General features: G+C 38.8%; 1 protein-coding gene across 1 annotated transcript; it reads right to left on the bottom strand.

The window, feature by feature from the left end:
- Positions 1-5,712: 5,712 nt before the first annotated feature.
- nxph4 (neurexophilin 4) lies at positions 5,713-54,458 on the bottom strand. The gene is made up of 2 exons (XM_035904459.2): positions 54,023-54,458; positions 5,713-7,518 (listed from the first exon to the last, which is right to left on the bottom strand). Exons 1-2 carry the CDS (start codon positions 54,074-54,076, stop codon positions 6,715-6,717), a joined length of 858 nt encoding a protein of 285 aa, XP_035760352.2. The 5' UTR covers positions 54,077-54,458; the 3' UTR covers positions 5,713-6,714.
- Between the last annotated feature and the right edge of the window lie 17,631 nt (positions 54,459-72,089).

The raw sequence follows: 72,089 nt of genomic DNA on the forward strand, positions 1-72,089 counted from the left end.
GCCTTAATTAATGTCAAATTACAACAGAAAAAAACATTGAACACAACCTATGAATTAGGGCTGCACAATTAATCGTTAGAAAGTCGCGATCTCAATTCATACTCATTTCAATTTTATATTTATTATTACGATTAAAAAAAAAGAAAAAAAAGATGACGTATGTACCGCATTTTGTTCCGGGACATAAGCTGCATGAAAAACAAGCGCTCACTCTTCAAACAACAAATGAGTCAACAAATGACAAGGGCGGAGGCTTATACCACGTGATACAGAAGTCAGCTGGCAGGGAAAAAACAACGGAGAGCACGAGAGAGATGAGAGCTGTAAAGGCCAAGAAAGTGACAGGAGTGACATCAGGAGAAAATCCGTCCCGGTCAACCACCCAAACATCAATAACGGGAACCTTATACAGCGCTTCCCTATACCCGTCGAACTCGAGCAGGCACAAAGAAATTACGGAGGCTATTACTTATCACCTGACCGAAGGCTCCCATCAACTCTGTTCAAAACGAGGGATTTAGGAAAATGATCAACACCCGCCTAGACAAACGCTACACAGTGCCGTCCAGCAACTATTTTAAAAATGTTGCACTACCTGCTCTATACACGCAGTGTCGAGCAACGGTGGAGACGGAATTACAAGCAGTACAACATTTTGTGGCAACGACAAAATGTGAGACATTAATTGTTTTTATGTTTATTTATTGTTTTTATGTTCAGTTTCCACTGTTACGAAGTTGATGTGCAGTTAATAAGTGCAAGAAATATTTATATTGGAAAAGAAAATCATGAGAGAATCGTGATCTCAATTCTAAGCAAAAAAATCGTGATTCTCATTTTATGCGAAATCATGCAGCCCTACTATGAATATAAACAAGCACAATAAGCATATAATTTAATATAGTAAAATGCAAAACATAATATGAAAAAAAAAAACTTAAAAACTAAAGAAAAAAAGGGACACAGTGCTCTGTGCTCATCACAGCTGAACCAGCAATACTGGCTGGTTGCTACATTTTATATATGACTTTTAAAAGAGAATTTCCCTGGAAATCTACATGTATGAATGAAGTACATGGCACTGCTATCTCTATAAAATGTGGGTAAATTTAATTCAGTGTGTCAGGTATAATCTTTCCAGTTTTTCTCTTGCCTCTTATATTTTATTCTATAAAACTATTTCAGGCAAACAATTGGTTAAAAATTGTGAAACATGATTAATTAATAATTCATTGTTAATTATAGGTAATATATATCAAGTTAGTTAAGTTTAAGTTCATGTAATAAATTGGTCATTGTCATGTACAAGTCCAATCCTTTTAAGGTTAAACCTTAATTTTTAATTTGTGATTTACAGTCTCTGATCGTAACCTCAGTGATTATAGGCCGATCTCCAACCTTCCTTGTATCTAAAAAATTCTTATAACAGTAGTCGTAAAACAGCTAACTGATAATCTGCAGAGGACTGCTTTTACTGAGTTTCACTGAGGTTTCAGAGCTCATCACAGCACAGAAACAGCTGTAGTGAAAGATACAAATTATCTTCTTATGGCCTCTGACAGTGGACTCATCTCTGTGCTTGTCCTGCTAGACCTCAGTGCAGCGTTCGATACTGTCGACCATAATATTCTATTAAAGTGATTAGAGCATGCTGTGTGTATTACAGGTACTGCACTGCAGTGGTTTGAATCATATCCATCCAATAGAGTTTGTTCATGTAAATGGAGAGACTTCTTCACACACTAAGTTAATTATGGGGTTCCACAGGGTTCCATGCAAGGACCAATTCTGATTATACATGTGCCCTTAGGCAGTATCATTTGAAGGCATAGCATACATTTTCATTGCTATGCAGATGATACCCTGCTTTTATATCTATGAAGCCATTGGTGAACACACACCAATCAGTTAAACTGCAGAAATATCTTAAAGACATAAAGACCTGGATGACCTCTAATTTCCTGCTTGTAAATTCAAATATTGTACTCGGCCTTGAAAATTGTAGAAATACGGCATCTAATCACATGTGTACTCTGGATGGCATTACCTTGGCCTCCAGTAACGCTGTGAGGAACCTTGGAGTCATTTTTGACCAGGATATGTCCTTCAATGCACATATTAAACAAATATGTAGGACTGCTTTCTTCCATTCGCGCAATATCTCTAAAGTTTGAATTATCCTGTCTCAGAGTGATTTTGAAAAACTAGTTCATGCATTTATCACTTCTAGGCTGGACTACTGTAATTCATTATTATCAGGCGGTCCTAAAAACTCCCCCAAAAGCCCTCAGGTGATCCAAAATGCTGCATAAAGAACGAACATATTTTGCCAATATTTTTTTCTCCAGCTCTCTTCATTGGCTCCCTGTTAAATCCAGAATCGAATCTAAACTCCCTTTCCTCACATACAAGGTCTTGAATAATCAGGCCTCATATTAAATTAATGACCCAATAGAGCCCTTCACTCTCAAACTGCTGGTTTACTGGTGTCTTCTAGGATATTTAAAGGTTGAATGGGAGGTAGCTTTCAGGCCCCTCTTCTGTGGAACCTGCTTACAGTTTGGATTCAGGACACAGAGACAAGGGTAAACCAAGGAAGGAGGAAGCAGGATTTCACAAATTTAGCACACTCCTGGGTTACCCCTAGATTTTCTGATGACTGTCTATAATCAGAAATCATCAAAGGAATATGTAATTTAGCTTGACCCTTAAATGACCCTTAAAAATCTGGACTCTTTTTGCCCTAAGGAAAAAAATGCCACCTTCCAAAAACTGCTGTAAAAATATGGTAATTTTTTTCCATTTTAAAAGACCCATAGTTTAAAGGCCAGTATGTTTACATAGCTCCACAGTCAATAATTGGTAACAGCATTGATTTATTTTTTCTTTAAAAAAAACAAACAAACAAACTGACACTCCTGATCCTAACGACCAAAAATGGCAGGTTCCCAAAAACTGCTGCAAAAATACTGTGTAGTAATAATTTCTTCTACTTTAAATCATTATGTATTTTAAAGCTGCCAGCTCTTCGTCATAGTTGGTAGCATGGTGTGCAGGTATATATTGGATGCTTAGAATTTTGTGTTGCTTAACCATTTTAAGCTAATTTCAGGAACTGAGAGAGCAGTTATCCTCTGGCAAATATGAGCTTTATTCATTCTGGGCAGCCAAAATAGCATGAAAATTAAAAAAAAAACAACCCTGAGTGGCACGAAATGTTCCCAGAATTATCTAAGGGTTAAATAAGTTTTCTTTTAGTTTCTCTGAGTTCAGTATTTGGTTAGTTTTGTGTCTGATGACTGTTAAATTGAAGTAACTGTTTGTTGTTGTATAATTTGTTAGTGGTTGTTCCTCCTTGTGTCTCGTTTGATTGGTCAGCTTTTGGTTTTGTTGGTTGGAGTTATTTTTATGTTCCTGTTCCTGGGCCCTGTAATATCCATTGACTATTGTGCGACTTATTTTTGCACTTTTGGGGTAAATAAACCCAATTTTGCTCCAACGTAAACATGACAGAGGATGAAGCTAAAAACTAAACATTAAAATAGTCTTTAAAATAAATAAATAAATAAAATCTATCTATCTATCTATCTATCTATCTATCTATCGTACTGTTACTGTCACGGTCCTGGGTCATTTTGACCCAGCATTTTCAGTTCTTATATTCCTTTGTATTATGGTTTGTATTCTGATCCTTTTGTCATGCTTTGTTTATTAGTATTATTCTATGTTTCAGTTCTTCTTTGTGAAGGATTAGTTCTTAGGTTGTGTCTCTCGTTTAGTATAAGTTCAGTACAGTGTCAAGTCTGTTTGTTTCTTGTTTCCCGTTTTATTGTGAAAGGTTGTGCCTCATCTCAGTGTGTCTAGCTTTGCTCCCCGTGTGTCGTTAGCCCAAACCCTCCCAGCTGTGTCTCCCTCCTGTTTTCCTGTTTTAAAGCTACGCTTTAAGTTTCACTTCCGTGTCTGAGTTCTGCATTTTGGGTCCACCACTCCTGCTTGCTCGCCTGCCACACAGCCAATCATGACAGTTACACTGCTGCTTAACAACCTTTATTACAATAATTGCCCTGTTGTTTATATTCATTCATAATTTATTATTTATTTTACTAAAACTCAATTCCTATGACATTCCTGGACAAACATAGACACACAAAAACATTTTCAACACACAGTTAGGTTTATAAGTTTTGGGGCAATGACACTTTTTTCTACATTTTATTGCTATTGTATGCAACACCACTGTGGATTTTATTTCAAATAGGGCAGTAAAATGCAGACTTTCAGCTTTAATTAATAAGGTTTAACAAAAGTATTTCACTGACGGTTTAAAAATTACATCTGTTTTTATAAACAGGCCTCTGAGGCTTGAAAGGAATCGGACAGTTGACTGATAAGTAGCTTCATGGCCAGGTGAGACCGATTCCTTCATTATTTCATGACAAAATTAAAATCAACTCTAAATTAAAATATGAAAACAAAATCCAGAGGTGATTCCAAGTGTTGAACTTGCGTCTGGATGTTAACAGGAACTTTCAATACAAGGTTAAAAGAGATTTTGAATAAGTGGTTGGTTTGAAAAAACAAAATAAATATCAGAGAGATAGAAAAACCTTCAGAAGTGTCTAAATCTACAATATAGTTCATTTTAAAAAGAAATTGGCTACATTTGAAACACCAAAAGACCAAGAAGACCACAGAAAACTTTGCTATAAAACATCTAAAAGACTCTGTCCAGAGTCTGCCAGCAATGCGATATTCTTTAAGTTAGTCACCCGATTTCAAGCCAACAGATCATGGGAACACAGCATGTATTGTTGGGCATGGGTTCTAGGTTTCACACTGTCATTGACAGCAATCCTTATATTTAAAATTATGTGAGGGGAATTTTGTCCAGTTACTGCTGAAAATGGGATACTAGTATGCAAAAAAACCTTTCATTAATAGTTAAAGCAATTCTTTTCCTAAGCTGTTTAAATAAAAGTGGAAAGTCAGCATTTCAAAGACGTATTGATTGTTTGCTTTATAATCCACAGTGATGGTATACACAGAGAAAATTACACAGAAAAGCCTCATTAACAGAACACTTATGGACCTTACTGTAGCTTTCACATGCATCTACACCCAGTCACAAACATGCACTCATACGTACACTTACATATAGTTGTGAGTAATCCCCGGCACTTTTTTAATAACTCTTCACTAAGCTTCTGTCTATAAGGAAGGGAAGTTCACCAACTTCTGCATTTGTCCATAGCAACTTGTGTAAGGCTCCATTTCAGTTTAAATCATCACGACCATAAGATACTGAGGCAGAGAAGGTGAAGATTCAATTAACACTGAATATGTGTTCTGTGCACCAATATTTCTGGATCAAAGGTGTGTGGACCCAAATGACTTTGAGCTGAGAGTTTGCAAAGAACGAAGAATCAGCCTTAAATAGTTGTTCAAACTGCATTTGGTTGGTTTGCTTAAGAGAGGCAGCTGGGGTGATCCTTGCTTTCGGTTATAACCCCCGATCAGTTTTAATAATTACTCTTTTGGTGGCGAGCCAGTCCTACTTTATTCTCTTTTAAGTTCATATTTTGAGCATAAAAAACCTTGATCAAATAAGTATTATTAGGCAGTTAAGATCATAGCATTGGCAGCATAATATACATATAAAATAATGCAATATAACCTTTGGTTTCGGCACAACTAAAAAATGTTTACTCGGGTGTGCAATACTTTATTTGGTTGCATGATCAAACAAACATAAATCTGTCAGTCATGTTACCTTCAGTACAATAGTTATTCTTTTCCATTTCCAGGATATATGTAATTAAAAATCACATCAGATAAGGCTGCTGGATTCTATTACTGTACATATCAACTCCCTCAAAAAGTCGAACTTTATCATCTAAAGAATGTTTCACGGTTGGTTTTCGTGTTAAAATTCAATCCATAACAAACTTTCCTTCGATATATTTGAGAAAATTAAAATTACATATCTTAGCTGAAAGCTGGAACATGAATTCCTAATCAGAGTAAAATGTAGCTTAATTCATAATAGTGTCCTTGCTGAGTTAGATAACATGAAAACGCTGCACAGCTTGCGCCTTGCAAATTTGCTTCAAGCTCTGAACCAAAACATTCAGTCAGTAAAAGGCAGACAGTTTAAGAGATTTTAATGTGCTTTTTCATACAGTATATTGTATGCATATCCAGCATGGCATTTCTCATACATATAACTCTCTTATATCCAGGGTTTAAATGTAGAGCTGAGAGGATGATTAACAGTCAGTCTACCATAACATTACGTTTGCCATACAGCGATGGCACTGTTCGGCTGCCTCAGAGGCTTACTTTGTACTCGAAGGGCATAATACTGATTCCAGCTGTTTGTAACCAAGCCTCCAACTTCAGAAAGAAATGACACTAAGAAACAAATATCTAAAAACAATAAGTCTGCTGGGGTTGAGTACAATATTTACAGAAAACAAAAGAAAACAAAGAAAAACAGAACAAATACAAAGTTGGAAAAGACGTCAGTGAAATCAGCCACATCCTAATCATCCATAAGTCTGAATATACATGATTTAAATCCACAATTCACAGCTGTTTAGAGGCAAAAAAAACTGTCCCCTGCTTTTTTTTAACAGGATCAGTATGACTATCATTTCCATCATTATCATTTTACTCATCAGTGTCTCTTTTATTCTCTATTTAGTCTCGTTTACTTTATCCAAAGTAAGGGTGATCGCTTTGGAAGTTGTAGTCTGGACACACTTTCTGAACCAGCTTATAATCAATGCTGAAGAAAGAGATGAAGATGCAGATCACCTTGAAAGGTTTAGCACAAAGCCAAGCAGCGTGGGACTGGGTGTGCTCTGTGAAGCAGGTCTGAGACGGATCATACAGGCAGGGTTTGGATTTCTTGGATCTGTTGGTTTTCTCGTACTCGACCCGACAGTTTAAGGTCTTTGCCTCTTTTGGATCGATGGTGGACTGCTGTGTCTCCTGGATCTGGACGTCCTGCTGGGTGTGGGGGTGCAGATGATGCTGCTGAAGGACCTCAAACTCAACCACTTTGGTTGGTGGCACGATACTGACCGACACATTCCCCAGGCTGGAGGAGTTGTGGCGAAAATAAACAGTAAAAGTCCCGTTGATGTGGTCCACAATCTTCCCTGTCACCAACAGGCTGAACTTCACGGTCTTGACATTGAAGTAGAAGTCCCCCCAGCCAAAGATTTTCTTGGTCTTCATGGCTGTCTTTAGTGCAGGTTTACGCTTGGAGCGGTAGCCTGTCTGATCCACTAGCAGGGACTGGTTCCGGGCCAGCTCATAAGGGCTATAGGAACTGTACGGGGGTGGCTTGGATTTCACCGGTGTCTGATCGATCGGTGTGGAGAAGATGGTTTGGTACGGCGGCTTAACTACTCCTCCAACGGTGCCTCCACCCATGCCGTATGGAAGAGTCTTCATCACCGCCCCCACTGGGCCCAGATCTGAGAAGTCCACTTGCCTCTCCAACCCTTGGACCTGCAGAAGAGACAGAAAAAACAATCAAATTTTACTGACAGTGTACCAAATGCTATTCACTTTGCCTTTTCATGTCTTTTTCTACCAGACAGACCTTTCAAAAACACAACAGCATCCATCCATCCATCCAACCAGCCATCCATCCAACCAGCCATCCATCCATCCATCCATCCATCCAATCAGCCATCCAACCAGCCATCCATCCAACCAGCCATCCATCCATCCAGCCATCCAACCAGCCATCCAACGAGCCATCCATCCATCCATCCATCCAACCAGCCATCCAACGAGCCATCCATCCATCCATCCAGCCATCCAACCAGCCATCCAACCAGCCATCCATCCATTTAACCCAGCTCCTACTACCATAGTTCCATAACTGCAAGTTTTTAGGAATTATAATTCATACTTACAAATGCTACTCACTCATATCTATATTTTCATGTCTCAAACCATAATGCCAAGCTCCGCATATACCGAGAATGTTTTGAGTTTTAAGTTAGATTTAGTTTTACTGCATGTTTGCCTAAAAACCAAAAACCTTTTAGCTATTCTTTGTCAAGAATCCTGTAAAATAGGACTCCATTCATATTAGATGAGTGCCAAACAGCTGATTGATTGAGAAACTGATCAAGTGTCAGGACCCCAATAAAAAATGTCAAATTGAAAATGATTTGGAGGGGATTCAGTCTGGGAAGAATAAGTATTTACAGTCTTGGAGCAGTTATTGGATTTGGTGCATTTCTCAGAGGTATTTAATATTAACTAGTGGCTGCCACATCACTCCTGTTTCCCATGCTGGCTAAATGCTACAATATAGAACTCTAAGTATGGAACCAACGGCTTGCAACTAGTCCTCGGCTGACTTTATGTCTTCATTTTTAAAGAGGTAAAGACAGAGATCAGAGGTGCTACAGTTTATTCTTTGTTCTGTCAATTGAAAACTAAATACACATAATGCGATATAATTCAAATGTGTCCAATTTCAATTTGCACTCGTTGTTAAAATTATAAATATTTCAAAGGTCACTCTTTGGTAGCATTCATGTTTACCTCCCACAAGTTTTCTTTTTCCACGAGCATCCTAGTTGTTAGATGTTGCTACGTTTCATGTCCTGAATTCAAGAGAAAAAATAGATCTATTTTTGTTAACACACTTTAATTTTGTTGTCAGTGTTGCCACAGAGAGCAAAACAACTCTACATGTAAGGTAATGGATGTGAGCCTTTGTTTGTGCAGACAGCTTTCTGCCTTTAATCCACAGCCGAGGTGGTTATTCACAGGGCTGATTGACTAGAAATCTTGCTCTGCTCTCTTATATGTCTCATCAATCACATCACTGCCATGCTCCTATCCATATGCACATATGTACACACACACACACACACACACACACACACACACACACACACACACTTTCACACACACACAGACTTTGAGCTTGAAGCTGTCATGAAGTGACAGTGCCAAGTATTACAACTATTCAGAGGGGTTACATGCGTTTCCCCTGAGGCTGCATTTGGATGGAGTTTAAAAAAACTATTCTCCCAGTTGATAAACAACACCAACCCAAAAAACAGAAGTACAGGATCACATCTTTGTGTCTAGTTAGGTTCCTTCCTTCATTCCTATCCAATGCAGTGGGACCAGCAGCTTTATGCCTGCCTCATCTTTCATCAACCTCCAACCTAAAACCAACTACATATTGCTGCAGATGCAAAACAATAGCACTTATATAGATTCTGATATATTCCATGCTGTATGTTGTGATTTGGTGATATATATATAATTGAATTAAACTGAAATGAATTTAATTAACATGCCCACAGAGCTGATTTTTAAGTAGATTGATTGAAGAGCAAATAAACAGTAGTGTATCGACTGCTCGAGGATGAACTTATAAAAGAAGAAAGCTTTAGATGAATGACCAGTGACTGGGATAATGTCTAACTGCAGATTTTCAACAGACCCCAATTCCCTCTGGTGCACTGACAGCAGGCGTGTGCAGAGGTCTTACAATTTTAAGTCTGTGAATAGGTGATGTGAGCTGACTTTGGCATTGACAGGTAGAAACAAGCTACAGTTGATGGCAGAAAAACATCAGAATATGTACAGCAACAAAGACTGTGTACAGTGCATGCAATATGGGGACTTCCTGTGAATGCGCTGTCAGCAGTGCTGTCAGCTAACTCCATGTGTTGCCATCTGTCAGGCTAACACTGCTGGTGCAGTCCTAATCATTACTCAAGCTCGTGGCCCAGAGTTTAAACAAGCACAATCATCATAATCCAGAAACTTCAGCGGCAACATCTCACCATGAACCTCAACCTAACCTTCAGGGTCAGCTGTATGAAGTTTTAAAGTGATTTTATTCTGGGAGGGGGTCTGAGGCTGACAGAAGTCTTTCTGAAGGGGGAAAAGCAACTGTACATAGTCAGCAACTTTAACAAATGTCGATCGAGTGAAAAAGATGAGTACAGAGAAAGGCCCTCTTCCTCTGTGGCATGAAAATAATAAAATGCCAACACAAACCAATAAATAGATGGACTTTTTATTAGCATGAATATGAAATTTTTTTTGCTTGACAGTAAATCAATTTAAAGGGTGAGGATATGTTAGAATAAATATCAGATATTTTCTCTTGACATGAAATCCATAAGCTATAGACTTTTTGAAACAGCGGATGTTTGCTATAAGGTCATATCAGGCTGCCGCGTTCAGTGAAAGATTGACGGTTTGAGAAATAAACCTTCATGCTTTTCTTCCTCCTCAGTGCCTATTCAGATAAGTTACAATGAGTCAGAAGTAACTTTGAGAGCAATAGCCAGAGGGGCACTGCTGAAGTGATGAAGAGGTGCTGAAGCTAAAAGCACACAGGTGCGCACACACAACTAAAAAGTAGTCACTCTTTCAGCTTATGATTTCGATTTGAAAGGAACTTCAGTTGTAAGTGGTAGCCAACCCTGGTAAATTATATAGTTTGTGATTTTTTCATTGAAAAGACATTTTTGCAAATGTTTCAGTGGACAGACCTTGAAAATCAGCTTTTCTTCTTTAACCTTTTTGTTTTTTTTGTCGGGAACTCACAAAATAGTTGTCAGATCATAAGTAACTCATAAGTGAGGCCAGAGAATGGCATTATTTGCTACCTGGCAATTTGAGAACTTTGTGGGTTGACCAGGTATCAACAAATTATGGATTTCAATGTCAGAAAAGAAAGTGAAACTCCCACAAGAAGACAATGACCCCTAGCAGACTAGAAAATCCACCAAAAATACCTCAAGAAATGCAAGCTGAAGCTTTTGAAGTGGTCGTCAGCGTCAACTGACTTAAACATGATTGAAAATCTGTGGGAAGAACTCTGTGAAAGACAGAAAAGATATCACTTGAAACCGAGAAGATGAAAACTCCTTAAATCAAGAACTGAATGACTCAAAGCCAGTTACATATATGTGTGTGTATTTATCTATATCTATCTATTTATATATCTATAAGTTTTGTTAAAGATTGCCAACAATTGCAATGACAACCACCACCCAATGTAAGGGTTATGCTACAGCATCCCTAAATTAACAGTATTGGTAATTACCGAAATACAACGGTAATGGTAAATCCACCACAATGCATGAGTTCTTTAATCCAAATTATATTTTTAATAGTTTCAGTTTTCAGTTTTATTTGTTATATGCAAGTTAGCACAGGGTCAACATTGCAATGAAACGTGTTTGACGAGCAGCAGTCACTCAGCAGCATGATACAGTAGGAGAAAATATAATAAAATATAATAAAATTAAATAAATTAAAAAAAATAAAAAATAGAAAAATAGTAAGGAGCAAAATATTAGAGAGACATGGTAAAAGAGAAAAGATGACTAAATATATATGTATCTATAAATATAAATATATGTACACTAGTGATTAAATAAGAAAATCTTGAAAAGAAATATGACGGGAGGGCAGATGGGATATTGCACAGGAATGAGCAGCAGAAAATTACAGTATTGCACTTTTAAATATAAATATCAATAACAATAAAGTGAAGTGACCAGTGCAGATTAAACAGAGTACTTGTGAAGCTGCAGGGTAGCTTCTGAGTGCTGTGTTGTGTGTGTTTAAGTGTTGTGGTTGAGGTGTCGTATGGCTTGGTGGTAAAAACTGTTTTTAAGTCTTGTAGTCCGAGCAGACAGATTCCTGTAACATCTGCCAGATGGTAACAAGGAGAACAGCTGATGTGCTGGGTGGCTGTGGTCCTTCATGATGCTGTGTGCTTTACAGATGCATCGCTGGAGGTAAATGTCCTGAATGGCAGGAAGCCTCGTGCCAGAATATAATACTAGAATATAATTAGTGTGTTTAGCTTTGAATTTTCAAATGTACAGTTTTACAGAAAAAACAAAAAAACCCGGAAAAAATAGTTATTGTTTGATTAAGATCCCAAATTACAGTCATTCACTTGGATTCCTGAACAGAACAATTAGTTTTAGTGGTTGAATGTTATGCTTGATTAATTTCTGACTTCTCAGAGAGGTCCAGGGTGCCGACTCAAATTGGAGCACTGGAGCATATGACAGGTGGACTCGTGAATTTGTTAAGCACTGTATCTTATCAAATATAAGCTTGTACGCATGAAAAACTGTGGCCATCTACTAAAGAGACTGACTGCCATCCCCACAGCCCCACGGCTGGCTAAAAATGAATCTAGGTGCAGCTAGCTGGGAGAACACAAAATTGTGCATGACAGTTTTACGCTGTACTTTAAAAGAAACACATGCATCACTCGTCCACCAAAGTAGCTACATAACCCCAAGGTTGTATTTCTTATTCTCACGTTATATCTGAGCCACTGTTGTCAAGAAAAAAACAACTCCATTAACACACACAGTCAGACTTTAAAGCTTTTCAGCAAACTTAACATGACTCAAAAGGAACATTTCAGTATAAACCTGACTCAGGGGTTGGTGCGAGTCCCCCTCTTTTTCAGAGGGAAGCTTTTACATGGCATTAGTGTTTCCTCCAATTAGGAATGGGACTCCTGTTTGGTTGTATGCTGCAGGAAATCACAGCAGAGCACAGAATAAGTATTGTGGCGAGCTTATACATATGTATGATCCAGACAACTCAATAACAGCACAATCACAGAAAGAACAATCAGATTACAGCGCTCGGGAGATAAAGGGAGATAGTGAAGAAAATGTTATTAGTGGAGAAGTGAGATGAGGAGAGGAGAGAGTAAGAAGATCTCGTACATTTTCTAGGAATAGGCAACATTAATCATCTTTAAATTTCATTTGGAGGTTCATATGAGCAAAAAGCAACCCTTAGTTGCTGCTTAGATGGAAGGCCTCCAACCTGCCTTAAAGTCCATACAAGAATAAAATGTAGGAATTTGTTCAATGAGGAGATTATCAATGCGGCTGAGACAAAACTGACAGACGAAGCGATGAGACACATCTACAGGCAGGTAGAGAAGGCTGTAGTGAGGGAAAGAAAGCCTATGTGATGAGAGGCTTCACACTACCCTATTAAATAAGGTCAGATGAGCTCTACAATTGACTGCTTAAACCTGTTATATTACATGTCACCACAATTAAGATTTCTTTTCATCATTAGGGAAGCTTTAGATCAATGCCAGCACTTCTCCCTCTGCTCCCTCTTTCTTTTGCACTCTCTGTCTATCGGTTATCTGATCCTCCGTTTGCAGTTTGCTCACTCTCACATTCATCCATAACTTCCACACCTTTGTGATAGCAAGAGTATTCAGAGGAAATGAACCATGCTCCCCGGCTCCTCAGCCCACACCCGACTCCCTCTCCTGCCTCCCGCTCTCCCATTCTTCCCCCGAGGACAGATGTGAAGATGAGAGCTGCTTGTCTCTGAGCTCTCTCCCAGGCTTGTTCCTTTGTTTAATTGGAGTTTTATTGGTGACAATCAATTCATTTCTATCTGCGCTCCAGGCTGCATTGATCTGCTGTCACGCAGGAGAGTCAAATGTACAGTTCCCCTCCCACAGCACTACAAACCACAGGCTCTGATGCCAGCTACTGATTGTTTTTTCTTAACTTTCTGTTTCAAGTGCCTTTGCGATTAAAAGTAGTTTATCTCATTTTTCTTCAAGAAGACTTGGAAAAGCTGCAAAATTTTAACTGAGGACAATATGATGTAAAGCTGAATGCAGATCTTTTTTTTTTTTTTTACTTTGAAGTTCCTATTTATCCTAAATGCACCTTCACCATTTCTGAAAAAGGCGAATGCCATCAATCTGTGCTTGTGGAAAGCGAAGTTCTTTTTGTAGTTTTGAACTTCAAAGATGAAAGTTGTAGACATTTCTGTTCATCCACCACTGCATTCTGAAATATGTCGGAAAACCCTGAAAGGGCCTTTCATTTCTCAGATGACCCTGACATCTTTGAAACAGTTCAAGCAAAATGAAATCCGAGTGTCAGAGTCCTGTTTAGGAAAATCACGACAGATTATAAGCTGTTACATTAGTTTGGTTCGCTTCCTGCCTTTAAAATGAAGGGCGGTATTTGATCTGTCCCGTTTTACTGTGCTAATGCATTTAACAGTAACAAGTCCAAAGTGATCAGAGCATGCATTCTCCCAGCACCCCTGCCATTTTGCTTTCCTCCTCGCTGCGTTGCAAAGCGAGGTGAGAAAATAGCTCAGAGGTTGCAGTACTTAACAAAACAGTCGTATCGCCGCTGTCATAACTCTGAATCAGCCGAACCAAACACAGTGATGGATGGTGACAGTATCTTAGCACAAATTCTTTAGGAAGTCAAGACACACCTGAACACACAGCACAACTAAATGGAAGATGTGTGTGTTCTTAGCTGATAAATCTGTACAATAATGACAAAAGCAGTTTAAATACTGGAGAAGAGTTTTGTACTCAGTTGGTGTGATTTAATAATATTTATTTTTTAATATAGGAAACCTAAGAAATACACCTGCCTGATGCATGTATGATGTTATTTTATACAGCTGTGCATATAAAAAGGCAGATTCACAAGCGTAACTTGTGCTTGTGTGAGTCAATGATTACTTTAAGGTGCTTTCTCCACATAAAGAGTTATTCTTTGATTAAATTTGAAAGTTTTTGTGACTGACGGAGTAATTAAATGTCACTGACAAAACATAGGATATAACAAACTGATTTTGGACATTACTGACTTAAGGCTGGACCCTTCACTTCAACTACGCCTCCTCAGAATTATCCAGTTACTGTGATGTTTTTTTAGTGATAGATAATAATCAAAAAACACAAATCAAAAACTGATGTGGAAAAATCCCCTCAAGGGATGTCACAATATACTGATAGTTTATGATGTTTTTGAGTGAAATGTTCTCAGCACATATGATAACATCACACATTGCAGTGTTGTGCTTTTGTCATGCATCTGAATATTTATGAATATGAACTCAGACTTTTAATTGATTAAAAAAAAAAAAAAGTAAAAAAGGTTACACATGAATTCGAGTGATAACATTATTGCAACTTTTTTGGATAAAAAAAAAATCATAAAAATGTGATGAATTCTTTTGTGCAGGTCAAATTATGTAACTGCATCTTTTCATCCTTATTCACAGCTTGTGTTATTTTTCAGGTCATATTTGTAGCATTATTATGCCTTATTTTATAAACCAGTCTGTGGTGCAGTGTTAGATGTTGTTGCTTCTAGTAAAAGGAGCAAGATGTGGAGTCTGGGCCATTTACAGTGCGTTGAAATGACATAAAAGATGCCTGCTGGAAGACAGGAATTATAATTTGCATCTGTTATGAATGTGATGCTTAGAAATATAAGATGTGGGTAAAAAGAAACATCTCTGAGAACAGATGGAAGTTTGATGACAGAGTAGTAATTGAGCTACGTGTAGACTGAGAATAAAATAAAGCTGAACTGAACATATCCGATGGTGGTAGTGTGGTACTGTAGCTCAGACGTGCTCAGTTTTTAACAGCAGTCACGCTGCACTGTTTTAACAATAATCATACTACAAAAAAAGAAACTTTTTAACTTTTAGCCTCCCACTCCCTGCCCGCCCCCCCTCCAAAAAAAATGAGAGAGCTGAAAATGACATTTAATTACAAAAAGCAAAATAAAGCCAGGAGGAAAAAAGATAAACCAGTAGGGGGAAAATGGAGCGAGAGACTGTTGAGAGAGAGAGAGAGAGACAGAGAGGAAGAGGGGGGAAGAAGAGGGGGGAAAAAAAGCAGTAAAAGCGATTTTGCAGTCCACTGGTGTCGTTGGATTATCATGAAAATGAAAGCTACTGAGTCAGGGAGTATCAGGGAGCAAGGAAATGGAGCTGAGACAGATAACACAGCAAGGGAGAAAAAGAAAAAGAATAAGAGAATGAGTGTAGAGAAAGCAGAGAGGTCTGTAAGACAATATGAGGCGAAAGTGCAAAGAGAGAAAAGGTAAAAAGACAATATATATACGACACAGAGTGAGATTATGAGTGCAATAAGACAAAAATGAGAAACACTTCACCCCATAGAGAATAATCAGAGGTTTCTTGAGAAGTAATATCTGTAATATTGTTTCAAGAAGACCAGCTCAGTTCTGAAAAAAATCCCTTGAAGAAGAAATAAAGTATTTTTCCATATTTCAGACTAAATTTAATAAGCATTTTAGTTCATCATCAGCTTTAAAGAATCTGTATTTTTTAGTGTGTAGAAAATAAGGTAAATAAAAACAAGGTTTAGTTTCAAGGAAGAAAGAAAGAGATGCTACTCTACCATTTGGTGTCTATATTAGAGGATTTATGAGGGTATTGAATGCTGGCTTAAGTGTAATATGCCGACAATATTGCAAAATATTGCAGATGTGCTAAAATTAGACTAAGGGGGAAATGTAGAAAACTACAATGTCTCACAGTTATGGGAATTTCAGGTTTCTTTTATTGTCTTGGCACAAGAAGTCAACTTTAGAACTTCCAACTGTTGTATATTGAGGCATATTTTTACACAATTAATTAACTTTTTAATTTAACCAAGTCGGCCAGCGTGAGTGGGGGTTCAGTTGGTGGAAAAACTGGCCAGTGATTTTCTTTTCACCAAGCAAGCAGAAGATCTACAACAAAAACCCAGCAGTGAAAGAAAGGTCATTAGAGGTCAGGCAGCTTGTTAGACAACACATCCATGTGTCTGTATGTACTTTTATTTACAAAAAAAGCATAAAAACAAACAGAGAAAATAAAAAGAAATATAAACAGAATATAAAATATCTGGCAGTGGACCCATCATGTACAAATATGTGCATGTATTCAAACAAATGAAACATTTTTTGGAAAGAAATTGCTGTATTTTTTGTTTTTGACGATTGAGATTACAAGGCCAAACATATTCTCATATTTTTGCAGTAAATAAGAAGCTCCATTTGGCTTACGATCCTTTTGACTATTACTCGTTCAACACAGTTAAACATTACACCTGCAACAGCAAAGCCTCACCTGAAGCTTCTTTATTTGCATCATAATCTAAATCCCCCTGTCACTCTTATCTGTGTATTCCAAAGATAAATATTGTTGCCCAGTGATTTATAAATTCAGCAAGGCCGACTACAACGACACACTGAAATAATTATGTTCTTCTTACATTTGGAACGACATACCTCTTGTATAGCACATGGGACTAAAAATAGCCTTTGCAACCACAGAGATTAGCACATTAAATAAACAACGTTGCTCTTGTTAATACAGTCTTTTGCAAAACGCATTATGGTACTATATTAAATCAGGAGACTCCACAGTGACTGGCTAAGTATCAGCCACTGCCAAATAAACATACAATGCTAACAAAACACTGGGCATCGCTGCCAGCATTGTATGTAAGTGCTTTCATTCAAGTACGTTTAAGCAGTGCTGCTACAGCCAAATCGTTTTTTGTTGTTTTTCAGTTGCATTTAATCTTACATCACGTAACTACTCCCACAGGAAACAGAATCTATGTGCTGCTGCAGACCTCCAGAAAACCTTTGTTTTATTTATTACCCCCGCCAAGGAGGTTATGTTTCTGGTAGCGTTTGTGTGCGTTCCTGCGTGCCTGTCAAACTGTCTGTAAACACAATAGCTCAAAAAGTTTTGAATGAATTCTAATAAAACTTTGTAGGGGTGTAGAGTTGCGTTAACAATGTTAACAATCTACCAAAATTTGACTTACATCCACCAAGGTCTTAAAGCTCAACTTAAGGATTTAGAATAATCCTTTAATTGTGCCACAGGGGGAAATTTGGGTGTACAAGCAGCAAGAAAGACACGTATACAAACAAACAGTACACAAGACACACAACAGAAACATACACAATTTTGACATATTTACATCAAGGACAATTATTGGTTGAAAACAAAAAGTCTTACAACTTAGAATCATGATTGTTTCAAGTGTAGTGTGTATTGTCAGGATATAGAAAGTAGATTTTACATCACAGCAAATATGACCTCTAACCTCTCCTTCAAGGTCGATAGATTGACCTGAAGGTCAAAGTGATAATAATGATATATAGAACTATTTAAAACTATGTATGGGATCCTAAATATCACGTTACTTTGTCCTGCTCGCCTCTTCTTTAAGGTCGAATAAGGTCAAACTTTCATAAAATGTCTTTCATCCTTAAAACTATGTTTAAAATTCTACTGCCTTTGTTTGTCTTGGCAACATTTAGGAAATGATTTAGGTACATTCAGGCATATAGCAATTCTAAATGTCCCATTATAGTTTGCATCCAAATATCATGTTACATTTGACCTCTGCTCTCACTTTTACATTTTACACCTGCCTCCCTTTTAAGTTAACCCAAAAAATGCATTCTTTTTTACCACACTATACACTTCTTAAAGTACATTTAAAAAGAAGAAAGAAAACAAATTGAATCTGTACAAAATATGATACTGTTCCCTTAAGCGTAAACACTGCCCGGAGGGTGAGTTGCCTTGGCAGAGCTTTGTGCTCTCGGAGTGGTTTGTGGTTTAGTTAAGATTAGCTAATACAACTATAATATTAAAATTTTTGCGGATACGTAAATTACTTTCAAGTACCCAGAAACTCAGAAAATCATCCACATATATAATTACAAACATGAAAAACTAAAAAGTAATCAGGGGTCTGTAAAGGAGGAGTTAGGAAAATAAAAGTTAAAAGTTAAAAACTCAGAGCTTCAGAAAAAGATGTAAAATGCATCAGCAAACAATTGTGAAGCTCATATGATGCTATCTGCTAATATTAGACAATATGAAGAATAAGAATAAAAACAAAATCAGCAACTGTCCTGTTCCATGCACTAATGTCTTATCTCTGTGGTCTTCCTCTTCACCTCCTGCTTGGAAGTTTGTTATTAAGCCAGTAAGGTATAGGTAAGTCAAATTTTATTTATAATGGAAAGAAATAACAAAATCCACTAACCTTACACCTCAGAAAGGTCAGGAACTTTCCTGAACAAAAGATAACTAATTGTACTTTTCTTAACTTCACTATATGTCCAAACCATGTCAACCTTGTCTCTCTAACTTATTCTCCAAAACGTGTGACCTGAGCTGTCCTGCTGATGCACTCATTTTTAATCCTGTTCCTCCTGGGCAATCCCAGTGAAGACCTTTACATCTCCAACTCTGCCACCTTCAACTCGACCTGCTGTGCAAGCAGCAGAAACATTTCAAAAACTTTTGCTTAACTTATTTTTATCTTACATCCAAGTAGCAAAACTTTAAGATGAATGCTGTGTCTCAAGTCCACACTTTTTGAGTGCACAAGTGGATTCATAGGGAAAAACCTGCGGCTAAATGAAGCTTATTGGATGGTGTACTCATAATGGTAAAAACAAACAGACAAACTGCCATTTCTTACCATCTATGGTTGTCATCTTGGCTACAGAGAGGAAGCAGAGAGGCCACCAAACAATTTCCAGACAGTAAGAGAAGAATTCACTCTTGATTCCTATGATAGCTAGCATGCTAACTGACAGTGGCAGTTAGAATAAAGCACACATGCTACATACAGAATGTTGTAGCATGTGTGCTTTATGCTAACTGACAGCGGCAGTTAGCATAAAGCACACATGCTACATACGGAATGTTGTAGCCTGTGTGCTTTATGCTAACTGACAGTGGCAGTTAGCATAAAGCACACATGCTACATACAGAATGTTGTAGCACTGTTTTTTAAACTTTTTCTTTTTTAATTGTATGTGTTAAAATAGTCATCATCACCGCAGAAGGACTTAGCACGGTGTGGTCGGAGGATTGACAAGTCAGAGCAACGCTCACGGTCAAATCTCTATTTTATCTTGCTGTGTTCAATTTTTGGCAGCACAAACATGTCAAAAAGCATTTAGCGCACTATGGGAAACGTCCAAATAGAGAGACTAGCAAGTTCAATGAACTACCAAATCTTTTTAAGAAAAGAGTAAAAAGATTTGGTGAAATTTTACTCTAACTTGAAGGGATTTGAAAGCATTACAGCTGTATTATTATTTATTATTAATAAAATTAATTTGATTTGCTTCAAAGGGCAGTTTATATGTTTTAATGTGCAGTTTTCCTTTTATTAATAGAAGAAGTAGAAATTAAAAATACTGGAAGTATTGAACAAAAAGAAATATCAGCTGTGGTTAGTTCTTTCTACACAGTCTGTTGGACAATGATGACGAATTTTAGTGAGGTTAAGGTCACTCATTGTGTTTAAACCTTCCTTGGTCAATGTGGAACAAGTATTACTATAAATATTGTCATTGCATAAGAATTGTTACAAAACAACTAAAATATAGATTAGTTAGAAAAGACCTAAGACAGCAAAAACAAACTTTACTGGACAAAGATACACAAACTAATTGACTAATCTTTCCTTTTTGCAATTTACCATAAGCTTACAATACCTTTAAGGCTAACTTACAAAACAGGATGCTGAAAACACTGCTAATGTCCCATTTGTTGCATTCAGTATATTTACAGTATTGCTCTACGAAGTTTACCAAAAGTTAAAATGCAGGAAGATGACACAAAACACGATTTATCTATGAAGCCATTAGAAAACTTCCCACTGAAGGGCCAGACTTCAGGAGTCATATTGGTCCACTTTAGTTCCCTCTATCTTACTGATCACATCAGATCAACATGCTGAAGTGTTTTTGTCTGGCTTGCTGGGTGGGCACACTCCCTTCATGTCTCCACTGATGCAACCGCACCACCTGATCAATCACCCAAAGCAGGTCTTTGGGGACACATCTTAAAGGATGGGGGGGCAGAAGAGCAGGGAGTCATCAGCAGAGAAGGGGTGTCTTGTTTGCATGCAAGATGCTGGGTAATGCATCAAAAGATGACAGCTTCCCCATTCTTCCTTAAATAAGAATAGTGAGACTCTTGCTGGCTGTGGTTTAACTTTAATCATTCATCTAAATAACTGTTGCAGAAGTCTGCTGCAGGAGGGGCTGCATCGCCAAGCAGGCTGCCATGGGCGTGGAGAATATGAGAACTGACGTTGTACTCCTGGATTTCTCATTTGTAAATGTGTAAACATATATTTGACTCAGATTGGAAAAGCACTAAAGTCCCCCCCCCCCGCTCTTCCCCTCCCTTGCAGATTTATGTATTGGAAGAGTTTGAAATTCATCGAGATTAGGTTCGGAGGAGGGCTCTGTCGCAACGAGCGACATGTTGAGCAGCTAAGTGACAGTGATTGATGCCCTCTGTGTTTCACAACTTATCAAGCGCATATACACACACTCTCTGCAAACAGATAAACAGCAAAAACACCGGAGATAAATAAAGAATCAAACGAACACAGGGGACTGGCAAAGAAAAAAAAAACAAAACCCAACTTATCTGCATAATGAATAGACGAGATGGAGGAAAACAGGGAGAAGAGCGGCAGAGATTCCCAGCGGGTGAAACTGAGCTTGGGAGATGTCAGTTGGGAAGGGGTACAGGGACACATGGGCTTGTGACGACTCCGACAAGTCACCCAGGCGGCAAAATAAAGCCAGGCTTCCTCAGATTTGTTTCCAATGCTCATCAGTAGGAGAGCTGGATGACGGATGGACTGGCACTGGGCGCAACGCGAGCGTGTCAAAGTTACTCACCATAATAAAGACCTGCTCTTTTTCCTTTCCATTCGCCTTCCCTTTTTTTCTCCCCTCAATCCCTTTGCAGTCCTGCTGCCTACAACCAATTTCATTTCATTTTAAGCTGCCTTCATTTGTGTCTTATGCTTGTTCTATGTGCTTTTCCACTAATTTGCAGCGTTTAGGGTATTGAAGTTGGTACATTTTCATGGTTGCTAACAAATATAATGCCACAATCATTTCCTCCCTTCTTTTATTCTTTATTCTTTTTTATCCATTACCTTCTTCCTGCTTCCTTTCTTTCATTTATACCTGGATGGATCTTAATTTCTGTTATGCCATCTTTCTGCTATCTACAGTTTAATTTTTTGGTTGTTTTTCTATCTGAAAAAAAATCCTTTGTTGCCTCAATATTTAAAGAAAATCATAAAATTTAAATTTCTTTAGCGTATGTCTCTAGTTTTGATTTGATTCTTTAGTTTCTATTTTTTTCTTTAGTTCCTTTAGTCATTTGATCTTTGATTCAAACCTTGTTCGTGTCACCGTTTGCCACCAGCCCACAGTCCTCTCATATTCCTTGATTTCCTTTTTTCCTTATCCTTACACTGCTGCTTTCCTTCTTTGACAGTTCATCCTTCATTCATTTACATCCATCTATCCATGATGAGATTATGAAAGTCTTCTGGTACTGTACTTTATTTTTCCTTTTGTTCTACTTCTATCCTTAATGTTTTCCTTGCCACTTTTTTTTGCCCTCACTTTCTTCTTTTTCCTCATCACACCCTCTATCTTTTCATCCAATCACTCATCATTAAACTCATGATCAGATCTGTGAATTATCCTTAATTTCCTTAAGCTCTCGCCTTTTTTCCATCCATTCATTCCTCCTAAAGTTCCTCATTCCATTCTCCATAACTGCTTTCCCCCCCAATACATTTCCACTTATCATCGACTAAACATGAACACAATCCTTGCTCAGTTCCATCTTTCCATCCTCCTCCTTTTCTTTTTCTCATCCCTCGATTTGAACATTACCTTTTGACTCAAAATGGTGAGCTAAAGATCACTCAACCTAAAGTATATTTAAAGTATTGAATAAAACAAACATATTACAAAATAAGATGGAAAATCTTTCTGTGATTTGAACAAATGTTAAATTACAGCATGGATTCATAATCATAGAATCATGATCACCATGACGATGTCTACGGATTCTGTTACAAAATGACAGCAACAGAAGGAGCTGCTGATAAAAAAAATACTTCGTGTTAAAAAAGGAGCTACAGTCCTTTTCAAACATTCTGCATAAGTGCAAATAACTACTACAGGAGTTTGAGCGATAAAAATAAATAAATCAAATAAACAAAGCTAAGGTTTATCGAATAGACCATTTTACTCAGCTGGAATAGATTTGCAAGTCAAACAACTACCAAAGCAGTTTGTTAAATTAACAAAACTGAATCAACCAAGCAAAGATGATGGTTTACACAACATGGAAAATCTGATTCAGATACCATTTGGTCATGTTTATTTTTTAATGAAAAAAAAAAGTTAAATAAATATGGCAATCTCTTAATTAACAACAAGGTAAATTTCACAATATTCCAATTTCTTTATTTATTTTTTTTACCTTGATCTCTTTTTCTTTTATTCCAGCACCTCCTGCTTTCATCTACACCCCATGGCGAGAACACAGCTAACTATTGATCTATTGATCCATTTAACTTAATTACTTCCACTCTTTCTCCATAAATCTGTCCTTTCTTCCCTCCTATGTTTCCTCACACTTCGATTCTTTTATCCTCTATTCTTTCACACTTCTGAGACCCATTTCGGAACTGCTGGCAAAAGGGAATACTAATACATATCTGGACCTTCCCTGGTGTGAAGGATGCTCTCCAAGCATTTGGTACCTAAGCTGAGTGGGGGCGAGTGGGGCCAAAGCTCAGACCTGTGGGGGGATACGTGGCTCTTGGGCTTGGGGCAAACTCTCTTCACCAAGGGTGATGGCAGACTTAATTGGAGAGAAAACAGTGGGAGGTGCCAGTGAATAAAACTCCTCAGAAACGCTGCCGGTGACATCCCTTGTTCACTTGAAGGTTAAGCACACACATACACACACATACACACACACACACACCTGCGTCTAAGCCTGAAGTGACAAGGATCCTGTAGCATTATTAGCACAAAGAGTGCAAAGGTAGTTCAAATATGATTGTGAATATAAAGAACTAAAAAAAACTCCCATATCAGAAAAGATAATTAAACATACGATCCAGCACATCCTTATACTATCACACAATGTATAGGAGTTTTCTCCTTAGTTGCCTTTTAGATGCCTTTGCCAGCGTATAAATCACCCAGCTTCAAGGACGTAGCATTGGGACCCCTAACTGGGATCTTTCACATCTACCATCTGGATGCAAAAAACCAGAGTGCTGACCAGCGGCCCTGCTCTCATTCTGTTCCTCAGGAAGAGATGGGGGGTGGGTGCACACTGTAGCTAGAAACCTAATCAATCCAACAACTGCTCATATAAAATCCTTTCTAAAGATGAAGAGAAGTCGAATTGTGCAGTAATGATATTTTGAGAGCGAATGAGAAAGAGAGAGACAGGAGCCAGAACAGGAAAAAAAGAAAGAAAACCTGTCAGTGTCTGCTCATCCAGAACTGTCCGAAGCATTCGTTCACACGCTCCCCTTTTTTTTTCTCCCCCTCTTTGCTCGCCCTCCTCCAGAAACCCCGGTCTTCCATCATTCAAGTTAGTTTCACACTCTGAGGCTCAATATCAAAGTAGATATGAAGCAGAGAAACACAGGATTGTCTTTCCACAGACAATTGTGTCCACTGCGTTTATTTGTGTCATGGTATCCAATGGTGTAAGTAGGCCTATATGTGAGACACCTGTCTGCTGTTTTTCCATCAGGCTGAAAATAACTGAGCTCTCCCCACCCCCCAACATAAGACAGTCGCTAGGGAGTATCTGTCAGTCAACACACGCGTCAAAGCTATTATCAGTTAGGGTTGCACTAATGACACTGTCTCTAGTTACAATACAATACCAATACCTGAGGTTTGGTTATATGTAGCATTAAAAATATTAACTGACTCTGAAGAAGAGACTGGGAATCATTTTTTTCTATGTGTGTAAGTTAAACCACACTTAAGTTAAACACTCTTTTCCAAACTTTGCAAAATAAAATGTAACAAATAAAAATAATTTTGCAACGTGATCAATACGGTGACCATAAATATTACCCATTCTCCGGCTCGCTGTGAAATCACAGAGCACCTAAGGACAGATGAAGTGTAATATTATTAATTGAACTGATGATTACATGTTAGTGTAAGTGCATTAAAATCTTCCCAACAAGGGAGTAAGAGAAGGAGAACAGCTGACAGGGAAAGCACTGTCGTCATCAATGAGCTCGTCATTTGTCTCAGCTTACTTTGACCACAGTCTGTGGTGAAGTACAACGCTTTTGCAAACATACAAATAAAAGATGCTGGCGTCTTAGCCTTCAAACTGCTAAACGATTTCTGTTAGCTTCCTTCATACTGTACTAGGTCTAATTCTAGCAGCTTGTGCACTGCTGATGTGTAGTATTGAATACAATGCAACCTTGTTATTCTTCAGCAGCTGCACATTATCATCACACAATAAAAGTGTAAAATATAATTTAATAACAAAATATTTTCAAGATCCACATCTAACCACAACAGTAATTTGCATCCACCTTTGCTCTTCTTGTCATGTGAGGTGCAGTTAGCCAGAGCTCCAGTGATGCTCGACTGAGTCCACATTTGAGTCACACATCACCAGCTGTTAGCACTTCTTCTTCCACAGCCTGTTTGTGCTCAGCAGTGTGTTTTTACCTCACTGGGAAGGTAAAAACACAGGTTGGTTTTCCCCTTAAGTGGGAACAGTTTTGTATGTACTGTATTTTTGTTCTTTAAATTTTATTAAATTACAAGTTAAAATTAAACTTTGTATTTTTTTAAAATGCTGTATTTCATTGGAGGTTATTGGTGAAATTCCCCTTTTAGAAACTAAATTGTTATTGGAGGCTCACACCTGGCTCTTGTTCTCAGACATTCCTGGCCTTTTCTTGTTATAGACCTCACTAGGAAATGTAAATACAAAGATATTGCGATATGACATTTTTATATCATGTAAAACAGCGGTCTCCAACCTTTTTTGCGACACGGACCGGTTTATGCCCGACAATATTTTCACGGACCGGCCTTTAAGGTGTCGCGGATAAATACAACAAAATAAAACTACCGAAAAAAAGAAGATTTATTCATAACACACGTGAAAAGACCCAGGAAAACCGAGTTAACGATAAAAACGTTAACAAAATAACACTGAAAACCGATAAAAACCCTGAAAACCACACATTTCACACCTGAGCCTCTACTCTTGCGGCCCGCTACCAAACGACTCACGGACCGGTACCGGTCCGAGGCCCGGGGGTTGGGGACCGCTGATGTAAAATGTATGCGGTATTATCACAGGTGATATACTATGGCACTAGCCTAAACAAAATATCAATATATAAGAGATTTGAAAAGCAGTGTAACTGGAATAAAGAAGTGCAAGAGAACAAAACACATGAGAAGCCTGGTTATTTATCACTGAAACTTGCTACAAAAAAATTAACCTAGCTTAAAATTGATCCAAAAAGATGGTTTACAAACTATATTGGAACCTAATTACTCACCGATTTCATTTATTTGTGATGCTTATTTTGGTGTTTAACTATGTTCTCTAAACAAAACCTATAAAAAGTTAACATTTGGCTAACTGTGATAGCTGCATTTGTATTACTGACCGGCCTATTCACTTCACTCATGTGGATTCAAGAGTGATAAAAGGCTATAGACAGAACAAGTCTTGTGACTAATAGTCTAGCAGGATCTGTGGTTCAATTACACTGTGGACCAGCTCTTCTCTGTCCCTGGGCTAGATGCTTCACTGGAATAACCAACACACATACAAACATATACAGAAGCACACACCAGAGTGCAAAAACACACAGACTTTATAAATGTGATGTCACTGACCAAAGGACAGCAGCGCTGATACATTTCTCTCGTTTCTTCCTTAAAGATATGTCCAAAAGAAACATACTGGAAGATTGGATATTGGCACTATCTAAATGAATGTTTTCAGGCCCCGGGGAGGCAAAGGCTCAGTGCACCGTCTGGGTCTTTAAAAATCAGGGGACAGATGATGAAAAGCTTGGCCGATGCAGTTTATCCACAATGTGAGAAAACACAGGAAATGAACAGTGACCTATGCCGCCGAATTCCTGCCGTTTCACAGAACTCTTTCAGATTTAGCAGATGGAATTCTTGACTATTGTTTCAAGCGAATTCATCCTTTCACTCGGCCACTCGCCGGGCTTTTGTAATTTTGAATCCAAGGACTCGTGATGTTTTGCATCTTGAGCAAACAAACCTGATTAACTGAGAAATTTCAGTGATGTTGCGATCCGTGTAGCACAGCCTCACTTTGAACAATATATTCTCAAAAAGCAAAAGAGCCTATAAAGCCATTTCGGCCTTGGCATTTACAGAAGAAAAACTGATGGTCGCTACAAAGCATGACTAGAATTTTCGTGAGCTTCCCTACTGGTCCGACCAGTTGAAGAATGACAAAAACTGAGCCGACTGGCACGCCCACACGCACAAACACCCACATGGCACAAACACAAGACAGGTCTAAAGATCTGGTGTCTTTCCAGAGCAGATGGGTGGGTTGGGTGAGGGGTATGGGGTGGGCCTGGTGGGTGGGGGGTGCAGGAGAGCGTCAATCTGTCATTACTAACAAGCCAGGAGACTCGGAGCCAGGGCAGGTCACACACACATACACACACGCTCGTCGTCCTTACGCAGGCATCACATTCCAACTGTGGCATTCCTGCTAATTAGAACACAAATTAATGATCCAAGCAAGTGAGACAGGCTGGCTCTCCCTCCCTCTAGTCAACATTTAGCCTTCCTCTGAGTTCCCACTTCCTCTATGCTGGCTCCCTCCATTTTATTTTGCAATTCACCCTTTCGCTTTTATTTTTTTTTCTTTCATAATGTTCCATATTGCCTCGCTGTGCTCCTTTTTCGTTTCTCTGTAACAGGTGAGTGGAACAAGCTGTTTCTAATCCGTTAAGTAAAGCAGACTTTGTGTGATTATTTACAGACACTCTGTGATCTTTCACTGGGAGATTATTGACAAAATCAGGTGGAAGATGGCTGTAGAACTTCTTCTGCTAATGTATAAAGAAGTAAATATGTAAACAAGGTAAAGTGGTAGCTTTGATATTAAATCTCATCCAATGTTATTACATTTCTTATACACCTCAGTAGGGATGCAACGATACCAATTTTTTCAAACCGATACGATACCGATACTGGGATCTGAGTACTTGCCGATACAGAGTACAAAAAACGATACTTCTACCACACACACACACACACAAATACAATTAATTGGAAGACAGGTTTTATTATATTCCCTGCCGATAAAAAAATAATATCTTAATAAAAATGACCACAAAAAAATTTCAAGTGAAAAATAAGCACTTCTGTTAAATTATTGCAGAGTCTCCACATTGTAATTTTACAAAATATCACTGAACTATTGGCACTGTCTCAAGCTTTCAGAATAATAAATAAACACTTCTGTTTGGAATAAAATTAATACAAATTAGGTTTGCGAATAAAATAAACTTTTAAATTATTGCAGAGTGTCCATATTGTAAACAAACAAACAAAATAATTATTATTAAATAAATAATAAATAAAATAATAATTGGCCCCCTAGTGGCCAATCTAAAAAACTACAACAGAAATGACAAGCCACCCTCTGATTAATGAAATAAGTTGGTATCGGTTCATGGTATCGGTTAACTTTTACGAGTATGAGTGCACACACATTTTACAGTATCGGTATCGGTGCATCCCTACACCTCAGTTTCTTTCAGGTTTTGTGTCGTTATCGGCTGTGCCATCAAGAAAAAGAAAAAAAAAAACCAGCTACAACAAATCTGTTTATTAGCATTATGGAAAAGCTTGTTAAACATAGGATAGGAGGCGAGTGGCCAATCCCAGTGTTGTTTGCTTCTTATTTATGATAAATGGTCATTTTCTTCTTCTCATAATGGAAGAAATCTGACTATGCAAAGGCATACATGAAACCTGAACATACGATCCCTGCTGTGTTCAACTACTTCCTCCACGCAACACTTTAATGCATGTTTTCAGTCATTTTAAATTCCCATCTGCTATTATTATACCAAATGGAGCTGGTTTCAGTATGTGGATAAAAGGGTTCATTTTAGCAGCAGCAGCACTTGAAAGCTTGAATTGCCTATACATTTAGAGATTTTTTCTTTTTTGACGCTGCCAGATAAAAAGAAAGTTTTAATAAAGCTTGTCACACGTTAAAATCAAAATCTTCCCCCATCTCTGAATCCTGCAGCTTTTCTCTCTCTTACATTAATTTTCCACTTGCATTATTGTGAAATAATCAGCGCATAACTTGAAGCCACAGTGAAAAATGGTCTGTAAACTTGGCAAAGAATTGCTGCTAGTTCCCTCAGAGCTCCACCGCTGAATAAATTGCTTGTTCTTTGATTGTATCTGTTTGTATTCCTTCAGGAAGAACAGTGATAAATTCTGGGGCAAAGTCACAGTCAACCACAGCAACAGCTACAGACTCAATCCGGCAGCAGTCTTCGGCGTCCAGGACACCTTGCCTATGATGCATCAGTGGAGACTGACCTTGAGCGCTTGGTATTAAGGTCAGGAAGCATCATTAGTTCTGTTTCCCCGCTGCAGGGCTAAGAATAGGAACATGAACACAATCACTCAGTCATCATCTTTGTTTTTTCACACATTTCTCTCCTTCTTTTTTAGATCAGGGTTTGCTGGAGCGACAAAAACAATTAAACATCTTGCTGTACGTCATATGAGCATAAGTGGGATTAAATCAGAATTAGACCAGACAGCTCTGATTAAGCGTAGTTAAACTATTAATATTATCTGTACAGCCAGGCCAATATGGAATAATTAATCTTTAATGTCTGTGTTTTTTCTGATGATCAAATCTAATCAAATTACTTTTCTCCTTTTTTTAAGCTTTTTTTTTCAGTTTTCAGTTCAGTTCATTTTTATTTCAAACATATACATTCACCAACATTTCATAAAATTTTTCCATGCAGGAGTAGGCAGAAGCACGTACTTATTTAGCCCTTACATGAACAGAGCATGGACATATTGCTACATGCAGCACACACCTGTTATTACGGTTAAATCTCCCTAAGGTAGTGTTTCAGGCCCTGAAGTTCCAACTGCTTTGATTTAAATGAATAAATGATCCATTCTCTGCTTTAAAGTACGCTGGAAAATATCACCATATACAGAACTGAGGGAAAGAGTTTCTTTTGTTTTGTTTTTTAATAAATACAAATCACCTGCAGTTGACAGCTCACACCTTCCATCTCTGTTTCCTTCAGTCCCGGTTGGGGCTCTGGCTCACAATCAATACCTTTCACAGCTAAGCCAATCTGCAATAATAAAAGCATTACAGACAGGGAAAAATAACATCAAATCTTATTAAATATGGGCGATAGTCTCTTCCTTTCTACTGCACGTCTTCCTGTCTCTTGTTGCCTAGGTGATCAGGAAACCACTACATTGGACAGATCATTGCCGTTGGCATGATCCCTTAATGTTCCTGGGTGATCAACAGGCTCAGGATCAGGGCCTGTGTTGTGGGTTACAGGTTTGAAGCTTAGCATTCTGCTCATCTCTCCTGCCAGCCATGTATATTTCACAGGATTGTCTTTTATATTCAGTCTGTGGCTCAGTGGAGCACTCATCTTTATTTCATTTTGTGGCGTTTTTTAATTTTAGCCAGAGTTTTTTGCACTCTCCTCCTCCTCTCCCTCCATCCTTCCTGACAACCCCCTCTGCTGACTGAATCAGTAATGGCATTATGCATCTTGCACTATAAAACTTTCACCAAAACAAACAGTAACTTTTAGCAATTCAATTTCTGCCCTTACTGCACCTAGACTGGAAAAGGGTGAGATCTGCACTGTACCCATATTAAGGGGCTTTTTTGTCTGGCTCAGTGTTACAACTTTCTCACATTAATGTACAGTTACAATAGATTAATTTCATTCTAATGGAAAATTCACGTGAATCTATTATGGACATTTATAGCATCATCTTTTTATTCTGTCATCGCTAAGAAAAAGTCTAAGAAAAAAATCCTTCCTTCAGTGCTGTGTTTTTCCAGAAAGCCTGATCCTTTCAAGCTGCTGAAGCATCTTCTTCTCCAAATCTGAGCTCCTGCATCGATGAGCCATTGGTAGTAAAGACTAAGTCACTTGTCACCAACCTGGTTTCTCCAACCCAGCTGTGCCAAACTGATACATAGCGTGACACACACGGGCCCTCACTAATGGTGATGACAACAGCAAGCATAAACTGGCCATGACCCAACTCTGACTGGCTGTTACTTGCAAAGAGAAGATTTGAACAACATGTGGGAGGAGCTTCTGAGCTCAGTGCTCACACCCTGTACTGTAGCATGCTGAGGCGATTGCCACTCTGTGAGACACACATACATCCAGAAGAAAAATAAAAACAAACCAAAACAACTGACCAACCAATCAAAGGAAAAAACAAACAAACGTAAACATATTTTTTTGTACATAGTTTAATCCCGCAGATCATTTTAGTTTCATTTTCTTAAACTTAGAGATTTCTGTGAGTGAGGTGTCTTCAGTTAATTGAGACAAAGGAAATGAGTGAAATTAAGATTGACGTGCTTACACTGTGAAGAAAATGCAAAGGTGAATTTTTCAAAATCAATGCTGCAGTTTCTATTTCCTTCACTGACAAGAGCCATCCTCCACGTTATATTTTTAAGCCTTTATTACAGACATCCAGAAATGATAAGAAGAAAGAAAGATGCAACACAGGAGTCCAACCAGACTCAAAGTGGGCATGGTGAAAAATGTAAGACTAGTCAAAGAACTCTTATGATTCCTTATTTATATGACAGTGAGCATTGCACTAAATAAAAGTACCTGCAAGGGAAGCAAGCTTTATTACTATACAATGGAAACTTTCTGCTGATCTTGTTTAGAATAAACTTTATTCATTCGTTCTCAGTTTTTAAATCAGCAATGTGTAATGTGGCTAGTAAGTACTCCCACTTAAATTCAGTGAGGCACAAAAACAAACTAGTATAAATACTTCAGTGAAGTAGGTAAAAGTACAAAGTTAAATCAGATGTGAAGACTATATTTTTCTCTCTCTTGTGTAAACTCCACCTGTAATAAGAATGAATGTCTTCTCCCCAGTGCAGATATGGACTATCTTGTACAATTCCTAGCTATAAACCTTTACAGTGTCCTTGGAACAGCTCTAAAAGGCAACAACAATTTTAAGATTGTCTCATTTCAGTTGGTTTGATGTCAAGGGAGCTTTTAACCCACAAACAAACCAATCTAACACAGTCTGTTAGCTTTGCCAATACATCCTCAAGTCAATACAGCCCGCCAGCCGCTCTTTATTTACACATTCGTTTGTGGTCTTGGTAAAGCTGTTCACATCCCTGTTGGGCCATCCCAATTAACTGGTAATGGGAAAATAGACTGAAAGTGAGCCTTCTTGAGAGTGCCAGAATTATAATAAATCTAGATCAATTTAAATGACAACAAAAGTGGAGCCAACTTAAATTCATATAGTGGTGTTTACAAACTGCTGCATGGATTATACCAGAATAGTGTGAAGCAGTGAGAATTCTTCAAAATAAAATTGAGTGTGGAGCTGGTGCACCATCTCAACCTTTTTCTTTGATGTTAAAAATATGTCAATCTTGAACCTGCTACTTTTTCTCACTTTTTTGAAGTATATACTTTGATTTTAAGTTCTTCTAAAATTTGTGCGTTAAAATAAGATCTAGTAATTAACTGTCAGTAGGAAGTAATGCTATCTATGATTATGGTTACTTTTTTCCCTCTCCTGTAAGGGAATAGTTACATTGTAAAAAGTAAAGCAAAGCCTCAGTTACGCTGACTTTAACGTCATAATAACAAAGACAAAAAAGAAAAAAGTTCCAGGAAAGGTTTCCTTTAACAATGTGTATTTTTTTAATATTTCAAATTAGATGAAGACGATAAATGGCATACATTTTTCAACCTTGTGATTTAAAATATATTTAACTATATACAGTCACCGCCAGAGATGGGTAACGCGTTACTGCGAGAATGTCTCATGACAGTGACGTAAGCAAGTGCTATGCTGGTGACAACAGCTGTGTGCAGATCAACAATGGATCATATATCGAGTGCGGGAGAGAGTATGAGCGTGCAGCGTTTAAAGCGTGGAAGTACTGACCTTACTTTGAGTTTGATTCCATAAAAAGTGACAAAAACATTAGTGTCCGTTGTGCGTGGGAAGAAAACTTCTTTTTACAGCGAAACCCCCCCCCTAAACTTCCAAGCAAGCACCGAGTGCGCTACCACGTAATGGGAAACTCACAGAGAAACTCGCGGATTCTTCCACTGACCGCCGCGGCACACCTGCACCAGGATAAACCTCCGCCTGTCACAGTCCTGCTTTACAGGTGAAAATAGAGCAACAGGACCGCTAGTCTTTGACTTTATTTATTTTCTGCTGTGTTTTACTTGCATCTATTTGAAAGAGTGAGTGTAAACACACAAAAAAATATATTTTATGTGCTGAAATGTGCAGAAAATAGATTTAAATATTAAACAAATTTCTTCCAGTCAGAGAATGTTGCAGATAATTAAATTTTTGCTTGATGCATAAAGTTAAAAAATTAAAACTGATAAAACAAGTTTTAAAAAGAGACTTTTCCATTTGATTACATTTTGTATGATGGATTATGCAGAAAAAGTAGAATTGGGCTGAAAGATCTATCACTTTATCACCTATTCAGGTTGTAAATCATGTTGTTAAAAAGTAACTAAGTAATTAATTACTTTTGAAAATAAGTAATCAGTAAAGTAACTGGATTACTTTTTGGGGGAAGTAATCAGTAATTAGTTACTGATTACTTTTTTCAAGTAACTTGACCAATACTGTTCACCGCTACCTGTTTTATTAGGTACACCTTGGTACAGTAGTACCTCTTTTGCCTTCAGAACTGTCTTAATTCTTCATGGCAGGGATTGAAGAAGGTGCTGAAAACATTCGTCAGAGTTTTTGATCCATATTGACATGACAACATGACAGGGCTGCTGTAGATTTGCTGGCTGTACATCCATGATGTGAATGATGTGAAGCTCCCATTCCACCAAAGGCTCCACAAGATGCTTTACTGGATTTAGATCTGTGGAGACCATTCAAGTACCATTGATTCATTTTGAGAAACAAGTTTGAGATGATCTGAGATTTGTGATATGTTGTGTTATCCTGCTGGAAGCAGCCATCAGGAGATGTGTGTGTTACAGGGATTGACATGGCCAACTACAATCCTCAGGTAGACTGTAGCTCCACCCGAGGGGCTCAGAGGGCAAAAAGAAAACATCTCCCGCACAAATACACCACCAGCAGCAGTCACAACTGTTGATACAGGGCAGGACGGATCCATGCTTTCATGTGGTTTATGCCACACGGCCAATCTCACAGCAGAAATCGAGACTTACCAAACCAAGTAACATTTTTCCAATCTTCTATTGTCCAATTTAATGAACCTGTGCAAACTGTAGCCTCAGATTTCAGTTCTTAGCTGACAGAAATTGTGCCAGAAAATCCTAGAAAATCAACATTTTCTGAATTCAGACCAGCTTGTCTAGCAGCACCATGTTCTGAGTCACTTAAATCACCTTTTTCCCCCATTCTGAGGCTCAATTTGAACTTCAGCAGGGGTCTTGCCCATTTGCGAATTCACCGAGTTGCTGCGGTGTGATTAGCTGATTAGATATTTTTGTTAACGAGCGGTTGAACAGGTGTGCCTAATAAAGTGGCAGGTGAGTGTATATTTCTTCATGACTCATTCGCACAAAGCAAATAGCATCAATAAAACAAAGTACAGTCATGAGGAATACAGAGAAAAAGACTGAATTTAAATTAAAGACACGTATCGCAGATAAAACCGTCAGCAAAGTGAGTCACTGCCGATCAACTGAGAACCAGTAATTTTTATACAGAGGGTTTTATCTAAGCAGCACCACAGACACTTTGAATAAAGCAATGAGGAGGTTGATATTTAACAGCATCTCTACTCATTTTAAAAGCTTCCAACAAAATAAAACACATTCGTTTTGCAAATATTGAAACAAAAAAGCAAACAAAAAACCCCTCAAATAGGTTATTGGGGAAGAGTTTCATAACAATTTAACAAATTACATTATGAACGGGGGTTCACCCATTTCTATTTTTTTTATGTTTCCACGCATCAACACATCGTATTTTAACTCTAATCAGATGGATTTCTCCAAAGTAGAAGTAGAAACTCTTTTCATTTATCAGCTGAACGACAAAGAATTTCCTAGCTTGTGGTAAAAGAAGGAAGAAAATATAAATATGAATAAATAGCACAGCACACATTCAATGTTGGTTGGACATACAATACTAAGACTTTAAGAATTGACATCTCTTTATCTGACATGACATTCAATCTGATCTATAAAACAAGTATGAAATTATTTGGCAACAGAATGTAATCTCTGCAACACGGGAAATGTGAATGGAAAGGAGACAGTGGGGTCTGATATCTCAATAAAGAAACAAGAATGAAATCATTAACCAAACCATTTGGCAACAGAATCTAATCTTTGCTGCATCAGACGTTCTAAATGAAAATAGGAGGGTGGGTAGATATCTCAACAAAGAACATTTGTTATCACAGATGAAAATCAATTCTTGCAAAAATAGAAATCACTGCGCATGCAATCGGCGTAAAGGCGGCAGAGGTGTTTAGTTAGGTGCTGCGGAAAAATGTTAACATGGTCTACAACACACGGATTATTTAAGAACGCATAAAATTTTAATGCTGCACCCTGTGAAAGATCATAACTAGACCTGGGAGTGCATCTGGTATAAAAATGGAAAAAAGATGGGGGAGGAATGTGATTTATACAATTGAAACGGTGGTGCAGCGGGGGCTAGCGAGAAGCACTGACCTCATGGATTAAACATCCGAGGAAATTACACAAAAACATTCATCAGCAGCATTCATTTGTAAATCTCATTTTAATCTCTATTTAGTGGATGTTGCTATCTTCAAATAATGTCCGTCTAGTTCAACAGAAATTGCTTTGCCTGATGAGATTTTGTTAGATGTTATAAACCTTGAGGTACACAATTACACCAGAGCAAAATTTGTGGATGTGTCATTTTTGATGTTACTTTAAGGTTAAGTCCTCATCATAAGAATGATGTTCATCTAGTAAACCCCGTCGTAAATTGTGGTGCTCTAGAAGTCAGGGTTTTACTCATTCAAGGTCTCACGCAGCACTTTTTGATACCAGACTACTGCACAGGTACGTATATGAAATACTATGTTTTTTTTCCCTTTCTTTTTTTTTAATGTACACTTTGCTTTACAAGGCAACGGGGCAGTCAATCTCTCACAGATATCTTTTTAATCAATTTCTTTCTGTCCTTGTGTGTGCATGCGTGTGATTTATGTGGTTCAGCAGGCCATCAGGGCGCACTGCTGGCCTCACAGTACTTTGGTGTCTGATGTAGCAAGACATGAGTTCACCCTGGCCTCCTTATCTCTAGTGTGCAAAAACATCCTAGCACAGAGTGACAGAGAAAAAAATGTAAAGGAAATGAATACCTACAAAACGAGTAGAGTTGGGATGACACCGAAGCTGAGAGGAGGAGGTAAGAGAAGTGGTAAAGGACAGCAGGGATACATGAGACCGCATGTTTATGCAGCGCTGCTCTGACCTAAATAAGGTTCCAATTTTTTTTTTTTTTTAAATATTCACTAATGGATACTAAAAAACTGTAACAGTATCGACGCCAACAATACATGCCTCCTCCAGCTGATGCACAACTTCACACAACCCTCACTAGCGGGATAACAAATGAATGGGAGCAGATTCAGAACCCCGAACAACATTTCATGAGGAATTTTGAGAGGTTGGTTTATGCATTAAACAGTTAATATGAATATTAACCCATCTACCACATTAATGCCAGAAACATCCACTATCTGTTAAGTTATTGTTTAGGTAGCAGCTAGCACGAATGACCAATAGTAAAACAATATTGTTAATGCAGGAGCTAGATAGCAAACATCATCCATCCTGCTCATCTTTAATGTTAATAGACAGCATTAGTTTGACTAAAGAGCCCAGTCATTTGTTTCTAACAAGTGTTACGTTCCAGATTAAGGCTGAGAAAACTCTGCCAACAATTAAACAAAACAGTTGCCGTTTAGCTTGCCAACTCTGTTTGATCAGTAATGAACTGTAGTATAAAACACTCCCTCAGTCAACCTGCAAATATAGCATTTTAACACTATCTCTGGGAAAAATTCAATTATTTAGTTATCTTAATCTATAATATTGCCCTGCTTCAGACAAGTTAAAAGTAGTTTTGTTCTTAATGTTATTGTTTGTATTGCCATTGTCTTTTAATGGTATTGAAAATGGTATCAAGTATAGGTGCTGAGACTTACGCTGGTCTATGATTGACCTCAATCTGAACCAAATCAGGCGTCCAATGTAAGTTTGAGCTAAAAATGTCACATAGCTGTGTAAGCTTTGTATTGTCAATGTGGCAAGGCACTATATATGTCTGTATGTGCTAACAACTAGCTGTGATATGACTGACGGGGCGATCGTGGCTCAAGAGTTGGGAGTTCGCCTTGTAATCGGAAGGTTGCTGGTTCGAGCCCCGGCTTGGACAGTCTCGTCGTTGTGTCCTTGGGCAAGACACTTCACCCGTTGCCTACTGGTGGTGGTCAGAGGGCCTGGTGGCGCCAGTGTCCGGCAGCCTCGCCTCTGTCAGTGCGCCCCAGGGTGGCTGTGGCTACAATGTAGCTGCCATCACCAGTGTGTGAATGGGTGGATGACTGGATATGTAAATACAGGCCATTTACCATTTGTAGATTCTCGAACAGTCTTCGAACACAGCAGCTTCTTCGTGTATTTACTTTTGTCGTTCCCGCAGTGACGCACAGTTTGGTTTGCTTGGATTTCACTTCACAACCAAACCACAAGGAAAAGCTCCAAGTTTACAAACACATAAACTGATTTGGACCAACCTGCAGGTGTGAAAACACCCTCAGAAACCAAGGCCATGCTGTTGCTGTCGTTAGCCAAACTAATCAGACATCGTGTGTTTGCAATGTTACACATGGCGCAAGTTTGTGCATGTTTCAGCAACACTTGATTAACGTGTAACATGATTACCAATTTCATATAGCTCCTAAAATACACACAAAATATTTGTCTGGCCAGTGTTGAACATGAAGTGTGCTCAGTGTTAAATGTTTTCTGAGGTGTTTCTGTCTTTAAGACGAGGCCTAGCCTAATTTTGTCTCTCTCGTTTAAACAGCCAGTAGCCACAAACATCCCTAGCTGTGACACCGCTTTTGGTGTGGACCGCCGATCTCAAGGGCGACAGTGGCAAATCTCACACAATCTCACCCACCCAAATTTCATAAATCTTGCTAATTACACACCTAAAGAGACAACTCGGAAACGTGTGGGGTGTAGCTGTCGATCAGAAGTGTTGATTAAAGACTAGTAAAATAACATTCGCTGTTTGAAAATGTGATCAAGCAGAAGACTTGTGTTATCAAGCTGGACGTGACTTTACTGTGTTCACCATGTTAAAGGGGGTTACATTAAATACATTTCCAGTCTGACACACTGGCACGCTTCTTCAGTATCACTGTCTGGGTGTTTTACAGTTGAATGGTTGGTGAAAACAAGGGTGGGGAACAATATGAATGTTCATAGACGTGTGCATGGTTAAGGTAAAGGTGTGGAGTGCCATCCAATCCATTTTAAGGCATGAGGAGTTTATTTTGGCCAGAAAAAAAACTTGTTCGTGAACAGTGATGAATGAGCTGAACAGAGGTGTTTAAGCAAAGCTTTCAAAGCTATTTATATCTTCTTATTTTTAAAAATGGGTTGCAATTTTATGTGAGAAATTTTCTTTGTGTAAAAGCAGTCGTCTTATAATTTGTTATGTAGACTACCTGATGGAGGTCGGCAGCTATTCAGTTAATAAATATGAATAATAAATAAATATGAATTCCAAAGTCTAAAGTCCTGCACTGAAAACAGGATGGACCAGCTGCATCAAAGGACTCGCATATTAGCTCAGCTCACCCATGACTGTGTTTTCATCCCTAAACTAAACTCTAGTCAGTTGCACTTCATGCATTCTATGATGCAACATATTTCCCTACAGCAGACGTGCACTGGGAGTTTAAGGTTATGCTGTTTGCAACTTATTTTCCCAAAGTCAGAGGCAGAGAACGAAGAGTATGGTCAGCAATCTCCTGCTCGGTCCTTCAGGGATAGCATCCTGCTGTTGTTCTCCTTGTTGTTGCTGCATCGTATTGTTCATGCTCTCCTCAGCTGAACTTATTGAAGCACAGCTCTCTGCAGAGAGATGCCCAGCCTCTCGCTGGTGGGACATATGATTCTGTTTCTTCATTTGTCTCTCTATCACTTCCTAGAACTCATTCTCTGTCTGTCTGGTTCTCTAGGTGCCATATTATGTCACTGTCACTGACTGGTCATGTCGCTACAAGCAGGTTGGGGTTTGTCCAAGTGTTTGCCGAGGGGAGGGTGACATCTGCTGAGCAGAGTGAACTGAGGCTTTAGGAAACTGGTTCCATCTGCACCTTTTTGATCAGGAAACAGAAGAAACGAGATTTTCTTTATGAGTGCTTTTGCTCCAGTTGTGAGCGATGGGTGCTGCAGTCCCACTTACTTCCATTAATGCCAGAATCTGAGGTTCCCTCTACTGAAATCTAAAGTGTTGATGTGTTTGTTGTCACCTAATTGGTTCTAGTGTTAAAGCAGACATATCAAGCTGTTTCAGCATGTCAAATGTCTGCAGTGTTACAAAGTCCATGCAGTTATTCTCTCCCACAGAAAACACCTACTGTAAACTTTTTGGCAGGCCAGAGATTCCTCTCATTGCTTATCTACGTCACCGTGTAAAACATTTAGCATATGTCCTGCCAAGCTGGCCTAAAACAAAGCATGTGTATTTATACCTACTTCCTAGAGCTGCTTCGGTTAACTTCAAAATGTCTCATTGATGCACCAAATTATATCTTACTGGCTGCACAAGTGAGCAAAAGTGTCAAAGCTCTGCTAAACATAAATAAAGTGTGTTCATTTTGTTATAGCAACATTCCTATGACAACAGGAAAGCACGTTAGCAAGTTGCACAGCTAATGTGGACAACAATAGCATTGCTGTTATTCTTAATATATCACTTATGTGTTAGGTTTGGTAAGTTTATATGCTCAGCCACTTGATTATTGATGGGGAACAATTGTGATTGTGTAGGAACTAATTGATTATGATGAAAAACCAGTCTCCCTACAAGTTGATAACTGTGCTGGAACATTTATTCCCATTAGGAGCTTTATCCATGTTCATTTAAATATACTGAGCATAACCACAAAAGGTTGCTTTTAATATTAAAGTGTAAAGGATGGATGTTTTAAGTGCTTATCAACCAGCGTAGTCTGGTGTAATACGACTGGACAGTTTCCTATATAAGCCTTTAAACATCACAAAGATTTAAAGGATTTACATGAAAGATAATCTGCTAAAACATTTATGACTCAGCAAAATTTAAATAACATCTCTTAGAACTTAGAGCTGTACCCAGAGGGCCACGTTTACAAACACAGAACTATTATTGGATTTTGACTGAACATTTCTATTTTTTCATATTTACAGCAGAGTTATTTTAATTGGTGCAGTGTTTTCCTTTGTCTTTATTGTTGTCATTGTAATGTACGTACACAGGAGAGCCACTGAATAGGAATCGGAGAAACTTTATTAATCCCAGAGAGAAACTGAGTTGTCATAGCAGCAAATATACAACAAACATAAAAATGAGTGTAGAAAAAGAGATATTGATAGATAAATATTAAGATAAATAAATATAGAGATAAAGGTATAAATATAAATATACATAAATATAAAAGGACATGTATGTGTGCATGAATGAATTCCATGAATGATATTCCAGACATTTGTTTGAGAAAATTTTCTCTGACTGGATCTCCTTATACCCCTGCTTTAGAAATACCAGTCCATTGTTATTCTGTAAAGTAAAGCAGTTTTGTCAAAGCTGCCGGCGTGGTTCATTTATTCATAAGAGGTCCAGTTTTTTTCTCAAACCCAACCAATTAGTTCTTAGTGCCTAAAACTAACCGGCAAATGGAAGCCAAAGCACAAAGGGAAAAAAATGGAGTGACATTAGAAGGTAAAAATATTTTTTAAAAATGATAAAAAAAAAAAAACACATTAAAACATGATAAAAAAACATCTGTTTCCTGGTTGACAAACCTCCTACTTATGCCAGTACCTTCCCTCCAACATCCAAAGGTGAACTTTGCAGGTCTCTAAAATACTCCCATTATCTCTGGCCACTAATATTGCAGTGGGCTGTGTGACTAAGCATCAATGCCAAAGGACATTTTGCACATAACAGAGGGGTGACAGGACAGCAATATATTACAGCCCGGGATGAAAATGTGTAGGAACCGCTAAAGAAGTCAAAAGTCAAGCACTATAAATCTGATGCCCATGCAATTTTTCCTGGAAAAAAAAAAATCTAGCGATCATTCCAATTACACAACTTCAAGATGTCTGCAATTAACTTCAGATTAATGAAGAAATAATCGCAGCCTACTCTGTCAGGCATTTCTCCTCTAAGGCATTTTTATAAGTGGATTTTATTCTTACCAAGAAAATGTTGTACACCAGCCAAACATACCACAAGCTTTATGAGAACAATATGTGCTGACTGGTTCTACGAGGTTACTTCCTCACTCAGATTACATTATGCATCGTTCTCTCGTTCAGAACCTATAATAGCATTAAAAGCACAGAGTGGTAAAATGCATGTCAAGGTCCTCCAACACATGCTGACAGTTAAGCTCTGCATAAGGAGTATATTACAATTTTGCCAATGTGAGGGCAGTTAAGATGTGAGATGTTTTTCTGATGTTTCCTTCTGCCCACACAGCCTCAAGTTCAGTTTGCTCTTCACTCCTCTCCTTCTTTACCCCTGACCTAGACTCCCTCCACAGCAGTCTCCTTTGGGCCAACTTGGACTAAGTTAAAGGAGGGAAAGTCTACCCTCGCCGCCTCCACACAGACCATTTCTTTCCTCTTGCCATCAATCTCCCCGTGCCCCCTGCTTCTTCGTTGCTCGGGCTAATTAACTAAAAACCAAGCAGAGATTTTATATAATTCAGCAGCAAGAACTGCCACGTCTCGATCCAGAAACACACAGAGAAAAAAATGGTGACTGAAGCCAAAAACCACCAGGAGAGGAAAAAGGGAAAAGTAAAGCCCAAATTTTGTCTCCCTAGCACAAAAATATCAGAACACGAGAACCTGGAAGCCAAAACGATGAAATTCTCTCGACATATTTTATTTCTTCCATGGCTACGTTTTAATCAGACACACTGGGAAAATTAGTCGCAGGCCGGGCATGACCGGTATCAAGGTGTTGGAGCAGGGAAGACAAGGAAGTGGAAAGAGCTTGCAAGAGGAGAAATGGCACAATGAAGTGGAAGATAGAAGCTCAATTGTGAAGGTTTTGACAGGTGCAGGTGAGAGAGGTGTAAGATGAAAGACAGCCAGAGCGAAAGACAGAGAAATGGACTGTGTGAGGCGCGAGGGATCTGTGACCAAATGGTCTTTGCGGAGTGCTCGCTTCTCCACTGAAATCTCCTGACCACTCTCCATTAAGCTTGAGTCCAGGGAACAATATATAAAGAAAGTTTTGACATGGGAGAACAATGTGCGGGAAACAAATAAAAATAAAAACCCCAAAGAACAAAAAACAAACAAAAACGTGAAAGTGTATCGAATAATACATCCTCTGTAGCTTCTGAAATCCTGCACAGACTAAAAAAGAATGCAAGATGACAAGACTATATTATTACACATCTGCTTAAAAAACATAACATGAAACCCTTCATATGTCCACTGCGTGATCTTTTATTTATTAAGATACTGTGAGTCTCGATGCATACTGAGGCTTAGCAAAAGAGTCACCAATCCAGCTGGGTTACCTATGTCTTTTCCCCCCCATCTCATCCTCCCTCCCTTCTCCAATAAATTCAATGCTTGTCTGAATTAATGCATTACAAGCTGTGCTTGCGATATTAAAAAATGATAAAAAACTAATCCCTCCTCCACGGTCTCATGCGAGGCAGGGTCCTCACACTGAGCTGACCCTGAGCATTCGCTGCCATCTGCACCATGAGTTATGATATTTGGTGTCGCTTGGATTACGCTATAATATTTCATTACAAAATCCTATTCTATATATCTCCCCCAGGTGTGTTACTATTAATCATAAGATGCTGTGAATACCCAGGGCTCAATCATACCACCTAACTGCTACAGGTGCGTGATATTCATAAACAAATATTTTGCACATGTATAAAAAAAAAAGGGGGGAAAAAGAAGCACTCAGCTGCATTATATAGATGTTTTGTTCACTTCACAAGAGATTGCAAGAGGAGCAAACTATACGCAATACTTTTCAATGATACAATACAATACAATAATACAGAGCAGTTTACCACCAGTGCTAGAACAACTTTAAGAACTATGTCTATCTTAATTGCAGGAGTTAAATTATGGAACAGTCTAACAGAAGAAATAAAAGACAGTAAAAACATAAAACTAGGGATGCAACGATACCAATTTTTTCAAACCGATACGATACCGATACTTGGATCTGAGTACTTGCCGATACAGAGTACAAAAAACGATACTTCTACCACACACACAAATGCAATGAATTGGAAGACAGGTTTTATTATATTCCCTGCTGATAAAAAATAAAATCTTAATAAAAATGACCACAAAAATATTTCAAGTGAAAAATAAGCACTTCTGTTAAATTATTGTAGAGTCTCCACATTGTAATTTTACAAAATATCACTGAACTATTGTCTCGAGCTTTCAGAATAATAACACTTCTGTTTGGAATAAAATAAATACAAATTAGGTTTGCAAATAAATTAAACTTTTAAATTATTGCAGAGTGTCCATATTGTAAACAAACAAAATAATTATTATTATAAAATAAATAATAAATAAAATAATAATTGGCCCCCTAGTGGCCAATCTAAAAAACTACAACAGAAATGACAAGCCACCCTCTGATTAATGAAATAAGTTGGTATCGGTTCGTGGTATCGGTTAACTTTTACGAGTATGAGTACACACACATTTTGCAGTATCGGCCCCGATACCCGATACCAGTATCGGTATCGGTGCATCCCTACATAAAACAGTTTAAAGTAAAATATAAAAACCTAATTTTAAATAAGTATAAGAATGAAGAAAACGGGGTTAACCCAGGACGGTAATGTTGCTGGTAATGGTGTTGTGGGTTTTTTTTGGGTTTTTTGTTTTGGTTTGTTTGTTTTTCCATAACTTGTGTATCTGCAAATATACACATTCTGTATTTTTCATATGAAAGAAACTATACTGCAGTGGGGCTTGCTAAATTCTTGTTTTTGATTTATGTATGTTTTGTTTTGTTTTACTTTTGTTTCATATGTTGTTTGTTTAATTTAAGACTAAAAAAAATATTAAATGAATGAGAGGTAAAACTTGAGGGACGAATAAGTAAATACTTCTGCCTATACTCCTTTTCAAACAAATAATGGAATGGTATTTTGTAATGATTGTGAAGGCTCATGTTTGAAATGTTTGAAATAAAAATGAACTGAACTGAACTGAACGTCCACCCTTTATGACCTTAATAATAAGCACAACCAAGAATTATCACGTTTCTGAAAATGTATAAGACCTGATTGTAAACTGTCATTGCGTAATGCAGCACAGGTGTTCCCACTAAAGTGCTTGTTTAGTGTAAAAATAAGGGCCGTTGGAAATTGTGTGTGCAAACTGCCACACATTGACACACACACTTGCACAATCTGTCATCGTCTTAAGATTCTGCGTGTTGTCTCGCTGCTCCGTGTGAGCTCGGGTTCAGTTCACATGGTTGTTTCTCGCACCAGTAAACACACGTGAACACACACTGCTGTATCAAATAGCAAAAGTATGAAGCACAGCATGTGTTTTCTCCCAGGGGGAGCTGAGCGTTATGCCATAACTGGTGGCCCCCGCCGAGAGCTGAGCTACTCATCATGCATGTATGAAACAAACACAGTGCCCATCATCAGGAGCCAAGCGTCCCTTCTGATGTGATCTATTTCCAAAGCTCGACTCTGCTCCTTGCAGCCAGGAAAAAGAGAGCGAGGGAGAGAGAGAGAGATTAACACGCCGCTCACATCACAAAGATGACTGGGGACCTCTCAAAGTGGAGCAACGCGAGTAGACCGATCCAAAGTAGGGCTGACCACTTCACCTAGAATCTCCCTCTGCTGCTTTATTTTATTAAGTCACGCAAAAGAGGACAACAACAACTAAACCCCAGCGGAGATTTAGGAAAAACAACAGCAGAATACATTACTAAAAAGCAAACAAACAAAAATATGCTTCCCATCAATCACTGATAAACTCATCAGCAAAGCGTTTAGTGAGGTCATTGACCGAAAGAACTGAGGGTCGTTTTCTTGTAGCTTTCTTTACAACCAAACATCTTTTTGCAACCAGTAGAGTCGCCCCCTGCTGACCATTAAAAAGAACGTTTCTGATTTAAATCCATCTTTTGTATCTATGGGTTTAACTTATAAAATAAAACAATGAGATTATGATGCTTCAAAGCTAAAATATTGACTATTTCCATGTTAGAATATTAGCAACATGCTTTTTCTCACTATAAATACAAGACAGAGTCGGGACTGATGGGAATGCCACTAGTTTCACCTGGTCATAATTCAAAGCGTTGATCAAAATAACTTATTGACCTAATGTGGAGCTTTAAGGGATGCTATATAGTCAACAAAGTGATAATATTTCATCTTTATAATGATATTAGTGTGTGTCTTTCATGGTAATCCATCCTATAGTTGAGATATTGCATTAAAAAGGAAAATGTCAGCCTCATGACAGTGCTTAAAGAAAGGTCAGGGGATCAACAAAGTCTTTAAGATACATCCTATCGGGACCGCAAATGTCTGTACGAAATGTCATAGCAATCCATCTAATAGTTGCTGAGATATTTTAGTTTGCAGCAAAGTGGTGGATTGACTGCTAGCATGGCTAAAAACAAGCAAGACAAACAAAGACTTTGTCTTTATAACCCGTCATAAAACTGGGAGATGTTTTAAACTGCAAAATAATTAGAATATATATCTGACCAGACAGCATGTTTAAAGTGCACCAGAAAAAAAGCAACATTTGGGTTTCACTCTGAATTAAAGTTGCCATTAGAAAAAAAGGAGGTGATGGATAAAGTGATGGAGTTGCAGCTGCCCTTCTCCTCTGGTCAGGACGCCGCGCAGTGATGGATGTCTGCCCTCTTGGCAGACGCGTTACAGGGTCACGACACACCCAGCTGTAGTGTCCCTTTATCGGCGTCAGCTAAGTGTTCATTTTCTCCTCCCTGCCATCATAGCTGTAACACCTCAGTGGTAATTGCTGTGTGATAAATAAGCTTTGTGTAAGCCCACGTCGGTGATGACAACACGGAACAATCACAAAGCCTTATTCCCTGCATTCCTTAATTTCATCTCTCAGCTGTAAATGCGAGTGTTTGGGGATAATTCATTTTATCGCAGGTCCATTCTTTGCGTGCACGTCTGTGTCGCACATATTTACAGCCAACAGATTACGAGGCGTATTTTCAAATTGATGTTATCAGCTCCTCAGAACCCCCACCCCCCTTTTTTCTAAGCTACCAACCAACTCCTCTGGAGGAGCAATTTTCCACTGTTGCTCTATATGACTGGGTGAGTCATACACAGTACTATTGTAATAATGGTAGACCTTCCATTGAGATAGGCGGGGATGCATTAAAATGCTGTGTGAGTGTGTGTTCTGCAGTGTGCCTAGAGATCAGTTCAAGACAGTTCAGGTGTGGTTATGTTGACCCGGACCTCCATATGTGCTTTGCCCGCTCTGCCCTTCTCACCTTCACTCGGGAGGTATAGAGCAAACAAACTTTGAGCCACTATAAAAGGCTGTGAGAAAACAAAAATGATAATGACACCAAAAACCTCTAGCTATCTCCATTATCGCCACATCCTCCACCACTCAAGCTGGCAGTTACACAAAGATCAGCATCGGAGGCTGGACGGTAGCTCGGGCCGGGAGACGTGAGATCCTCTCGGGGCTAAGGCAGCAGCTGTCCACAGGCCTTCTTTTCCAGATTATCCTGGCAGTGAAACCTGGGTCGCATGGTCTGATGTGCAGCCCAGTGTTCTGCCTCTCTCTGTTTGGCCGCGTTTTCACTGAAGCTCAAGAACTCACTTTTCCAGCAACAGGTCAGGGATGTTTTGTGCTAATTTTAAAGCTTACACTGTGACACGTTGTTTGGAACACTTACTGCTTTGCTGTGTGTTGCTGTGTGTTTGTCTCACCAGGGTCTGAATGAATAAAGGAATGCCTTTGCTACTCTAATCCATGTTATATGTCAACCTTCATTTTGGATATAGTTAGATTGCAAGTACACATGCCACTCTGAATCAATGGATGCGCCAGTCTAACCTATATGTAAAGTATATGTACTGCACTGAACTTGTAATTTGACGCATTAAAACCGCTTGTGTCCTGCTGTGTCTATTAAATTTATGAGGTAGCAATAATCATCTCTATAGCATTTTATTTTGAAATGACAGCCTATTTAAAAACCAACTAAAACGCATCTTATTAAGCTTTGTTTTAAAGTATTTTTGCTTTTCCTTAAATATGCAATATAAATAACATTTTATTAATTTTCATTTTTTAACCTATTTTAACTTCATGTTTTTTTACTAGTAGCTGAATGGTCTTGTGCGTGTGTGTGTTTTTTTTTAAATAAATACACCCTACAACACAGTTTCTATAATTTAAGGTCAGTATTTTTTAACAACTGTGTTAATTTGCAGATTATGATGTTATATATAAAAGAATGATGTGAATCATTAGTGAATAAACTCCCCAAACTCCCCATTAGTGTTTTATGAAAGAGAAAAGTGTACATGCAATCAGCAGCACTAAAGCCTTTTTCAGTTATTAAACTCTCATTTGCTGAATTCAGATTGACACAGGAACACAGTAAGATATGTTTCATTGAGCCAGTAACCAAACATTAAACCAATGAAAACACATTTTGCCATATCTCCCATGATGCTTTAAACTGTTACCAAACGAAAGACATTGTGTTTACCATTTTCTATTAACTTGAGCTTCCTGAAGCACCAATAGAGACCAGACGATACACGAAAAGGGGAATTTATTCAAGTTGTCTGCTTCTGCCGCTCTGATTTCCATGTGTTTCTTTCCAACATAAAAGCTTCAACCGATTGCCAGTGTTATTTGCAGTAATGTGAAAGCCTACCATCTGGCACTCACAGCCCAGTCAGTCTAAACCAAAGCAAGACTCCTCTGACAGCTGCGGGCTAGTTTGCAAAATTCAACAGAGATACCGGCTTATTTCATGCAAAACTGCTTTTGTTTCTTACTATAAGTAGCTTGTCCTAGTTAATTTAATTAAAAATGTGTTTTTATGGAATATTTATAGCAAACAGCAGACATGGAATAAACACGGAGCAAATACACTAAGAGTTAAGTTAAATTTCATCTGATCCTTTACAGGGGATGGTACTGTTAAAAGGGTGAACCGATGATTTTAGCGAGTTTACACGCGCAGTTGTTGCACAAGCCCTCAATTTGATACAAGAACACACAAACAGCCCAACTAACGTCACTGCATCAGCATGAATTAGTCTTATAAACGTTCAAATATTTCAGGTGATGGGTTTCAGGTGCATTTTCACTTTGCTGGTATTTTTAGCTTTAAGGAAACCGGTCAGCCTAAGACGCCAGCATTTGGTTCAAGATGCAGCGGATAAAATGTACATTTTCCAGCCCATTTTATGTGTTTTTAATTGTTTTTTTTATTTATTAACTTATCAATTTGTTAAAATATGACTGCAAATGTGTTCCACTTTATTAATAATTAAAGTTGAGCTTTATTTTTTATTTAATTACCAATACCTACATGCTATATTATTTTCTTCCTCTCTCTTTTCTGCAGAGAAAAGCTAACAGTGCTAGCAGAATTAGCACCATCAATACAGTAAAGTGATACACGATGCATGGTACTGATCATTTTACTGATAATGATGAGGCAAAATTTTTTAAATGTTTCACCTACAATAGAAAAAATGAACAACAACTAAACAAAAAGGAAAATTGTTTCACGTTTCATTCAAATAGCACTCCAACTTATTCACAGTTTTTCGCTCTTAATGACTAAACCTTTTACCTTATTACTGATCGTTGAACAGATTGATGGCATCAATCAGAGTGAGAGTTTAATAACTATTAAAAAAAACTTTGTGAATTTTGAAAATGTGTTTAATTCACAAAGTAACACAAATATAGTTTGGTTTTAAGTAGGTGTAAAACAGGACATGTAAAAGACATGCAAAATATTCATATTTAAAATTTATTTAAAAATAGTTTTTAGAACTTTAAGGGAACCCTGAATTTTGCTTCCCTGATGTTTCTCTTCAACTGAAAAAGTCTGTTTGCATGTTCTGCTTCAGACTGGCAGAATGAAGTAAGGAAATGAGCTGACGTGCCATTTACAGCCCAATATACATCAGCAACAACTTCCATACTAGATTTTTTCACACTTACACAAAACCTGTGCTTTTTAAGACCCGTGCTTTTGTTGTATATATGAATTTAAGGAAATTCACCTGGATCACTTCCCCCTGTTTTTTTGATTCTTGGGTAACTTAGAGCGTTTAGAAATAGCAGCAACTAATAGCAGCATGACCATATTTTTATCCTCAGAATTAAAACTGGCAGAAAATATAGAACCAGCGAAATTAATGAAGTCTTAGAAATGTTGTATTACAAAGTTTGAATGCAAATTCACCAGCTGTGATGACACTACCATTACACGAAGCAACACAAAAATAGAAATTGTGAAGTAAAATCAGAATTACATGATAATAAACCCTCGTGATTGTGATATATAACTGAGTATTTTCACTTCAGGGCTGTTCTGTGATTCACTTGTACTGTAGTATTTCCATTTTTTGCAACTTACTTGATTATAAATAACTTACAGCTGCAGTTACTTTAAAGTTGGAGGCTACAACTGATCAATTAACAAAGATAGGATTAACTGATATTGATTAAACTAACTGATTGTATAGATTAAACTGGTTTAAAAAGTAAAATCCTGCTTAAATACTAATGCATGCGCAACAATAATCTAGTAGAATAATATAAAAAAGATTGGTTCTTGCGGGGATCCTTTTTCATTTTTATGAGCACTTTTAGTGAATACTTTATTTGAAGCTCATTACATGCATGCATGACTGTTGTCAGTATCACAACTCTTACTTAAGCAACTGAACATATAGAATAGAATAGAATAGAATTCAACTTTATTGTCATTGCACATGTCACAGGTACAAGGCAACGAAATGCAGTTTGTATCCATTTCCCTATAACTAATAATTATCAGCATTGAGAGTTGAATATTATATTAAAGATCGTGTTGTGCTTTGGCTTCAAAGGTTGCAAGCACGTTGAGGTAGCTGTTGTTATAATTTTTGCATTATATAAAGAAAATTGGATTAAACTACATAAAACAAACTTTGGAAAAATACATTCACAGTGCACGAAAGGTAACTGAAAGCCTGACCCAGGGTCATCTTTTCTATCTGCATGTCAAACAGAAACTGAAAGCTCTGACAGGGAAAGAAGCAAACACCCGCAAAGGCCTGTTCAGCCGTGAGAAGAGCAGCAGCTCTTTCCAGAATCTGCAGCATGTTCTGGCTTTCTCTTTCCGTGCATCTTAAAAATAATACCATTGCCTTATCAATAATTTCACACATAATGCTTCCTTTCTTGCAACTCCCCATGTATCTGAGCTGTCTGCCAAACAGAAGGTTGTACACTTTGTTTGTAATTTAATTTTGGCACCATTATAGTGATTTTCTGCCTGCTGCTTGCCTCCATTTGTTATAAGTGGATCATCTAGAGTTTTCATAACACTAGTGGGATTTTAAGGTTGTTAGTACCCAACTTTACCTCTGCAAAATTTTTAAAAACAGTGCAATAATTCAATGATCAAAATACAATCAAGCTTGCATTTACAGTCTTACGTGCGCTCCAACAACTAAACAATGATGATTGTGGTTTTATGCAAAGCAGAATCTATGTAATGTTTTATTTTACATCAATCTTCGCACATTTAGATTCCCTCTCCTTAAGGCTAATACAAAGCCCGAGGTGTTCACTGCATCAAGCAAGGGATGACTCATTTCACAAGTAATGGTTTGTCAAAAATGGGGGCATGGTGCTGTCGAAAAAGGAGAAATCAAATTAAATAAAATGGATCATTGGTTGACCTTAAGCAAACTGTCTTAGAACTGAAATTAAAAAAATTTAAATACAGTATCTGTGCTATTTTTGTAGGTTAATTCTTTGATCTCAGGGAAGAATTTCAGAGGCAACAGATACAGCAGTAATGTGATTGCTTCAGTCATCATGTTTTATCAGATTACATATCTAATCGCTTTGTAAATGGAGAGTATAATTTGTGCAGATTACAGGCCAGTGGTGGCTCCTGTCTGCTTGACAGTTCACATGATCCGCAGACAGCCAGAAGGATGGGCAAAAAGACAGCAAGTGGGAAGGAAACCACCAACCACCTGCTTTAATCCCTGATGGAAAATCATCTGATCCCGCTGTTTCTGATAGCCCAGATTTTTTCCCCCCACAATGGCGCGAATAAGTGAATAATATGTAGGCACGCACTTGAGGCATGGAAACATACTCGGCTGCATTTCTCACACACGTTTACGGAGACTATGGAAACGCAAAGCTATGCAGAATACATGAGACGTGATTGCAAAGGAAGTAGGACTATATATAATGAAATTAAAGCAACTCAGTTTCTGAAATATCCCTGGGGTATATAGCTAGTTGTTTTATGGGGGGAGATAAGAGGATTTTGTCAGGCTGAGATGCTGGCTAATGCTATTGTTTCTACAGGGAGCATAAAACAGCAAAGAAGCTTTTCACACGTCTTTTCTTCTTTTGTAGTACTGTTACTGTAGCTATCATTTCAAAGCACAAGGTGGAAAAAATTATAATATCGCAGCAGAGGACATATTATGAAGGAAGTGCAACTGTTTTATTAGGTTTCTCTCTTCTTCTTTTTTTTTTGCGTGAATATGAAAACCACCCATTCAAATACATTAAAGCAAATTCATTTTAAAGATATTATGGAAATGATCTACAAAATAGGTTTTACATTTTAAATGCTGTCAAAAAAGATAAAATGAGATTCTCTCTCGCTCTGTCTCCCCGTCTTCCCTTGCAAACTCACTTATGCACTTACACGTGTACTTAAACAGCCCTTTAAGTTACTCTAATAGACCATTAAAGGTGGTCAAATGAAGTTAGAGGTGTGGTTAGCGTAGCCCTCTCTTTCCTTCTGCTGACTTGTCTTTTCCCTCATGCCTCTTCGCTGTTTACCCAATTTTTCACCCGCCTTCACTTCTTCACTGCCTCCTTTAGCTCGTCACTCCTTAATCCCTCAACCTAATAGTGCTCCCAAGGAGGCAACTTGTCATATTACGCCAGCCAAATCACTGTATCATCTACACGGCATAGTTGGTGAAAACAAACAAGATTCTGTCCTCCTTCATCTCTATCGCAACAATTTCAAATGGCACATTACAGAAAAGCATGGTTGATTCGATCTATTACCAAGTCAATCCTAATACTTGAATCTAGTGGCACTCTCACGGTGAGCCTTGGCGGTCCTACTTGGCAGGTGAAATGATTTGCATTCAATCTTCAAAAGAAGTGCAGGGGCTATTACCTGTCACAATACAACCTAACCCCAATATGCCAGCAGCAAAAAGTCTTTAAAAAAATTGCAAAACAGCCAAGTCACTTTTTGGTTTTTTGCTTGGAGAGAAAATTGGTTATCGTCGGCCACGAGGCAAATCTGTTGGAACTTGAGGTTTTTAACCCAGCTGCCATCTCTTCATACACTTTGTCACTTAAATCAAGCAGCATTTGCTTGTTAATAAGACTTCACAGTCTTCACTTTAAAAAAAAAAAAAAAAGCAAATTAAAATGTTTTGTCAAAATTGCAAAATTATTAAACAGTTTAATAGTTTTTTATTAAAAAAATACCAAAACACTATTTGCAGACGCATTAAACGGCGTATTATAGTGATAAAGAGATCCAAACTGGAGAAAAACTAAATTGAGCAAAGATGAAGAGGAAGATGAAGGAGTCGCAGGTAGGGAAAAGGGAGAAGAGGAAGAATATGATGAAAGGTCATGTTTTTATTCTCTTTTATTTAGCTAAGGCCAAAGACACACTGAGCACAGATGCTGTGTATCTGCTGGGACAGCCAGCCTTCTATTGTATTCTGTTGTACTGTATTGTACTCTGTCATGTGTGGAAGTCTGTGCATTATTACAGTCAGTGTAAAGAATAAAAAAGAAGAAACTCTAATATAATGTGCACAGCCGACTGAGCACGCGTGTGCGTGCACGCGCATATTCATCCACACACAGCAGCAGCTGCAGCAGCCAAACTAGGCGCACAAACTCTTTGCCATAGCGATGACGAGATAATAAAAGAAGCCACGGGCGCGTTTAACTTCAGAAGGAAAATTAGAGGAAGTTGCTAAGAGCACAAATAGATAACTAGATAAGGAGGGGGCTTCTTAATAGGGGAAATGCTCAGACAGCAGAAATCTGCGCCTTTTGGAGACGGGCAAAAGTCACCATACCCTTTCTGCAGTCAAATAAAAGAAAATTAAGCCTCCAAACAGGCGTATTGTCTGTTTCGTGGTTAAACTGGTGTTTTGAAGATATAACTTTAAGCCAAGTTAGACTAACTGGAGGATTTACGCAGTTAAAATGCGATTTCTTACGAGAAAATAGTAAAAGGTTATTGCTTGCATCATTTTCTCAGGTGAGTGATCTCTAGGAAACTAAACCTCTAAAGGAAGAAGGAAGACGATTCTCTACGAAATCATCCAAATCTCCGTGGACCAACACACATTTAATTCCCTTTTCTCGATATGACAGTTAACTCACCTTCCGTAGGATCCACTGGCTCAGGAGAACTATGGTCCAGCTGAGAACCTGCATGTCACCTTCCTTTTAGCGGACCACGCCGAAAAGCTACGCGTCTCCCCAGCTGAACATATAAAGACACACCGCGGAATCCAAGCAATCCCAAGTGGCAGGCGACAAGTGATGTTTTTGAGAAAAACACGGATAAAGTTGTTTGTTTGCTTAGTCGGAGTCACAGTGATTTCTACGGACAAACTTTGAGCGGTGGTTTCAGTTTCTCCGGTCCGCCTCATGTGGCACATCCATGGTGTTTGCCTCCGCTCATGCTGGACGTCTGACGGAAGTTTGGTGCGAAAGTCAGTTTGGAAGGTGGAGGCAAACAGCGGAACGTTTGAAGATCACCTGCGCTCCTTGTGTTTTGTGATACTAACTGGCTGATTTTGAGAGATGAGATCTGTCGCGCGCCCTATCTCTCCTTCTCCTCCCCCCCACCCCCCTCTGTCTTTCTCTCCCTGTTTTCGCGCGCGCGTCACGGCGCGCAGCTGCTTCTCCTTTATTGGAAACCGCACTGACCACAACTGCATGTAGATTATGTTGTCCAGTCAGTGTTTACACCGAGAGGTGACTGCTGACACTATCTGACGCTCTGTTCGTCAAACAGGATGCTTTCGTTGGATATTTATTTATACTGGACTGATTTTTAAGCGTAACGTCTCTTTTTTAAGTTTCCAAAGTTGTTTTTCCCCTTTCTTTGTTATATGCGACAGTAAACGGAATATTTTTGACTCATTAGTTGGACAAATCAGTCAGTTTGAAAAAAACGTCCCCCATTGCTTTGACTGCTTTTGTTTTTGACCTTAGTTGAGGAGATATGTTATACACTAATCAACACATCGATTGTTCTTAGTTTGTTTGGCTGTAATGCAGGATTTATTAACATGGATGGAATCAACTTGCATTTTAACAGACAGACAGACAGACAGACAGATAGATAGATAGATAGATAGATAGACAGACAGACACTGTCTAACACTAATGTATGCCATTGTCTTCTTTTTGTGACTGCTAAACAATCATTATCTTACACAAAAATCTCAAACCTCCACTGCTACATTTAGGTGACCGTGTGTGATGGAGGGCAACAACCCAAGCTAGCCAGACTATAAATTCCCAGAAAAACAATTTTGAAATATTAATGTTGCATGGATATATTGGGGCAGCGCGGCCCCACATTTCTCCCTGATGGCCAGTCCCAGCTGCCGCTTGCCTGATTGTGCCACCTTTAAAATGAGCTGATCTGGGATGCACAGTGTTTACTTGCCTGTCTTGCAAGTTTGTGCAGAGATCAGTGTGTTGGCCTGCTGAATTGTTTCTGTCTGCGTGGCATTATATACTGCTGTCAGCGACTGAGCGACGGGCTCTTCAGTATAAGCATAATGGCTGTCTTGACTTTCTGTCGGCGTATGATGAAGCATGTCCCTCCTGTATAACTGTCTGTCTGAATGACTGACCAGCTGTCTATTTTTCTGTGTCTGATTTGTTGTTTTTCAACCTGTTTTTCTGTCAGTAGCTTGACCCAATATTTACAACATTTATACTATGAGGTTCTTATCCAGTACACCAACTTTTCTTTTTCCCTGTGTCTCCCAAAAGAAATGACTGATGTCCTTCTCTGATCTTCTCTCCACATTCCTCATCTGCAATATTGCAGATTTTATTTTCTGCACATGAAGAGAAACAACAGCCGGGGATATAAGTCTGCAGATCAACTACTTTCTCCTTCAGATACAGCATATTTCACCTGTAGCATGCCATTATACTTCTAGTCTTGTGCTGACAAGGCCAGCTACTGGGACCGCTTCAGCAGCCATGTTGATGGGCTCAGAGGTTGCAAAGTAGGGCTGGTCGGTCACAGATGGAGAGGAGGTGCTCTGTAAAATTCTCTGTGAGTTTATATATTGTACATTAGCAATCTGTTGTCAGTCTTTGGGATGCAGGCTCTTTTCAGCCTGATTGTAGCTCCCATCAACGTGTGAATAACACAGCACTGCCTCCCTGCGAAGGAAAGCGTCACTGCACACTGGGGGCAAACACTGAAATCAGCTGAGAAGACACAAACAGTGATTTGTGACTGCTGATCATTTCAACAGTACAATCCTGGAAACTAGAACAAAAAGCAAGACCAAATATTCTAATATTAAAAAATCTTGTTCAGTCATCTGTGGGTTACCAACAGATAATAATGCCAGGGGAAGTGACACTTTAAAATTACAGTGATCTACAGCTAAATATGTCATAACACAGTAAATTGAGAGTATTTTAAAACAATATCAGTTTGGAAATGACATTTCTACATTTTCTAATCATCATAGTTCGAGAAATTTTTTTCTATTGTGGATTTATCTCCATGTTTTTGCTGCCAACTGTTTCCTTAAACAATATCTGCTGCTTGGAACTGAAGCTAGTTTTTGAAATTTAGGAAACTCAGAATTTCAGTACATTTTGGGAAATCCAACACACTGTGTGTTTTCTCTAGTAGTATCAAACTGAATAGAAAATTCTTTTTTCAAACCAAAGTTTTTGTTGCATGCACCCAAGTGCACACAGGCACCGAGGACCCAAGCACAAAGTCGAAGTCAGTGTCAAAGTTATGGACGCTGGGCACCGATCATCCAACCTGACTAACTTTTTCATAAAATATATTGCAAAAACATTTATTTCTCTCAAAATATACGAATAAATATTGCATGATGTTTTGCTAAACATTTTGGGACATGACGAAACTGCACTTCTACTTCGTGTTTCATCGATTTTAAAGAATAAACTACTTCCAGCAGACTAAGTTTCTCTTATGGCTTCTGTCAGTGTTACGGCTGCTGTAAATCAGTGTGTTACACCCATTGCTTCATCTTCAGCAGACCATGAAACGCTGTCTATCAAACACAGCGGGTCTCAAAGAATGTGACCATTTCCCATTTCCATCACCGCCCCCCCATTCAATCTACTGTCTGTGATTTGTATGGCTACAGCATGCTCTGTCCTTCTGTTTCCCTTAATTTTTTTCTTCCCACTGCTGGAGAAGAACTTGCTGGTGTGAGTGCAATTTCTGATCCACATTGGAAGTGGCAGGTGAATTTCGCCCAGCTGCTCCCCTTCTCTGTTCCACTTAGCAGCGACACTACTATTCCGAGTCACTCAGTCGCTGCATGGTTATAGTAAATGAATGAACATGCTCCGAGCAAGAGCCGAGTGCATCTACTTTCACAAATATCATCCCCGCATCATTATTCCTCTTTTGCCTCCCAAGATGTCAGGAGAAAGTTTCATCATTTCTAAAACTGCACACTTAAAGGCTGCTCGTGTTTATCATCGCCGCGTTCGCAAACAAATTAACCAACACGTATCATTAAAGAAAACAGATTACAGTGAAGACTTAAGAGTCACGTTTTATCGTTAAAGCTCTTTGATGGATTGAGCTTAAGCCAGGTGGAGGATGAGAGAAGGTGGTAAAGAGGGATAAGAGAGGAGGACAATGGTGTGAGTATGACGGAGGAGGAGAAAGCAGGTAGTGGAAGCAGGATTAGAAGCCAAGGAAAAGCAGAAGTGGAAGGCCAAGAAGAATAGGCAGTGGTAGGAGACAGAGGTGGGGGAAAGGGACAGAGGGAAAGATGGACAACAGGGAGGAGGAGGAGCAGAGGGTGGGAAGGAAGGATGGATGCAATATCTCAAGGAAGAGGAAGGGATGAAGCTAAGAAAAAAAAGCTGGATTTATATTAGAGGGAATCTTGTCGTAGAATGGGTAAGTTCATGATTTGTGTTAAAGTGTACACTGGATTAATGTATTGCATGTTACTTATTTGCTCTTATTAGACTTTTTTTTTTTAGCATTTAATGAGCACAAGAAAATGGATGGATGATGGATGGATGAATCAATGGCTGGATGGGATTTCTTTTGTCATGAAAAGAGACAGTGTACTAGTACGCACACAGTGTGAACGCAAATACATCATTTTTCCTTCTGATTTATAATCCTCTGATTGAAGATTCTGTTTACATTTAAACAGGTGATCCGGCACATTTAATCGTAACAGTGTGACATGCAAAATAGTGATGAAAATGTCATTCATTTGTCTTTAACAGCTATCAGCTACCTGATTATGGTTATCGATCGTCTCTTCAGCACAGTAGCTACCATCGTGTTGTTCTTCAGTCTTTAAGAGTTTGCTCTTTGCAAAGCACCGGTTCAACTTTGAAGCTGCCATTTTTGGAAAATTGTTCATGAAAATGTTTATTTCACCTCTCTGAATCTGCTTGGTCGATTTTGGCCTGATTGAGGTGTTTATATGGAGCGCTTTTTATCCTCTTTGGGGCTTTAAACCAATTCTAATCAGAATACCAGGCTCAGTTGAATTGGCTACACTGTACCTCATTACTGACAACCCTGTTTCAGAGAAATTACACTTATTTGCTTTGGCGCCAAACACCACGGGACACTAGTCTCGTGAGAAATACCTGTTTCTAAACAATGAATGTGTTGCAGTTATTTCTTTTACTGAGAACATGATAATTCTGATGAGCAAATTGACAACACGTGTATTATTATTGACACTGTTACTGTTTAAACAAGCTTTCTGTTGACCAATGCTTTTTACATTTTTATATTTAAATTTACATTTAAACTTTATATTGTGTATATTGTGCATTTTGCTATTTATCGTACTGTTTATTTTAATCTCTGTGTGCAGCGCTTTGTGGCTACCTGTCTATGAAAAGCACTTAATAAATAAACTTTACTTACTTACTTACTTACACTGAGTCTTTCAGCAGCTTGGTGCATGACATCTCCATTATCAACAATCTCCATTAGAGTGGGAACCTAGAAGGTGGAAGCACCAGCATCCCAATCTGGCAGAAATCTTCCTGTGCAGCCCGTTCTCACTCCCGAGGCGTAACATGCCGACGTTTTGTCACGTCCCGCGGCGTTGCTGAGGAACGTGAAAGTTCTTATGGTACGCGGTGGGTTATGGCCGAAATCCAGTGCAATGATGCTCCCGTGGTAATAGACGTTCCAGCCCTGTATTCCAACCCTAAACCTAACCTTATCCCTAGCCCTAACCATAACCTTTTTCCTGAGGTTAACCAGGACTTTAATGATGTTAAATAGCGTGTTTCTAAGCGATTTGAAGAAAAAGAGCGAACATGTGTAGATTGAGTCCATACGGCTCTCAGATTTCCTCATTTTTCCGAGGTCGTCATTTAGAAACGTGGTGGGTAGCCGAAAACGTAATATGTTGACGATTTCTCACCTAGCGTAAAATGTTACGCTTTGAGAGTGAGAACGTGTTGCCCTGTGGTATCTCCTCAGCCACTGCAACCCCGATGAGTTACAATTTCCAGGAAATCTACATCACGTAATGAATATAGCTTTTTATGATTCACAGTTTACGATCATTCTAATAATCTTTAGTGTATAAAACAGACTGGTTTGAGCTCTCCTCCAACATGTTTTAATGCCAACTTTCTTCTGATTGGCTGCCCCTCGTATGCAGAGGTATGAACAGCAGGTAGGTGAGATTTCTGTAGTCTCAGGCAGAGCTGTGTACTTGAGATTACCATATTTGGGATAGCTGCTTTTACATCATGCGTTAAGACCAAGAGTTATAAGCAGAAAGCCTGAGCTTTTGGCCCACAGGGATTACTTGAATATACTCTGACTTACTATTTGAATTTTTTAAACTTTAAACATGCATAATGTGAATATGAATGTATAATATACAGTGGGTGGATGCTAATACTGTCCTTAATGTACATTATAAATCCACTTAGACTTGGAGGACAATGGAATAAAAACAAAGACAGCGAAGCCGTAACAGAGGAAGAAACGGGGATAAATGTGGGGAACAGAAAGTAGAGAAAGAAAAATATGCTGCAAAACAATCAGTATTACAATACATCTATTAAATCTTTGTGTGTATTCACAGATACCAAGATTACTTGTTTATATGTTAATGCACACAGAGGCAGTGGGTTGTGGATGCACTTCAATCATTTGTTCATTGTGGATATACAGAATAAAGTGTCTTAACTACCAATAGGATGTTTTTTCCTAAGTAATTGCACCTATGTTTCAGTGGACAAAGGGAAATATAATTAGCACTGCCTCTGGCACTTTTTTTTAAAGCTGGAAGTCTTACGGCTAAAAATAGAAGGCCACGCAGTCATTGCAAACATGACAGCAAAAAGAGGGTGAGGGAAAAAAACCTGAGGATGAATGACAGGATGAATTCCTCCTCACTGCATGAGGAGCTCTGGTACAGACACAATTACATCGCTCAGTCACACATAAACACACACAAACACGCCTGCCAACACACACACCGACGTGCCGATTCTGGGGTGTCTAACTCGGAGGTTAAGGAACACAATGACGAGAGGTCACCTGGCAGTAATGGAGCCTTTTGTGTGTGGAAATAGTCATTTCCCTGTGTAGTCTCGGGGTATCACAGCAGTGATATGAAACCCTGTCATTTTGTTTTCCTTTCTATCGATTTCAGAAAGGAGAACGTGTGGAAAGGAGAGAGGGTGAGAGAGGCATAGGAGAAGAGCAGGAGCAGTGTGTCTGTCGCTGGTGTTTGGACTATGCCATTGTCATTCAAATGTTTTGTTGCAGGAAGGGAAATTGAGAGGAGAATGGGAGATGAGCACTAATGGGGAGCAAAGGGAGAAGTGGAATAATTGGATTTGATTACGTCTGTCTGTCAGAACAGGGCAGCACATAATATGTGACAGGAATTATTTGGACAGTGACACAATGTGCACAACTTCTGGTGAAGTTGGTCTGATGTGAAGAACTTTTGGATCGAGAACAGCTCAGTTTGACTCTTATCCGAGATTTTTAGTCCCACTGGCAGAGTGTGACTCTAGGCACAGCAATGTCTATCAGTCAGTCAGTCACCCTTTATTCGTTGAGGTCCTTTCAGTTTCAGGGTGTCAGTGTAGGGATGGTGGACTTCTTACTGAGGCGTAGTGCCCTATGCTGCAATTCTAACCTGCCACATTATGTTTGGGAGAAGAGTCTGGTCATGGCATAACCATTAAAGGTAAGTCTAAGTTTAAGAAGTCTTAGAACTCTGAAGCAGAATCCAACACAAGACAAAACACGTGTTTTCTCACATTCATTAATCAGCAAAGACCCAGGAATGACGAAGAAACTTGCAACTGCAATCACAGTTTGGATGAGTAACTCCGTGAGACAGGAGAAGGAAAGTAGTCCAGGCAGGTTTTGCAGCAGACACTGGGTTATTACTGGAGTGTTTTCTCACTCGAAGAATTATGAGAGAACCTAAGTTCTTTCAAGGACAGGGTAAGTGAGTCTTGTTGGTAATAAGAAGACAAGAAGACAAGACACCAAAGATGGAAAACACAAGATCCACAGAGCAGCTGGATTACCAATCAGTTTTTTAACAATCAATGGTTTTTATGTGACATTGGAGCTACTGGGGTATGGAAGGACAAAACAGTACTGTGGTCCTTTGCCCTCCAACGGAGTTTATTTTAGCCAAAATGCCACATAGTTTCAATTCAATTCAATTCAATAAAACTTTATTGATCTTGAAGGTTGACCCCGAAGGAAATTGGGTTAAGGCTGCCGACCTTTGCCAGCGCCAGCGCCATCTTACCCTTCTGACCATACATACATGACACAAACATCACATGGGGGAAGACAGGTCAGAGAGGTATAACAATGGAAAATGCACAACATGAGGAAAGATAAGGAGAAAAAAATAACTCCCAACAGGGAGATCAGTTTGAGAACAGAAAAAAACACCTCTGCACATGAAAAAAACTCTTAATACACCAAAGAAACACATGACAAGCAACAGGGGTGGGTAAAGGGTGAGAGACAGCCAATGTAGATAGTGCATCCGGGCCTGCAGCATAAGCGCTGGTCTCCTTGATCCACCGTCAGCATCGGAGGGGAATAAGCGTCGAAGGCGTTTGGAGGGGGAGGGGGGATGAGTGTGCATCTGCATGTGTATATATGTCTGTGCGTGTGTGTCCAGAGTTCAGCTGAGACAGTGTCCTTTGCCCTGCCAGGCTAAGTAAAAAGTCTTCTAGCCAACACAGGTGGCCTTGCATGGAATGGGAAGAACAGTCTAAACACAGTCCGTATCAGGTTGTTGATGTTCAGCTCCAGCCTTGAGACCGCAGCTGGCGCCGAAGGGGTATCCGCATAAGTGATGGTGGTTTTTACTTTAGTGCGAACAACTCAAAGCTGTTCTAACAGTCCGACACTGGTCTCTCAATCTCCCGTTGGAGAGCTGTGAGCTTCTCCATGATGTTATCAACCTTACGCTCCGTGATGTTGTCATTCTTGTGCTCCAAGAGCCGATTCTGAGAACTCACGACCACAGTGAGCTTCTCCAAGATGTGATCCAGTTTGCACTCAGAGGTCTTATTCTGAGTATTCACGGCAGCCGTAAGCTTCTCCAAGATCTTATCCGTGCTGCACTCAATGAGCCCATTTTGAGAAACTCACGCCTCGTTCCATCGTTTCAATCCCAGCGGGCAGCCTTGTGGGGGTTTGAACAGCCGGTTTCTTGATTCTTCGATAAGTCAGGGCCAAGCCAGCTCCGATCAGCAAGAACCCTGTTACCATGGTTCTGAATAGGTAGATATCTTCAGCACTCAGGCTCACCCGAGCCCAGACTTCTCGTTGAGAAAAGGGTGTCAATTGCATTCAGGGACCAGTTGATCCAATCCATAATTCCTCTTTTAGGTTTTAGAGAACAGACTGCGAGAGAGTGTTCCAGGGAAAGTAATACAAAAAACACGAGACTAGACAAGAACACAAGAGGCTAAGCAGGTAAGATAAGGGAGAGGAGGAGTTTCTGTGCTATTGACACATTAACCAACATTTATTGACAGCAGCCAGAAGGGCTTTTAATATGGCACTAACTTGTGAACACACCTTTCCTAACCCTGCTTTACAGGCCAAATTGCACCAATCACTGCTTCTGCACAGCAACCCTGGCTGTCAGCCAGAACTGTCCTGGCCATAAACTGTAAAAGTCCAAGTCAACAAAACACAAGATTTACATGTGGTAGTTCGTTTAAGCTAGCTATGTACTACTTACTACTTTCTTTTCCTTTAACGATGAATAATTGCTTGATCTTCACGTGCCACAAACTGGCATTATTTACCCATGTAAAGGTTTCATCCTGGCAGTGAGGGGTTCTCTATAAGACACCGCTAGATATCACTGAAAAGACGTCACCACTTTGAGGGATTCAAATAAAGCTGAAAGGCAGAATATGGATTACAAGTCATCAATATTCTCTTCATATCTTTGTTTTTGCTTTATAGATAAATGATCCAAGTAGTCTCGGCTCAAGACAGATACAGATAGACAATCTGGTGGAGAGTGGATGCTTACACTGGTCTTTTAGTGATGGCCTTGAGGAACAGGTGAGGCAGCTAAAGAGTGGGAACAGCAGACTCCGCCTGCAGGAGCCCAGCCTATGTTTACCTGGGGAGCAGTCTTAATAAATAGCACAGGAAAAAAAAAAACCTTGACCAGTACAGGACCATGACAGACCAATCATTTCTCTTGAAAATTATGTTACCATTCTTGGAAGATTAAGGTCATTCTGGTGCACAGACAGTAAGGGAGTCTATAGATTACCTTTCTCCTGACAAGTGTCAATAAAAAATGTATAATTCTTAGAATCAACTTCACGCCCTTTTCCCCTGCTGGCCACAAACAAATGTAAATCTTTTCATTGGTTTATAACCATTTTTTGTTTTGTTCCCTTGTTAATCTTTAGCAACACTTTAATTTCATGGAATATAATTACAGTCAAAACATTCTTTTGTAATGGTGGAGTCACGATACGTATAAGTCTATAACTAACGCAGTTGGCATTTTCTTTTGTTTGCAGAAACAGAATAAAGTTTTCTGGCAAAGGCTCAAGGTGCATGGAGAAGAGGAAATATCTGAAGAGATGAAAGGTGCAGAAACCCTTGTAATATGAAGAACAACTTTATTACTTGACCAATAGGTTCCAGCCCTTGTCAGGGCCATCGGAAAATATACTGCATGCAGCATTTTAAATAGCATCGATGTTTAAGCAGGACAAAATGTTTCTAGCAGGGAAATTTTTGATTTAAGGTGACACATCCACAGGAGAGATTTCTCTCCACAACTGCAAAATGCATGCAATTTCAAATCACAGTCCACAGTCCATGCTTGTAGACATGTTTGTGACTGGTCATATGATTAATCTATTAATCATGATAAGGGCAACTCTGGGTTTTCTGTTCGGGATGAAGAGCCAACTTTTCGCGGGTCAGTTACCGGTTTGATAGACATGCATTCAGTATAAAAGCACATAAGGGTACACTTTGACAAATTCACCTTTCAAAAAAGCATTACGGTATGTGTAGATAATAGTTCAATACCCAAGGGCTGTCTTTAACATGCAAACTTTTATGATTGATTTGGAATCGGTGTAGGAAACAGACAAGAATTGCTGAAAATTGTTCAATTCTCAGGTCAGAATTAAACCTATAATTTGTCTTTCTTAGTAACAATGTGAGCAAACTGCCAACCAGTTTGCCTGCATTGAGACATTTTCTGTACATTAGTCATCACATTTTTCAATAAAATGTATCTGTGTGCAGCTTTAGAGACATCAGCCAATCTTCAGAGCTAAATCATTTGTCGTGTTTTTATTTTTATTTATTTTTTTTCTTTGCCTTAAGGAAAAAGTTCTGTTACATTTGGTATCAATTTGAAGATTATGTGAATATTTCTGATTATCATGCAGCTAAAATGATTTTAAGGTTGTAAAACGGGACTAAATTTAGTTTAAAAGTGAGGTTTTGAATGGAGGGTGCAATCTGAATGTGTTTTAATGTTTGCCTTTGCAAGATTTTATTAAAAAGAAGTCATTCTTTCATTTATCTTCAGCTGAAACACATTCTCATAAGCTTCAGATGTGCTTAATGTTATGGGTGAGAAAAAAAAGCCCCTGTTTTGAAAATCCAGTTTGAATAACAGATCGAAGAAATTGAAGGCCTATCAGAAATCATCACAAATCACTGAGGTGCCATTTAATCCTATTGCATTGCAAACAGTAGAAATCCATGACTGGGAGCTGATATTGCTCTACTGACATCTTTTTGGAAAGTCTTTCTCTCTCTTCTTGAAATCTCACCGAGCATTCTGTGTTGTGCTTTTGGAGTCATCCACTTCTAAGGTGAATGTCCACAGTACTTAATCATCTCCATATATAGATTTTACAGTTTGTCCCACTGTAGACAGATCAATATCTAAACTTTGAGATGACTTTGTAACCCTTTCCAGCTTTATGTAAATCAACTCATCAATTCTTGACCCCAAGTCTTCAGAGGTACTCTTTTTTTTCCAGGCATAATTAACATCAGCAGATGCCTGTTGTGATAAGACAACTTGAAATGTTTATTTTTGTACAGGTCAAATGAGCTCTGACCCACACTTTCAATCTTGTTTTACTGATTAGACCTCATGTTTGCTAACTTGTGACTTCAGTTAATGTTTGTTGATGTGATTTGCCCAAGGGATTTATACTTTTCTAGCCTACAAGGTAAATGTAAATGTGGTATTCAGCATAGAGAAAAATAATATGAGAATGTGTGTGTATTATTAGCATTTGATCATAAGATGAATATCTCTGCATGTTTTCATTTATGAATAAATACAGATAAATCTTAATATTCTTCATTTTTGGAACACTGGTGGGTTTTAAAAAAAAAATTGACATGAAGCCAGGAGAGTTGGTGGCAAAACTTGCAATTCGAATTTACTTTATTTACCACTGATACTATCCAAGATTATATAAACAGCCTCAGGATGGCCATGGATGATGAAGGCTGATGCATAGACCGCTGACCAGACTTGGACACAAGTGGGAACTGATCGATTTATGCCTCGAGGCATGGGTGAGTGTGTCTAATGTTGAAAAGACCCTAAACACTCTCCGTGACCTTAGATCACATAGTTGATGTAGCCAATCGCATCAGAGGCTGCACATTCAGCTCAATGACAACACGCACATAATCTAGTCTAATAAATTTAAAATTCTCTTTGATCAAACATAAATACATTCCCATCTGATTCAGCAACTTTTCAGCTTCTACTGTGTTCATATGTGATCCTAACTGTTTAACAGGTGCATGTTTTGCTAAGAATAAAGCGCTGGACTCACAGGTACTGCTGTGTCCTGGTGTCTTTTGAAACTTCTTGTGATTCCTGCTGTGCTTCTCATGTTTCTTTTAATTAACTTTCGAAAAGTCATTACAGTCCGTCTTATTTTGAAAGGTCCTTTCCTTATGAGTTATTTTGCATTTTATTTCCGGACTTCATTCTTTGGTTTCCCTCTCTTTTGTTTGCACACTCTCATTAACATGTGCGTGTATTTGGAGTTTTCCCTGTCACCTTTCCTGGTCAAATTTATCTGCTTACCGCCTCTTCCCTCACATGTCCATTTTCATGTGTAGGTCAAAAGCCATATTTTTGAATTACACATGCACATGTGTGAGAGTTCTGTATAGCTCAAAAAAAAAATGTCCGCAATTTCCATCATTTGGGAACTTCTCATCAGCAGTGCTGGCAAATTTTTTTGCGTTGAGTTGTGACTGGTTTAAAAAAAGAAATGTACACACACATTTTCACACGTTCACATCACAGTTTGGTTGACCATCATAACTCAATGGAGATATTATCTATAATACCTTTTGCTACAATAACCATCCATAGTTTTTTACATGACATCAGAGCTACTAGGACATGCGCACCTGGAGGGCAAAAACAAAGCTGCAGCCCTTTCCAACCGAGTTTATCTTAGCCAAAATACTACATAGTTGCTGTGCTATTGGACCCACTAATCAACATTTATTGGCAGCTGCCAGAAGGGCGTTCAATTCAATTCAATTCAATTTTATTTATATAGCGCCAAATTACAACATCAGTCACTTCAAGGCGCTCTATATTGTAAGGTAGACCCTACAATAATACATACAGAGAAAAACCCAACAATGATATGTCCCCCTATGAGAAAGCACTTTGGTGACAGTGGGAAGGAAAAACTCCCTTTTAACAGGAAGAAACCTCCGGTAGAACCAGGCTCAGGGAGGGGCGGGGCCATCTGCTGCGACCAGTTTTAGTTTACGACTGATTTGTAAGGATATTGTGTTTCTCCTTGTATTGCTGCCTTACAAACCAGTCGTAACATAACCAGCACTCATAAATATTATTTTGTTCAGAAGAAGAGTCATATGATGAGTGAAACACTCCTTTTTATACGAGAGAACAAGGAGCCTAAATTCAATTCAATTCAATTTTATTTATATAGCGCCAAATCACAACAAAAGTCGCCTCAAGGCGCTTCATAGATACAGAGAAAAACCCAACAATCATATGACCCCCTATGAGAAAGCACTTTGGCGACAGTGCGAAGGAAAAACTCCCTTTTAACAGGAAGAAACCTCCGGCAGAAACAGGCTCAGGGAGGGGCGGGGCCATCTGCTGCGACCGGTTGGGGTGAGAGAAGGAAGACAGGATAAAAGCAGAAACATTAACAGAAAAAGTTGATACTAATTATCTCCAATTGGGATTTCAGGTTTTGTCGAGCCAGCTAACATACAGAAAGCCTGGCTTTGCTGAACTTCCTTTGTACTCCTCCATGCTTCTTTTGGATTTTTAATTAAATGGCTCACCCTTTGTTGACTCGTTCTGTCTCCTGTGCTCCAACAATTGGATTCTAATTCTGCACTTTAAGAATTATGCAGAAATGTCACAGCACGTCTAGACTAAAAAACATGATATGTTCTATATAAGACCAAACATTCAGTCTAAGAAAAATCTGTTAGGATGCTGATCATTTATAGATTTATATCAAATACTTGTGCTCTGCTCCCTTTGAGCTCCCACACAATCCATTGGTAAATTACAAGATGACTGTTAAAAATATGTTTACTGTAATTGATAAAATAGAAAATGTATATCATTTGTGCGAGTGCTATTACAACCTAAAATGTGCTCAGACATTGGTATTTTCCGCTGGAGTGAAAGTGAACCTGAAGCTTTAATATTTTAAAAGACGGCATTTTAAGAGCCCAACCAGTAAAACCGAATAAAAACGAAGGGGAAAAAAGTAAAGGCCAAATTCAGACTTCATTCTCTTTGTTGAATGGGAGTTTTAAAAACCTGCACCTCATGTGTCTCCTAATGCAGATTTTGTTGGTTCTTTTAAGGGAACCGTTCCCATACGTTGCATCAAAAACACTCGCATTAAGTGCGTTGCACTCTATCGTTTAGTCAGAGTCATTTTTAGAAATAAATTCTCAGCTACCAAAACCTTTGCGAATAGGTAGTGGGGATGCTGAGGGAGCCAGTAAAACTGACTCATGCATGAAGAAGCCGATGTGTGAGCTCACTGCTGTGCTTGAGATAACACTAGGCTCCATACAATAAACATCAGTGATTCCAAATAAACAAGCCATTTTTCAGAAACTCAAGAGGTTATGGTATCTGGCCTCTATGTTCTGTGTTCACATAAAGTATAGTACATTTTCAGCCTCCTTTTTTTTTTATCTGCACACCTTCTCACAAACACTCATCTCCGTGAGTGAGTGTATTCGACTCCTCAGTGCTGTCTTACATATATATAAATACAAACAAAGACCCATACAAATGCTCAAACACACAAATAAAGACAAGAACACAGAAATAACCGCAGATCCATTCTGCAGGAGCCACTTCCATTGCTATTATTGGGGTTTTGTGGTATCAGTAACCCTTGAATATAAAAGTCCCTTTAAGCAACAATGGTTATAAATTACCAAAAATAATCTGGCAGCCAGGAAGCATAGAGGGCCTGTCAGCACTCTGCTACTCCCCATCTGTCACACACATACACGGATGCATACACAAACACAACACACATACTGTAACAGCAGCATGCGTCTGCTCCCACCTCCTCTTCATCCCCACCTTATTAAGATTCATATCCCTGAAAGGTGACTTAGTCGGGCACGCTGACAACTCCCCACCCCTCACCGCACTGCCCCACAAGCTGCCTGGAGGTATAGGCACAGTGACAGGTAGATTTTCGGTCCCCTGGGCCCTGGGCAGAGGTGCAGAGGTGGAGGTGTATGTGTGTGTGTGCTCAGGGTTCAGGGCGGTATAGGTGACGAAGAACAGGATTATCAAGTCAAAGATGCCCCCTGCAGATAAGAAGTCTCTGGGGACAAGTGTCTGTCAGAGAGCTCTGGGAACTGAAGCCTCTCTTTCCCTCTCACTTGTCCTCTTACTAGCAGTGTTGCTTTCCGTCTGTCTGTCTCTCTTTTCTCTCCAGGCTTACCTACCTCTCACCTCCTACGGCTTGCCAGTCTCTTTATCCTCTGACACTGATTCTCCCTCCTCCTCTCTCTGTGGCACTCGTAACTCTGAGCACTCCCTCAGCACTCCAACAAATGAATCCAGCCACTTGACTTCTGATCCACCATGCTGTTAAAGCAAATACACAGCTCCCCACGGCAGCCATATGTGGGGCCAAGGATTGCACTTATTCTCATTCCCCTTTAGATTGTACCGTTTTGTAAGAGGTTGAAAGTTCCCTGTTTGTTTGTCTTCCACAGGAGCTTGGCGGCCATTCTGTTTGCTCTCTTCTGTCCTGCAATACTCACTGTGAAGCATTTAATCATATAAAGTCACTTTTTCTTCATCCAGAATATTTATTCTCCCATGTAGCTTTTCATTATTCCTCCAGAAGAGAACATAAAAGAAAAATATGTCTTTAATAACTAATTATGCACCCTGCATGCAGTGGGACAGAGATTCCTTTGTGTACTTACCTAATAGAAATAATACAATATAGTCAGAAAGTATCACAGCAGTGATGTTTTTTCTTGGGCTGCTTATCCACCACAGTCTTGCTTGTGTGCGTTATTTCACATTTTGGGCTTTTGTTGGTTTTGATATTATTTGAAACCTTGTAACAATGAACATGATAGCTGATGTAAAGAATAGGTGCTGTCAACCCAACACAGAGTGTGTCTGGGTCTGCTTCATTGTCCACTCAAAGAGAAGTCATATTTCTCCCATATAAGCTCCTCTTCACTGGCTCCCAGTGAAATCCAGAATTTTAAAATCCTTGTCCTCACAGTCCTGAATGACCAGACCCCATCACATTTTAATATTATCCTAATTTGCCCTCGGACTGCAGGCTTGTGGATCCTAGAGCTTCTAAAAGCAAAACAGACTCTTCTAGTGTGTAACCAGTTCCAAGTTTGGGTCGAGAAGACAGAGATCCTCTCTGCTTTTGAAAATCTGGATCAGGCGGTCCTGAACCAAGTACAGATTAGTTTGCTGGGAGACTTTTTGTCCTTGTCTCCCAGTTTTAGTTTAAACATCAACGACATGGCTAATTTTCAGATCTGACTTATGCAACACACCACAGTGTTTACTGCAATCCAAAAATAATTTCAGTTCTGGTTCTTTTTAGTCATTTCATTTCAAATCTGCTTCAAAAGTCCAACATTTTCCCTTGTAAAACTTGGACAACCACCAGTTTTAACCCCTACCAGTTTGTCTCATTTCAGCCACAGTCTGTCCAAGTATGCAAACAAATTACTCCCCGTCGTGATCCCTTTCATTTACCACATTGCTGCCACCTTGTCTGTAATCTCAAACTCTTTTGGTTATACCTCGTATAAAGAAGAGAGACTGGTCTATGTCACAAACATCACTGCTCTTAAAGCAGCAGTTTTTCACGCAACATCCTTCATCTGTCTTTTTACGTCCTGCCTGGAGAGGGGCACATTCTGAAAAGCTGCTTTATCTAAAGGCATATTTGTGGGGCAGAGTCAACCAAACACTATTTGATTTTCCTGTATTTCTCTTCATGTTAAGTCTCATATTGGTGATTCAAACTGTAATTCTTAAACACAACAAACTAGGGGTGGGGGGGGGGGAAATCGATACTGTGTAGTATCGTGATATTTTGTTTGCTAATAATGTATCGATACAGGGACAGCAGAAATTGATATTTTGTTACAAAAAAGGTTTTTGTGCTCTGACTTCAGAGCAAGAATCCTGACATTCCTTCACTGTCCAAATGTGTTTAACTTTTTTTGGCAGCAATAAACATGACAGTTTACTTATTTTCATTTAAGACATGTTTTATTTTAATTAAGTTTAAAACTTTTTTATTTAATGTAAAATTATATTTTGTTTTAATTTACTTTCAAATTCTTCAGTTGCTGAATGGGCTGCATAGTTTTCATAAACTGCATAGTTCAGAATAGCTATAATTGTACCAGATGGTTGATTCAGTTAAGTTGGACTAGACTGTAATACAAACCGTTCAGTTTGTCAACAATAAAACTGAAATGAGAGAAAGACTGAGTGTGAGACTTTGATATTAGATAAAATGAATATTGATAAAGTTTACCTTTATGTACAGAATCTGAATATTGCACAATATTTTAAAAAAATTGCAATAATATCGTATCGTCCGTTAAGTATTGTGATAATATCATATCGTGGGGTGTATGGTGATTCCCACCTCTACAACAAACCACTCTCCACAAACTAGGCACCCAGTTGTACCTCTGACTTCAGTAAATGTATACTTGGACGTCCACGACTTATTGAAAACTCCACACTTTGCATCAGTCTTTTCTTAATCTTTCAGGGCTAGCAAGCTCACAAACCATCAAGTCATTCTGTGGCGGGGAGCTTATAAAATAGTTTATCAGTGTTTGATGGCTGTATTACTTACATTTTAATCCTAATTTCCTCTTGACCTCACACAGGCCACTCAGGGATGTGGCCCAGGGGCTGTACGATGCACAGACCTGGCATCGTACAGCCTCAAGGCATTTTATATTGTAAGACAGACCTGTCTTACAATATAAAATGCCTTGAGGCAACTGTTGTTGTAAATTGCTGGTATAAAACTGAACAGAAGATTGGCATGCTTAAATCAGAAGTGTAAATTCATGTTAATGAGTTAAAGTGTTATCAACCTTTGCATTAATGCT

This window comes from Neolamprologus brichardi, chromosome 5, assembly GCF_056152115.1.
Source record: "Neolamprologus brichardi isolate AB-2024 chromosome 5, ASM5615211v1, whole genome shotgun sequence".
NCBI lineage: Eukaryota > Metazoa > Chordata > Actinopteri > Cichliformes > Cichlidae > Neolamprologus > Neolamprologus brichardi.

Excerpts from the sequence above, each read along its gene's own strand:
- nxph4 (XM_035904459.2), bottom strand. The coding sequence starts at position 54,076 with ATGCAGGTTCTCAGCTGGACCATAGTTCTCCTGAGCCAGTGGATCCTA. Across the intron at positions 7,519-54,022 it reads GCCAGTGGATCCTACGGAAG|GTCCAAGGGTTGGAGAGGCA; the intron begins GTGAGTTAACTG and ends TCTCTTCTGCAG.